The sequence below is a fragment of the Malus sylvestris genome, chromosome 5 (assembly GCF_916048215.2).
Source record: "Malus sylvestris chromosome 5, drMalSylv7.2, whole genome shotgun sequence".
Lineage (NCBI taxonomy): Eukaryota > Viridiplantae > Streptophyta > Magnoliopsida > Rosales > Rosaceae > Malus > Malus sylvestris.
The window spans coordinates 9,800,724-9,872,812 of NC_062264.1; the positions used below are offsets into that span (position 1 = coordinate 9,800,724).

A 72,089-nucleotide genomic window follows, 5' to 3' on the forward strand; every position below is an offset into this window, starting at 1 on the left:
CTTTAAAGGTGGATTTGAGCGGATCTTCAAGGAGCCGTTGGGGCTTGATCTTGAGGATCAGTGTTTCTTCAAGGGCCGTTAAGGTTTGATCTTGAATAACGGTGATGAACGAATCTTCAAGGGCTTTTGGGCTTGATCTTGAAGAACGGTTGGATGTGTGGATTTGTTGATGTTTGTTGATCCAAGGGCCGTCGGGGCTTGATCTTGGATGAACGGATGATGAACGATGGTGCTTTCTTCAAGGGCCGTCGGGGTTTGATCTTGAATTGGTGGATGGTTGCTCCAAGGGCCGTCGGGGCTTGATCTTGGAAGAACGATGAACGAAGAACGAAGAACGAAGAGAGCTTTCTTGATTCTTTGGGAACCTTGAGAGCTTTAGAGTTTCAAAGCTTCAAAGATTTGGGGGATTCTCTTCCAATTTGGGAGTAGAGAAATGTATTTGTGAATTCCTTCCTTGATTCTTTGATGGAGGAGCCTATTTATAGGCTTTGGGAACGAATCACCACCATCCATTTGTTTTGGTGGATGTTGTAGGTGAATTTTGGTGGATGTTGTAGGTGAAACTTGGTGGATGTTTGTAGGTGAAACTTGGTGGATGTTGTAGGTGAACTTAGTGTATAATGTAGGTGAAGTGAATGAAGGTTGTAATTTTAATACAATGGTCAACATTTATTTCACCAAAATTTCAATGTTTACAAATGTAATCTTAATGCAATGGCTAACATTTATTCCACCGAAATTTCAATGTCTACACATCCAAACAGAGGATAGCCAGAAAACCTAACACATGCAGAACTCGATACGATTCAATAGTACCCAAATGAGGGAATTCGATGATCATTACAGCCACATTTCAATGCAATCTATCCTTTTAACAAATCCAATTGTCATTTGTTCACATTAACTTCAATTTTTCCAATTTATAACAGATAAATGAAAACAACTACATATCAGAAAAAAGGAGGAACAATAAAACGAATACCAGAAAGTTAGAAACAAATGCATAAATGGATAGATGGTGTTTTAAAGAAATGTTCTATCTTGATATTCAACACACAAAATTTCAAATCTAAAGTATTTAGCATATTTAAACATGAAAGATCACTAATTGCATGAACTAATTAAGATTAGAAAAATGGATTCAAGTAGATAACTGATTAAAATTGAGAACGAAATTGATCAACAAAGTTGGGGCTGGTCTTTGGAAAACGAAAGTTGATTCGATTGTTCCATTGTGTTCACTCCAAAAACTACACTTTTCAACTTTAAAATGCAGGAAAATGAATATCTTGACAGAAATTTCAAAGAGGATAATTAAATTACAAAAATGTAAGTACAATGCATGGATCCACACCTAGCAATCAAGAAGGGAGAAAGAAGCCATCGCAAAGCAGGTAACTGACTTAGTAAATTTGTGCTATCAAGTTACTTGGTTTTTTGTACACAACAAATCAAATATATTAGATCCTTTATTCTTAATAGCATCATAGAACTGATCATTTATATCATCTGAAAATAGTAAAAAAACAAAACATACAGTTAAAAACCATTTGAGAAACATAAGCAAGCCTTTGGTTATTAGATTCCCGGTAGGCAAAGCACAAAAAATTACACACAACGAAACTATTGAAACTTTAAAACTTACTTCCCAAATTAGGTTATCTGACTGGCAAATGGTCAAATTGGATTTATATTATCATTTCAAACACTGCAATGCCTGAGTTTTTTTTTTCTAGACATTCTAATTAATCATTATTTAACAGAAGAATACAATTCATAGGACAATAATTAGATAAAACAGGAGAATCATTAGAATCGTTTCTAAGTCAACTAATATCCTATTTGGGTTGGAATCAATTGTATGCAAATGAAAGTATTATAACTTAATATAGACAGTATAATGGAAGGATTTCCTCACCATTTTAGTAAATAATAATTGTGAAAGAGAGATATCTTAAATTCGATTATCGCCAAAGGCAAATTTGGACATCATTATTGCTAGCCCATTATGAGGCTAAGTTCACCCTCTCTTCTTTAGTGTAAAAAATATTGTTTGTTCATAAATAAAAACTACTTGATATCAAACATGAAAAGAAATAGCACTGTGGTTGAATTTAAGCTCCGTTTGGGAAAGTGGGCTCTTAGAAATCCGAGTCTGCAATCGAAAATGTTCTGGTAATGTTTGAATAAAATATGACTAAAGATATTATTTGAATAAAATATAACAACAAAAAACTAATAAGAATATTACGTACCATAAACTTAATCACCACCTAAAACTATAAGAATAATTGAACAAAATATAACTATGATATAGTTGTAATGCACTTTCAATAATGAAAAAGAAAGTTACTTTCACAATCATTTTTTTTTTGTTTTTTTTTGTTTTTCGTCTCTTGTGTGTATTGAACTAAAATACCTTAATAAATTCTATATCATCTACCTATCAGTTGATAATAAATCCTACAAAATGTAATTACTGGATTACAGCGTCACTCCCAAGCATCACCTGCAGTGAGCCTACCAGCTGAAGCTCCTAATGAATTAGAAAAACTCCTCACTTTTGGATTCATTGCAACCACATCATTGAAAAGCAAATAAACTTGTGCAGGTTCAATAAAATCTTGAGTTTATGTATACAGAGACAGAGTGTGAATATTGGTGCTTACATGATCATAGTCATCCGAATAACAGTGTTGCAGAATAAAACACCCAGAGTTAGAAGTAGGCAAGAAAACATTCAAGTTGCAACTTAATCACAGAGACTGTCAATTGATTGCAACACGATATGGTAACCAGTCAAAAGAGAATCAATGTGTCATAGTCATATCAATGGACCAATGTTAAAAGCGCATAATTTTTCAAGTAGCGGTAGAACAAATGGAAGCTAAGGCGCTGACCTTATGATAGATGGATGGTTTAAACAATTCCTACACATGTATATTATAAGAACCTGCGTCTTAGGCTTATTATTCTGAAGCCACTTCAAAGATCCCAAGGCAGAAAGGGATATACTCAATACCTGAAATAAGAAAGGGAACATGAACTTATTAACAGATGAGCAAATTTACTCCATATCCAAATCAAATAAGTAGAAACTCCAAATTTTGTTAGTCCACAGTTCAATAAAACAAAATAACATATGCATCCTATAGGATATGTGAGTTTCAGCACCTCTGTGGGGGGAGGGGGTGGATATAACATCATATTTGCATTTGTATAACATGTACAACAAAAAAAAAATGATGTATACATAGTTACAGATATACACACAAATATATAATTATCAATATGCAAGGAGGAAGCAGAGAGAGTACTGTTCTCTTAAAAATAGGAAATCCGATTCAGAAATACATTATTTGCATATGAAGCACCAAATCTAATAAAACAGTAAAATACACAACAGCATGTTAAAGCACCCAAACCAAGAGCTTCACCGACTCTCCCTCCCTGCCCTCTGATTTATCAATCTAAATATTTATTAGGAGTCAAAATTATTACTCACTTAAAACAATGAGTACATTCTAATCCAACAAATACTAAAACAGAATAGTACCAGCATAATGACTTGGCACGTTAACCTTTAGACATATAAAATATTATATAATTTCCAATAGGTCACTACAAATTTTAGGGGCTCATAAACTATTAGCCTAATCTTTTCTTTCGTCTTGGCCTATTAATATTAAAACGCAACCAACTCTTCAACATCAAAAATGAGAAGATGACTGATTTCTTTATAAGAAAAGCCAATAGCCTTCCAATTGGCCAATGCTTATCCAATAACACAAATATATTCGTATTGAACTATGATATGACAGCGTAAGTTTCAAGCATATAAATTAAATTTGTAGTAAAAACCGTAGGCAAATGAAGAACAATGTTCTCTTTCATAACGAAAAATTTATCTTAACCTTCTGCTTGCAAAGCATCCTCTGGTTCTTTTTTGTCTTCAGCATCTACAGTTCTTAGAGCCAGGTTTTGCAGTTTTGCATTCAACTATATAGGGTTTAAAAAATTTCAGTTAGACAGTAAGGAGGAACGTAATGAAATGCTCCAAGGGATAAACCCCAGCAAGCAATAGAGTATATTTTGAATGCAAAATGGCAATTAGAAGTCATAAGTACCTTAAAAACACAGTTCTGAAATGCAAACAGTCCCATATAAGGGTAAGAAAATTATTAGAGTGGAGAACATAGTACTCACTAAAAAACATTTTAGTTCTTTAAGAAAAATAAAGCAGGGTTCAAAAAGGATAATGAAGCATACCAGTAGGTTCCCAATATCACATAATGATTTCTTTCTTGGTCCAAGATTGTCATTCAATTCTGCCGACTTCTGAACTAAAGCATTCTGAAGTAGCATTGCACCTTAGGAAGCCACTGAGCTATCCTTCTCCACTTCAGTTGTATCTGAGCAGTTCAAAATGCCATCAGCCGTCTCTAATTGTGACAACTCATTCAACTTAATTTGGTTATCATTTATAGCCTAAATCAAACTAAAACTTTATCCTGGGAAATCAAGGAAAACTACATGTGTCTGATTTCATGTCAACACCTCAACTTCTATCGCACAAATTAAACTACTACAACATACTGTCAAAGTGAACATGGAAATTCATATACCATTTGACAATACCAAATCAAGCAATTTCTAAAGACCAGAAACATCCTAGAAAGCAAAAACCCTATTTCATATGCATTAACAGAAACAATAACTTATGTCAGTGTATTCAAACCAAACCCATAAACAATTCCTAAAATCAACTACAAATCACAAAGTTACCCAAAAAAAATCCCGCAAAGAACCAAAATACATGAAAATTACTATTTTAGCACTCCCTCCACCCCAAAATCAGAAAATTTGAAATTAGAATTTGATAACATTGTACGTAGAAAGCAAGGAATTGATTATTTAGGTGGTTTCCCATAACAGTAATGAGCTTGCAGAGACCATATTCATACATGATCATGATTAGTTAATTGTCCAGTCCCCCAATTTAACTGTTGTTACATGCATGAGATCAAATTAGACCTGGGAAGTGGGAAACATACATTATCCTTAAGCACTAAGTTGATTGCAGGGCAAGCAAGCATCAAATTAGAATCACTACATAACATCGTTAATTTAACCCAAATTTAAATAACTAAAATCTTTCCTCCATACATCTTAATAAATTAAGTTTTTATTTTTTTTATTTTTTTATTTCTGGTGTATTTTGATTTTCCCTCTCTTTGTTTGATTTGAGCTCTAGTAGAACATGTTTTGTTATACATTAGATAAGTTTGCTCAAAAAGATAGGCTAGAGCCTAAAACCGCTTATAAAGAAGATATTTCGTTACGTTTCCATGTTGAGCTATGACCAAGGCAGAGTTAGACTCATATCAGGATCACTACAAGTTCTAGGAAATGATTGCCAAAAGAATGCATGCAAAACTTCTCCTGCAATTACCTAAGCATCCTATTAATATACGTGACATGGTACAGAGACTTTACAATCAAGAAAACGAAAAATGCAACAGTTGTAAGGTCTTGTTTCTTATCAAAATAGATCCCTCTTAAGAAAGGGACTTATATGCACTAAATTTGAATACTAATTAGGAGATAAACAAACAAATTCATAATCAATCAAGTTATGAAGGTCCTAAATCCTAATCCCATGACTCCATTTTCTTTCCCAAATTTTCCAGCAACCAAACAAACCCCAACCTAACCCTAATCAACAAATTTGCCCAGATGAAATAAGAAATAAAGGATGAATTAGAAGCTTTTAGCAGAGAGTTTACCTCAACAGTGAAAATTTTTAATGGAAATTGAAGCTTCAACGATGAGTGGATAATTTTAGAGAGAGAATCAAGCAGCTGAAGAGCACAGCTGCAGTTCCATCAAGTAACACGACCATCCAAGCAAATACAATTGTAATAGGGTTTATAACAAATAAACCAATCATCCATTTTGAATGTCGTTTGGAACAAATACACCGACTACTCAGTTTTCTCAAGCTTTACATAAATAGACAGATACAGATACGTGCACAAAACAGAAAGAAGCTCAGTTCCATTCTAAAGCTTAAACCACCAAATAAGTACTTAGTTATTCAACCTTTGCATAAATCAACAGATAACAGATACGCACATAAAAAAGAAAGAAACTCAGTTCCAATATAAGCTAAAATGAACAAAAGTTAATCATATATTTAAAATCCAAGCATGAAAGCTTCACGAATATAAATAAAAAAGGGTAGATAACTAATTAGGCTTTGAAAAAAAATGATGGCACATAATTATATACCTCAAAACATCAAGGAACCAACTTCTTCCCTCCAACGATCGAAATTTCTGAAATTTGCAAAAAGTAAATACATTAGCAACCCTAAGACTTTCAAATTTAAAGACGCACACACGCACACACGCATAGGTACAACCCAAAGTATTTACTATGTGTGCGTGTGTGCGTGTGTGCGTGTGTGCGTGTGTGCGTCTTTAAATTTGATGTGTGCGTGTTCTCTATCTTGTAAGTTCTTTTCAGCTGGATCTTCTTAACTTGTTTGAAAAGTTCTCCTATGTGCTCTGTTGCATGTTGCAAATTTGTTAACTCAACTTAATAAGTAACACACCGATTCTTTTTTATCCAAAACTAAACCGAAAATTGTCAATCCCATAAAAAAGTTGCATCTTTTTCACTGTATTTTTCTAGACTTTAATCACAAAGAATCAGTGAAAGCGAGGGAAATTATATTGATGTTTTATCTAATGGCCAAATAGTGAATAAGGTTCCTCAGATTTTGTCAAGTTCTTCAAATTAGCACATATCCAAATTCAAATTGAATAAGCCACACATCAAAATCAATTCAATAAACCACGCATTAAAACTTCTAGAAACTCAAAGTTATCGCTACTTGGTTATGAAGACAGATATATATCACCAGGAAACAAAAAAAAAGGCAAGAATTAGCCAAAATTTGTAAATCAAACACAGAAGTGTCAACTCATTCTCCTCTGTTAGTCTGTTATCACCTCACATGTCACACTTTTTGAGATTGGATCAATTCGATCACAACCAAACTACCAGTATTAAATTTAACTAACTAACGATCAAATGATTTAAACATTGTGTATTACAAATTCAAATCAATGGTGGTAATAAATAAGATAATTTCAGCTACCATTTGTGATTAAAAATGAACAATGCTTACTCCCAAGGAATATCTGACAATTTGGGTCTACTTCTGAATTTCGTCCTCATTAAACTGTTTACTTACCTGGTTTCAGATGTCATTACGTGTCAATCTATTTTTTTTAGAATGAAGTTAGAAGATGTTCTAGCACCAGAGACTATTAGAAGTTGGAAAGATATGCCGATACAACGGTTTGAGAATAGTTTGGGAAACTTTGGGTAGGAAATATGCTCGCAAGGAAAACCGACAATGGGTGAGTATCACTCTCAAAGCTGGTTTATGTTTAAATTAGTGAATTACCATAATCTTTACTGGTCGGTTTTCACTTTTGGCCTACTTCAGTGCGTAAATGCTGAATGTATTACTCCTTTTGCTTGATCTTGGGCAACTCTTACACCCTTACTACGTTGTAACCTTTCTGATTTTTGAAGAACGAAGACTCTCAAAATTTATAGAAATACAAAAATGAGAACATGATAAATCTTTCTCAACCAATATGCTAAAAATGTTCACCACCAGTATATAATAAAAAAAATACAAAATGCTAACTTCATCACATAACACAAACTTTAAACGCATCACCTTCCGAAATTAAATTAAGAATTCATATGGCACTCATTGAGAAACTGAGACAAACTGAAGTTGTATATTGTAAAATGCAACTGCTTTTAGAATTCCTAAGTCACATCAGTTAGCAAGAAACCCATTCTAACTCGAGTTGTATAGTGTAATAATGCAACCACAAAAAGACCAAACTTCTGCTGCTAAAAAGCTTTTGCAAAATAATAAAACCCTTAACAGTTTGAACCCTACCAGAAAGTTTATATGAGTTGAAGAACAGCTGCACTTAAGTGCAGCAAGATCATTACCTCTTACAGCTTCTCCTCCGTGTCAGAATCACCTGCAATCCAAATTAAGAAAGATTCAATGGTAGATCAAGAACAAATCAATAATAATTTAAACTAAAATCGCTAATTATTGTTGCAGAGAGAATTCATATCAAGATTAAATACATTATTTAATTTGAATGGAATCAAAAAGCAGCACAAATATGAAGGGTAAATAAATTAATAGCAAAAGTCACATTTCAGCAGCAATTAATAGCAGAAATCAGAGTTGAGTAGCAGGGACCAAAACAATTTCAGTAAAAAGATCAGAATCCCAACAAAGGTAAGTAAATTTATGAAGCCTATAAGATTTTGAAGCGAGGAAAAATGCCGTAAAACTGAAAGAAAAAAAACATGAAATTATCCTATGTTACCAATATTGATGAAACCATCACAGGTGAACAATGAGGCAAATAAAGCTTAACAAAATAAATGAAGCAATCAGTATGGGAAAATTTGATGGGTTTCGACACCATTCCTCCAAAGCCTCAGTAGTGGTAGTTTCACTTAGTACGCCAACAAAATTTCAAACAGTATTCTTGTTCTAGTACCAGATCAAACACACAATTATTCACGAAAAATATGTAACTTATTTAATAAGGTATACAAAGGAACTCATCATAGGTCAAGTACTTTTACAAACTTTGAAAAATATAAATCCCAAGTATAAATCATGTCAAAAATATCAAAACATTTACGAAATTTGTATCTTTCCATTCCAAAGACAGGCCAATTTCAGGACAGAATAAAAGATAGACCTCCTCAAGCACACAACAAATTTGAAATAATACTTCCGTAAGACAAACCAGTACAGATAAACACTGAACAATAGTTTAGAGCCCAGCCTCTGCCTTTAACAATTTGTCAATTTGTAACTAAATTGAATCTCATCATACTCTCATTTACTTTTTCAGGATGCTCAAAATGCTATCAATGACTTAACTGGTAAGGATGATGTTTTTCCTATCTAAACTTTGTTTTTCGACAGCTTCTCAAAAACGAAATCATTACCAAGATTCAGTTTAATTAGTTTTCTCATCATATCCAAATTTTATGCAGTTTATATAATATCCAGAAATAATTCATAACAAAAGGGCAGAAATGATAACAATCTATGCTAACAGTGGAGAAGCGAATTAAAAATTGAACTTAGCTCAAAAACACATACCCTTCAAGGATCAGAGCCTCAGAAAAATTTATGAAGTTCACACAAATATTTTTAGGTCTCAATGCACCTATAATGCAAACCAACAAAAATGCAAATGCATTAATACAATTGCCAATACCAATTTCTAAGATTTTAGCATTCTCTTTACCCTTGCAACCGAAAACCAAAAATCCCAGAAAAATGAGCAAGAAGCTTAAGCAGAAAAAAATCATATTTTAAACCACCAAAACCCAATACCCATTTAACCTGAGATTTTAGTGTTCCCTTTACCCTTGCAACCGAAAACCAAAAATCCCAGGAAAATGAGCAAGAAGCTTAAGCAGAAAAAAAAAACATATTTTCAACCACCAAAACCCAATACCCATTTAATCATTCATGAACAAAAAATCTAAATATAGAGTGAAAGATCAACAAACTGAAACCCCCCCCCCAAAAAAAAAAGCCACAAAAAAGAAGAAGAAAACTGACCTTAAAACAGAAGACAATGCACAGAACAGAGAGATGCATCCCCAAAATGAGAGAAAATGAGAGAAAACGAAACAAGGGAACCCCCAAAACCTAACCCAACAGTTCACATCTATGCTAACAGCAAAGAATGGAATAAAAAATGGAACTTAGCTTTCAAAATCCAGCCATTGATCCGACATGCAAAACGGAAAGGACGATCTAGAGTGATTCATGAACTGAGGGGACCTTACTCGACTCTATTCACCATCCAACCCCTCCCTCTCTCTTTCTCTCACTGTCTCCCTTCCACTCACCCATGCCAGGATCCCTCTCCCTCTCTCTCTCTCGCTCTGTCTCTCTCTCTCCCTCTCTATCGGAGGCATGGCCTCCCATCCCCGAAACCCTCACTGAATGACAGCAAACGTAAACCCACCCCAATCCGTCTCAAACAAACAGGACAAAATTGCCCTTCCAACCCAGCCCCAATATCAGCCCAAACCTGACGGCTTTGTTGTAAATAGCGTGAAATCGAGTGGTTCCTTGATAAGCCATATGGACAAAATTACCCTCTGAAATTTTGAGAATTACCATCCCAACCCACTCCCATTCGGCTGGTATTGTTGTAAATAAAGCAAAATCAAAACAAACATGAATAGTGACTGCCCTCCCCCTACTTTAGTATAGATAATTTGTATCTAATTTAATAATTTATTTCACTCTTGTATTCTTATCTTGGGCTATTTTCAATGTTTAGGTGTAAAGTTTGAAGCTATAAAGTCATACTTGACTTCAAATTTGACTTCAAAAGTTATATCATCTTCAATGCACATTTTGACTTTTAACTCTTGTGCATTGAAAATAGCTAAACTTAAAGCTAAATTTTTATTTTATTTTGAATCGTAAACCACTGTACCATGTACATTTATCCATGATATAAAAAACTATCATCGACGTTCTCCTTGTTGATTCCACGATAGAAGCATCTTGAGTGATACAAAGGCAAGTCTTACAAACAGCAATATCTTCTTCATGAGAAAATGATGGACCTCTTGCTCTTTTGATTTCCTAGCTCGACTACGAGTGTTTTCCATAATGTAACGAGGCTAAATGGATTAAATGTACTTCGAATAAAAATAAAGGTTTGCATTTGTAGGAGAGTTTAGAACTAGTCATCACTACTTTTCGTCAAGATATAGATTATGGCCGTTGAATATATGTTAGGTGCAACTCTTTCGAAGAAAAAATGATAGCAACTATTTGAAATTAAAGTCATTAAGCAAGAATTTTATTGTATACCATTGAATGATGACAACAACTATTTGTAGTTTGGTTCGAACAGTGATCTCTTGTTTGACTGGACACTCGCTCGCTCGAACACTCGCTCACTTGGACACCTATGTGCTTGGACACCCATTCGTTCGAGCACTTACAAGATTGAACACCCACAAGCTCGGACACCCTTAAGCTCGGACCTTGACTCATAGACCTAACTTGTGGACCCAACTCAAAAACCATATGTATGGTCCCAACTTAAAGACCTGACGTGTGGACCTGACTTGTGGACCGACACATAGAACTAATATGTGAACAGACAAGCATATCATGCTTATGTTGAGAATCAACTCATAATGAGTGCACAAGGAAGCAAATGCATACTTGCAATGAGGAATGCCACCAGCTGAGTTGTCTCAGAACGAGCATAGCCTCCAACCTCTCAATTGCCTCGCCGTTAGCACTGCCTCTAGTTGAGCAGCCTCGCAACTTGTTCTACTTTTTGCCGAGTATTGCTTCACGATGAGCACCGCCTCATGTTGAGTTCGACCTGCACATGGATTGGATTTGAAGTCTTTAGCCAAAAGACTCTCTTGACTAAAGACTTAGGGGACTCCTGTTGTACCATATATGGGGTCTCAATATTTGGGCCTCAATGCATAGCCCATGATGTATGTATGAGAGAAGGGAAACTCTTAGTCTACAAAAGGAATCATTCACCCTCACTTTAGGAAGATGGCAAACCTAGCTTCTTTAACAACAAGCCTTCATATACAATGTAACTCTCATTTTATATAGTGAAACTGGATCGACACCAGTGTGGGCATAGCCCCCACTTGTGGTGAACCACTTTATGTTGTTGTGTTCTTGTGCGTATGTGTGATTTATGATCGAATTTAGTTGGTCCAAGATCGACCCCGATTTTGTGCATCAACAAAGTTGGTCATCACTTTTGAAATGATAATTATATTTTGTGTAATTCAATGAGGATCTTACTTTTAACCGAATGATTGTGTCAAATTTAGAGTCAAATATGACTTTTGACTCTAAATTATTCAGCCTATTAGAGATAGCCTTAAAAGTTTACAGGTTGTTGAAAGAATTTGACATAGATTTTTTTTTATACTATTTCAAATTCCAAAAAGAGAGAGAAAAAAGGGAGATAATTCTCTAATGTAATTTGCATATATTGCAGTCATATTTAGAATAGGAATATGATTGTGTAAATCCTAGTAGATATAGGAATATCTTTTATATTCCTATTAAGAGTTGATTACCTATTAAGAGTTGTAATCCTAGAAAGGTAAGGATTTTACCTATCCTACTACTATAAATAAAGGCACAATGGGGCAATACAACACACACCTCACAATTAAATCTCTCTCTTATCTCTTGCTACCGCCGTCCCTTCCTTCTCTATTCCTTTAGAATAGCTTAGTTAAATAGGCCTACAACACGTTATTAGCATGTTCTTGCCAGAAGCTGAGGAACTGACTAATCGTAGGAGGAAGCTATCTTCCACAAAATCCAAAGGCTCTTATTTGTTTTCTGCTAATCAGGTACACTTAAAATAAAGGAAGATATTTGAAATGTCCACAAAGCATGCAAACATTCCCCATGATGCATGAACCCCTCTATGTTTATATTTTCCTTATAATATATATATTGTATATGTTTCATATATTTGTCAATAATATGTTTCATGCATTACACAATTAAATTGCTATGTGGAATTGTGAGTCAAGGAATATAAATAAATTAGAAGCAATTTAGTGTTTTTAACCCTAGAACTCGAAAAAAAAACAAACAAAAAAAAAAGGAAAAATTTGGGAATTTTTTTTTACGGCACCACTATGCTGGCTTGAAGCCTAGCCATGTGATGACAAACCCTTGGGAAGACATCGTTTCGATGTCCCTGGACCATGTGTGCAACCCTCTAGGCTTGTTGCATCTCTTAGACCCAACCATGCTTTGGCCTGGATTGTATGCTAACACAGGCCTGCAACCTCAATCCAATCCAGCCCAAACTCACATGCTAGAAGCATGCTGGGCTTGTCCCCTGACACAAGCCTGAAGCCCCAATCCACTCAAGCTTATTTCAGCACAGCCCGTAGCTTGCTGGGCTTGACCATGCCACAGCCCGTGACACTAGAAGCCAGCCTAAATGGCTAGGCTTGTCCCTGCGGCCTAAAACTAAAACCCAGTTGCGACTAGGGTTTCCTCGCACACCCGCAAGCCTTTGGGCTTGCCCTGTGCACATGACCTGGCCCAAAATGCCAACAGCTTTGCTATTGGGCTTCCCACCCACTTTCCCGAGGCCCAATATGCCTACAGCCAAACCTGCAGGGCCCTTGTCCCATATTATTTTGCTTCCATGATCGACCCCGTTTGGTCCCGATCTATTGAATTAATTAAAACCGACTTGCAGTCCATTAATCTGATTATGAATATAAAATTATTGACCTGAAGATCACTTTTGGACATTAACGATTCAATAATTTATTTTTATACTTTGAACTGTTGACATACTTTCGTAGTCCCCAAGCTCCCACACTTGGGTTCCCAAAGAAACTCAAATCCACTACACCATATTGCATTCTATGTTTCTTGCACGAACCTCTTCTTTATGAACTAATCATTCATAAAAACTAAATTGAACCTGTAGTTTCATATTTAGTGCCTTTGAAACCTGAAGTTTTCATTCAAAACTTACCACATGAAACTTGTAGTTTTCATGTATAAATTAAACCAATACATGTCTTTAGAACCTGAATGTTCTACGATATATGTCTATGGATCACCATATGATTAATCATGTTTTTTGTACCCTTCGTTTTAGGGACATGTCGAACTTGAACAAGCTCAATTTCACCGCTCTAGAAGTATCTGGAAGAAATTACCTGAAGTGGTTTCAAGACTTGAAGCTCCATCTTACTGCTATAGTCGTTCGGACTTTAGATGTTAAACTAGATCCCTTCCGTCCAAATCAGGATGAGGAAGAGATCTTGGAACCCGAAGTTCCTTACCTAAGTGCAATTGGGGCTTTATTGTATTTGTCTCAATGCATTAGACCCAACATTTTCTTCGTTGTTAATCTTTTGGCTAGATATAGCAATGCGCCTACATGCAAGCACTGGAATGGTGTTAAAGACATTTTCTGCTACCTCAAGGGCATTACGGATTTAGGCTTGTTCTATACCCGTGAATCTTCAAGCATTACCGCCCCCCTCAGTTCTTGGATTGATTCTCACCTTGTTGGTTACGCAGATGTTGGATATATGTCTGACCCACATAGGGCATATTCTCAAACAGGCTATGTCTTTACCGTTGGAGACATCGCTATATCATAAGGGTTTACCAAGCAAACGCTAGTTGCGACTTCTTCGAACAATGCTGAGATTTTCGCCTTGCATGAAGCATTGCGTGAGTGTTTTTGGTTGAGAGCAGTTATGAAACATATTCGAAACACTAGTGATCTTACTTCCATCGTTGGCCTTTCTACGACGATCTTTGAAGACAATACAGCATGTATCGAGCAGTTAAAGAATGGATACATCAAGGGAGACAACACCAAACACATAATGCCGAAATTCTTTTATTCTCACCAGCAACAGCAGCATCAACGCATTGAAGTCAAGCAAATCCGTTCCCAGGACAACCTAGCCGATCTCTTTACCAAGTCATTACCCAAGTTTACTTTTCAGAAGCTCGTCCAAGGAATCGGTATGTGTAAATTATCTGAGTTGAATCGCTTGTATTTCTCTTATTTTAAAGTTATGTCTAACTCAGGGGAAGTATCCAGAAACATACTCACTTAATCTTAATGTACTATTTTTCCTATGATTATGAGCATTTTTCCCATTGGATTTTTGCTACCTAACAAGGTTTTGATGAGGCACCCATCTTGGGATGATCATACTCCATTGAGTTCACTATTTTCGTCTTGTTTGATGTTTGATGTTTGTTTTAGACATTATGCATACTTCTCACTTTTCTTCTTAGTCTATGGGTTTTTCTCCCATCTTGGGTTTTACCATAGCGAGGTTTTGTGAGTTTTACTACCAATGCATACTTTCTTTGAATTTGAGACTTTATTCACCTGTTGTGTCGACGACTTCATCAATTGTTCTACCTTATCTGCTGAAGATATGATGTGATGGTTTGTTGAGTATTTATACACTTAAGGGGGAGTGTTGGAGTCATATTTAGAATAGGAATGTGATTGTGTAAATTCTAGTAGATCTAGGAATATCTCTTATATTTCTATTAGAAGTTGATTACCTATTAAGAGTTGTAATCCTAAAAGGGTAAGGATTTTACCTATCCTACTACTATAAATAAAGACACAATAGGGTGATACAACACACACCTCACAATTAAATCTCTCTCTTCTCTCTTACTACCGCCGGCCCCCTCCCTCTTTATTTCCTTAGAGTATCTCAGTTAAATAGGCCAACTACATGATCACCCATTTTTCTAGTAATATTCTCTCTTCTTTTTTATTTTTTTTAAACAGCAATCAGTAATATTATTAGAACATAATGGATTTGGGCTTTTTATAGCCAATCCGGGCACAATACAACTCAACAACGGAAGCCTACCCAAAAACTAAAATATTTGATAACAGCAGCTGTGAATAGTCAGAATAGTGGTGGATGAAGTGGAAGAAATGGCGATGATGATGCAGTGGTGCGGCGCAGCGGCGAGGCGGGTGCTGATGGCGGAGCAGCGCGCCCTCTTCACAACCTCCTCCTCTTCCTCCCTGGCAGCAGCAGCAATTGCAAAAGCAAATGTGCTTGGGGCGCCGATGCTGTGCGGGCGAGGAGACAAGAAGACGAAGAAAGGGAAGCGATTCAAAGGGTCGTTCGGAAACGCTCGGCCGAAGAAGGAGAAGAGGATCGAGCGCATTAAGGACAAGGTTGAGGTCCCCAGGTCCACCCCTTGGCCTCTCCCTTTCAAGCTCATCTGAAATTTTCAATTTTTCACTCTCTTTTTTCTTAGGGTTTTAGCTCCATATATGTAATGTCGAACTCCCTAATTTTAAGTGTTTATGTCATGCCTTGTTATCAAATGGAGGCATTTTTATTTTATGTCAATGCATATTTCTGGTATATATGTTTCTATTGTTAATTTGTTTGTTTGATGGGTGTTATAATTTTGTTGTCTAAAACCACAAATGCATGATAATATTTGAAATTTTGATTGAGAGAGCTACTTACAATGGGCAGACATGAGCGTGGGCAGACATGAGCGTGTGTGCTCCCCCGCTTCGAATCCCCCTCCCCGTAGTTTAGATTGGATTAGGATGTTGCTGGAGCTACTTAGAATGGAAATGTAGGGACTTATACTGTTTAACTGTGCTATTCATTCTTATTGGGGTTAAGAATGAAAATGGTGATTGCTGAATTAGTAGGGATTTGATCTGCATACGGTGAAGTACTTCCTTTTCTCAGGAGCCTTTAGCAGGGGATTAGGGTTTAGGGGTTCTAACTTCGGGTTCTGTGGTGAACTTGTAAATTCTATTCTCATAGTGTGTATTTTCAGTATATAATCTTATAAGACCATGTTTCACTTACTTGCTTGAGTAACTTCGAAGATATCTAGAAATAGATTGAAGCAATTTTGTTGGAGTGGAACTGACAAAAAGAGATGAGTGCAATACTAGGCGGAAATATTGAACTAGGTAGATACATTAGAGTTTGGACTGGTGGGTGCAATGTGAGTGTAGCATATAAGGATGGTTTGTGCTTTTGATACGATGGACACCAACTATTTACTTCAAAATGCTTTATGCATAGGATTAGGTGTCATGAGTTATGATATTCAGTTTGTTGTGTGCGGGGTGAAAACGCATTGTGGTTCAATTTGTGACACTAGCTGCATGCCGATGGTATTATTCCAAACATTGGTATGATTGTATACGGATAATAGTGGTTATGGTAGAGCTTAGTTGCCATGGTATTTTTCCTAATTGTTTAGTCAATTTGCTAGATAAATGTTGCTAATTGATTTATAATGCTAATTTTGATAGAAAGCTAGCGACTTCATGCTTATCCCCAAATCATTTTGACTCTTGCTAGACATTGAGGGAAAACCTTATAGGTATCTTTGGTTTTCGGAGTACCAATTGTGGATTGCCGGATGGTTCATAAATTGGTAAGGAAATAAATGATAGGGCATGATCATAGAGCATCTGATACCAAAAACCTTTCCATCTTTGTAGCTGATGCCCTGGAGCCATAATCGCAGCTTAAATCGGAAAATATAATGTTATTTACACATGGTGTGGTGTATTATAGCAGTGTCAAACAGAACATTTGACGTTTATTTTGCGTACTTGTTGATTAACATTTTCATTGTTCTCTGTCGTTTGCAACTGCTTTGTCAACTCCACTGCTAGCTCTGCAATTATGCAGAGTCCGATGATAGAATAAGTGAAGCCAAACATGATAGTCACGACACCAACTGGCGATGCTAGAGGATAATATTTGCCTTCTCTTCGAGGTTCAGTTGCAAGCCTAAATCCAGTTTTGATTGCCCATGCCAGCATGACCATTGCGATGATACTCACAACTATGCGGCTGACAATGCATATCGTCTTCAGCTTCCCTGCTGCATCATTAGGAATCGAGTAAGATGAGAAGTTCAGATGAATGAAATTTCATTAATTAGTTTTGGAAGGCGTTAATTTAACTATCCTGGTTTCATACATCCCCGCCCCTCCTCTAGGCTCTCTCTCCTCACTCTCTCATCATATGATGAGAGAGAGTGAGGAGAGCAGGTGCATGAAACCGTTGTGTAAGTTTCCTCCTAGCCTGAAACTAACACCTTCTGCTTTGTATTAAGTTCTCGTTTTCGGTGTTGGTTGCGTTACCTTGAGCTTGAGGTTTCCTGGACTCCTCCTGCCTCTTCTGCAATTGTTCTGAGAGTTTCATAACCAAGTTTGCTAGTAAAGGAAGACCAGCAGCCAAAAACAAGAAACCGAGAACTATAGTTAGAACTCCGACGCAGAATGCCCAATTGTTCGACTCCCGCTTTATCCCCGGCGTGTCTGCAACTCCAGATTCGGACCAAATGGTCCACAGGAACAGAAGTACCATGACAAGAGACGTCAGCACAGAAAACAATGTTGCACATAGGGTTTTGGCATCTCCGCTGGGCTTCCACCCGAAGGCTCTTATGCCTTCTTCCTCCATCTTCGGCTGCCGGACGGAGTTGGAAGAGAGGAGAAGAAAAACAGAGAAGAAACAGAAGAAATGGTTTTGGCACTGAGAAACTAAAGTGGGTTTTTTGTATATGGGTCAGCCGAGATAAGTGGGGGTTAGTTGGGTCATCACATAATTCAAAAATAAACAAACATGAAAGCGATGGTGGTAATTAACCATGAATTATCACCCAATTTATGAGTAAAATACCCTGTTCCCTCTTGGCTTTGTTTTGATTGGGCGTTACCATGGGAGAGTTTGAACGGAGACACAATGAGTTGAAGAATACGGGTATACTCTATCCGCCACAATGATCCACCACTTGCTATTGGTTGTTGTCAGTAAACACGAGTCATTAGTAATGAAAAGAAAGAAAATAACATATTAGGATTATGTGCCAAATTTCACCATTAAAGGAAAGAGACTATGTATTAGGAGGAGCCTTAACAATTTAATTACGTTTTCCACAATGATAGCACTTTGAAATTGAAATTGAGACGTCTCATCTTCAAATTTTGAGTTATTGTTTTCCATGCCAATTTCAAAGTTATTTCAATATTAATTAAAACCCAAGGTAATGTCAAATATTAATTATAACATCATGTCCTACTCACCCTTCTAATTCAATGGTGTAATGATGCTGATTAGTCATAATTAGTGGAAGTCGAGTTCGAGTTCAAGCTTATAATCAGCAGCAACACTCTCCTCAGTCTCGTGGGCGTTTCGGCTGGGCGGATGATCGTTCAATCGAAGAAACACATACCAAATGAGGTCCTAAGTCGTACCTCTACGCGAGTATGTGCGACGAGATTTTTCTAACAAAGAGACAGATTTCGAAATGACAGACCGCTGCCTCGGCATTTTAATTTGCAATTTTATGAAGGCGAATTCCAGATCCGGAAGTTCATACGGACCAAAATCACTAGATTCACTACTGGAAATGCATGCCTAGAACCCAACCTATCAAACAAATGTACATGTATGTGTGTATGTGTGCGCGCGCGCGCGAGCGCACGTGTGTGGACGTAGCACAAGTACATGCACTCGTGCACCCACACTACATGACTCCAACTGCAGGTCTAGTACTTGCACACCAGTGATAACTCAGTTCAGGGAATCCAAATTACATGAACAGGAGAAACTTGTTCATATCAAGCGTCACGCTTAATCCAATCCTGATCCTGCAGCATATGCCGCATTGTACAAAAACACCAAACACACCTTGAAAAGGAGATACTAAGCATTTAAAAGTATTCAAAGCTTAAATCCGTCATTTGCTTAAGCAACATGTCACACATGCTGGCCTCAATAATTATCTTCATCATCATAGTCACTCTCCATCTTGATCTGCATCGTTAAAAACTAAGAGACATCAACATATAACATCATATTATTTTTTTTTTTATTAGAATGAATTAAGAAGAAAAGCATTGCACGACCGGGGAACGCTTCATGCGTGTTAAAATGGGAAACACATTGCTACACAAAATTCTCAACAACATAACCCAAATAAGTACTTTACACTTGTTTAAGGAAATAATCTCTCTCCCTCCTTCCTCCTCTAGTCCTTTGTTTTCTGCCCCCATCTCCCTCCGTCTCCTTTCTCAATCAGTTTCCTAATTCTCGAAGCTAGCGCCATCAAAACTTCACAAGAAGAACTACTGCCAAGGACTTGTAGTCACTATGGGCTTCAATAACAAGAGCCCTTATGCCTATGTTCAACTTCATGCACACACACTTGCAAATTGGTGGAATTATTGAATATCTTGATTATATTTCAGGGTCTTCTACTTTCCAATTTCCCTCCCGTTAATCCTTCTCTTTGTTTCCGTTGCTTTAACTCTGTTTGGGTTCATATCATTTTTTTTCTTTCTTCCTTGTTCTATTTTCACTCCCTCTTCACTTTCTGTGTACAAATTTGCAGTGTACAAATTTGCTTCCTTCAATTTTTCAAGATTAAGCAGGAGTTGATGCAAGATGAGTAACAAAGAAAACTAAATTTTCAGTGTAGTACTATAATCCCCTTGCAATCAACAGTGTCACAATTTGGGTGTATAAAATCGATCTGAAGACTGGTTCATATTGAACTAAAAGAGGTGGAAAAATAAGATTTTGAATTTGTGGATGGTAGAAGAACAAGACTGTTTTGGTAGCACAAGATTTGTGATTTCCTATTAAAATTACAATGAGGCTACAAGCTGTGCTTTTACTACACAAATCACTTTAGCTATTTATTTATTTATTGGAAGTAGGAAGGAGGAAAATGTCAGTCTAGTGAAGATGTCACTAATCTGTTAAGAAATGGCGAGTTGACAAAATGTGGCACTCGTCATGTAAAAATTAGAAAGAAGGGAAGTGTGATTCTCAGTCTCGGAAGAAAGGGTGAAAACTCAAGAAAGCCAATGAACTGAGTATCCACACTGAAAAGAGTTAAAGAAACCACAACGAATAACACATATCAAGTATATAATTAAAATGCTCACCTTTATTTATTGTGAAGAAAAACATTTGAATTTTAGTCATTATCCTCTTTTCCATAGTCGTATACTATCTCAATCTGCATTAAACAACAAATACCACCATGGTTAAACCCGTTCCAGGTGCAGTATTGTTCCAGGAGGGAATAGCATGATAAACAGGAACAATGCAAAGCCAAGAATTTTTTTAAAAAGTAAGTAACTTTCTACTTGCAATAGGAAGCCACCATTTTGTTGGAGACTGACAATAGTAATATTAAACCAAAAAAATCGTAATTAAGAAAACAAATTAGTGCTCTAAAGGATCCTTTAAAACTTGACCAATAACAGTATTCTATCTTTCTGAATGAAATAAAGAATGATGGTAGAACGTCAGTTAAAACAAATTAGTGGGTAACTAAGAAAACTCTCAAGGATCCATTTTTTAAGACTGGGCAATAACTGTACTCTTATCTTCCTGAATGAAATAAAGGATGATGATAAAACGTAAAAAATAAAAGCAAAAAGTCAAGCAAGACAAATTAAACTCTTAGTTTTGAGTACTCATCTAGAAATGATAATTATGCCAGCTATTATACGACTGTAACATATGAGAATACTTGTCCAATTCCACTTTTGCCCTCTGGTTAGAAAACGAATGCATGACTAGTTTACTAGACACAAAGTAAACATAAAACACAACACAACAAGTGAATCAAAAGCAAGTAAGAAAATGATTGAAAACAAATGTAGATATCCTCAAAATAGATGTGAACAAGTAATACTCAAAAGAACAATGATAAACTGAAGAATGAGTTTTAATAAAATTACCCCAGCCGGTGGAGTAGGATTCCGGTGAAACTTTGAACCACCGGGGGCCCAAGGAACTGCACAGACAAGATGGAGAGAGGAGAAGATGAGACCATATATAAAAACCATTAGTAAAAACATAATCTGGGAAACACATGGATTAATTAAGTAAAACAATGATAGACCAAACCTATTAGAATTTACAAAAGCAAACTCTCAATTCAAGTTTTTATCAATATACAAATGAGAACAAAAATATGGCTTTAGGGATAGGTTAATAGGGTGCCACAATATTGATTCCAAAAAAATAAATAATTAATATGAGCACCAAGCTAATCAGAGACAGACATAGACCACCATAGAGAAGCACTGATGAGTTTGTTGATCATCCAAGATAATTTCTCGAGCATAAGGTAGCTTAAACGCGCTAAGAAAATTTGAGGTGAGGTTGAAACCCCATCAAATCTAGAATGAATGCCAGTTCCAAAATCCTCTCTCCCTAAACTAGTACCCATATTAAAAGCTTAAAAGACATTAGAGCTTACAGCAAAAAATGAGGTCCAGAACATCAAACAAGAAACACAGAACCTATATGCCTGGAATTTTATATAAGCTGTTCCCATGCCTTCCAATTGAGGGCAAGAGCAATGAATTTATGCAAGTAAAATGGGCATTTTATGAAAGGGATTGTACCAATGTAAGGATCAGGATGGCGCCACTTATTGTAAGTGGCTTCGGCATTCGCTATGAGTCTATCAACGGTGTCAGGATCTTCCTGTAAATCCACACCAATCAAACAATCAAACCATCAATCAAAAGGGTACCTTAATTCATCAGCAAAGCAATCAAAAGGGTACATTTATTCAATAACTGAAAATGCAGCCAAGCTAAAAAATTCAAATTTTGAAACTAAATGTGAAAAATTCAAAAGAAATCGAATCGAAACAAAAACAATAACAACAAAAATTGGGGAAACTGAATAAAAGGGAAGAGACCAACCACATATTTGTTGGTTTCGAACCTCTCACGGAGGGCATCAGCCTGAAAAAACAAAAATAATCAGAAAGCGATTGAAATCGAATGTATGCAATGGTTGATGGATGGTTGTGATTGAATAATGAAGATTGTAAAAGGGGGCGCAGCGAGTACATCTGGGTAGAAGAGGTGGCGGTGAACGGCCCAGTTGAGAGTGTCTCTGAGGGCTCGCCTGTAGAGGATCCGAACCTTCTCCTTCTGAGCTGCTCGACGAGCCACGTACGCTGCTGTTGACACTCCGCTCATCTCTCTCTCCTCTCTCTCTGCACTCTTCCTTGTTTCAGGTCTTTCTACAGACGAAATTTGATGACGAAATGACTGGCTGGCACCACGACGTCGTTTCCTTTCTGGGCCGAACGATGTTGACGTAATTGGGTAGGGCCGGGCCGGGCATATTGTACCAGGAACCGAAAAACGAACCGATCGGTTTGGTTTATTCAGTATTTTCCCGTTTCGATATGAAACTGGAGCAACTCCACCCTTGGTGGTTGCTCGGGGGACAGGCAAAGGGAAAGGGCCTGATGGCCGGTGGATAGGGCTCCAACTTTGGGCAGCCCAAGTGAAGGTGGGAGCCCGAGGGCCAGGCCCGTGGAGGATTACCAGCCTTGCAGCCCGAGATGGGTGTGACGTCAGGCTAACGCCAGGCCTAGCGTCGGTCCTTTTTTTTTTTTTGTGTCAGGCGCGTGCCCCTCACTCGTGAGTGGGGGCGCTTCAGCCGACAGCTTTACAGGGCACGGGGTCCGCACGCCAGTTTCAGCATGTGACGGTTGGGAAGCCACGTGGCTTCCCACGGTCTGTTCGATCTTAACGGCTCTTTAATATGAGCCATCCGATTTGAAACGGTAATAAAAAAAAAAACTGATTTACTATCAACCGTTCGATCTGAGATCAACGGTTGATATTAATTTGCTTTATAAATTAAAAAAAAAGTTTTAAAATTAAGAAAAGTTACCGTTATGACACGTGGCACAATCTGGAGTGTTGGAATTCAAATTTTTTTTAAATCCAACGGCAGAGATTAATTATTTGAATAAAAAAATTTAAAAATTGTAAAAAATCCGAAAAAAAATATCTAAAAAAAAATAAAATGTTTCTACTTTTCTATAAATACCTTTTCATTATCATCTACCTTACACCACAATTTCATATGTTCTCAACTACTTTCAATCACATTCCTATCTTTCTCTCAAAGTTTCAATCCAATTTTTTTCAACAAAATGATTACTGATGCAGGTACGAATTGGACGTCTCTTGAAGATGTTGCATTGTGTACTAGTTGGGTTGAAGTTACTCATAGTTCGCGTACAGGTAATGAGATGCAGTTGCGAGAAATGTGGAGTCTTATTCATACCAATTATCTTGAGAAAATGGGTGGGAGTAGAACCAAAGAATCGATGTCTAGTCGTTGGAAATTACTTAGTCAATCGTTTACTATTTGGAGAGACATCTTGGCACAAGCTAGTAGTAATCTTCGAAGTGGGGAAAATTACGTGGATCAAGAATGGTTGATTTCCCCATCCTCGCTATCTCATCCACTTGGTCTGCAGATGCTCCATATGCAAGCATCCGTAACGCAGCAGTAATTTTTTGCTCAGGAATGAGACGCATAGCACCACAAGTATCCTTCTTTTGCACAAAGTAAGAATCATGGTTGCAAACAGCAATCATGATTTTGTTAAACAAATGTCGTTCCATTCTAAAACAACGTCTGAAGTACGTATCAGGAAATGCACTATTATGGACAAAATAATCGTCCAACAGCTCCACACCCCGTTGTTGCCTGCTTCTATCAAGGTTTCCGGAACGGGTGGGCCTGTATATCTAAGCCACAGCTTGGATGACTCGAAGGGAATGTGAGTCTCTGGCCATTCTTGCTTCGTCATCTCTCATTCTCCGCTCTTCATCCTCTTCCTTCTCATTTTAAGCTATATGGAGATTGAACATTCTTTAGATTGGTTAAACAATTCTTCCTCTTCTTGATCGATTTCCCACATCATGCTTGAAGAAGAAGACATTGTAAGTAGAAACTAAGAATAATGATACAGATTTTGATTTGGTGAAGAAGGAAGCAGAAACTATGAATAGTGATAGAGATATTGAAAAAATTGGTGTGAGATTTAAAAGGATGGATGATGGATTATATGGAGGATTCTGAAATGATTAGGTTGTAGATAGTGCCACGTGGCATGTCGTCATTCGTTAAAAATCTGATCGAAATCTATCCTAAAAGGTTATGAAAAGATAACGACATGTGGCACAACGGCATTGGATAAAAATCTTATTGAAATCCATCATCAATAATTATCTTTTCGGATAATGACACGTGGCGCAACGAGAACGATTTAAAATCTGATCGAAATCTATCCTCAAAGATTCTAAAAAGATAACGACATGTGGCACGATGACATTGGATAAAAATCTTATTGAAATCTATGACCAATAATAGTCGTTTTGGGTAAATGACACGTGGCGCAACGAGAACGATTTAAAATATCTTATCCGAAATTACAAATAAATTTATTTAGTATTATTTTGTAAAAAAAATAATTAATAATATTTTATTGCCTATTGCCACGGCTATTCAAGTGCAACGGTGGAGATGCAAAATGTAGTTACTATTCATTAAGGCAGTTACTGTTCACATGGTGGATTGAATAGTGGATTGCCTCGGGGGAGGGCTCCAAGGGTGGAGTTGCTCTGATTAACTGATTTGGGGCCCAGCTTTTTTTTTTTTTTGGAAAACTAGAGATGTATTAACCAGGGGAAGGGGAAAAGAAGCCAAGGAGAACAACGAAAGCTAAACAAGAGGCTAACAAGCAAAAAACAAACCGGAAGTGCAAGGGGTAAGAAGATCGGACACTCAAAACAACCTCAAAGTGTTCCCCCTTGTACCACCAACACCAACTTAAGGCGGACAAGGTAAGCCATCCTTATTCAGCACATGCACCAGTGAAGATGGGGGCCTAGCAACCCAAGACACGTCACACATCTCCACACAACTACACGATGCCAAATGGTCCGCCGCCAAATTGGCTAATCTTGGAATCCAAGACCAGGGATAGTCTTGAAAGGCTTCCCCAAGCTTTAAACACCTCGCTAAAATGGGAAAGGCCTCATATTTGCCATCAAAGAGAGATCCCCGCAGACATGAAATAGATTGTTGAGAATCAGATTCAAGAACAACATGAGTTTGACCCAACTCACAACCATACTACACAGCCACCACTTCAACATCGGCTACAGAAGACACACAGAGGCTTTTTCTGGTAATGTCAAGGAAATTACCGAAAGAATCCTGAATCATAACTCCTACATAACCACCCCCTGTGCCAGCAATCCAACTAGCATCAACATTAATTTTAACAAAGGGAAGAGGTGGTGGCATCCAACTAACATGCCCATCACTCCGAGAATGCATGTGCACACTGCGAACTGAGGAAGACGGCATGGCAGCAAGGAAACCAGCTACACTCGTGGAAATATTGGAAACCACCTGGAACGGGTAATAGGTTTATGTTGGAAGAGGAACCTACACCTAGCTTTCCAAATATGCCAACAAGAAAATGCAATGTAAGACATCACCCACTATAAATCCTCCTTCGAGTGAGCATGAGCCTGAAAGAGAGCAAGAAGCTAATTGCCCCCCAAAGTAATGGCATTCCTGTCAACCCGATAAGTTAAAGCTCCCCCAAACCAAATAGCCGTAAGCCAGAAACATAGGAGAAGGAGGTGCTCAATCGACTCATCATGGTTATGACATAAAGGGCAAGTTGGTGAAGATGATGAGTTCCGATGACAAAGAGCTACCATTATGGGCAGCAAAGTCTTCCACATGAAACAACGAAGTTTAGGGGGAGTATGGAGCTTCCACACCCACTTCCATAAAATTGCTGGAATAGTGACAGCCGAGGAGGAGGCACGGGGAAGCTTAGGAAAGACCTGGGAACGCTTCCAATGATAACCTGACGTGACAGAATAAACACCTTTTGAAGCAAGAGACCAAACCAACCTGTCCCGCATCTTGGAATCACCAATTGGGGTTGCCAAAATAGCATTAACCTCATAAACTGAAATAAACAGTCGAATAAACTCAATATTCCAAACCCTAGTGTCTGGATCAAATAAAGAATCCACAGTAGTATTTCAGCTAACCTGCACCTCTTTGGAAGGGATATGGTGAGCATGAGGAAGTGAGGGTAACCAACGATCCCGCCAGAGGCGAATCTCCCAACCACTCATAACTTGCCAATGAGGGCCCTGAAGCAACAAGTCACGACCCATAAGTAAACTCGACCAACCCCAGGAAGCTCGTCATCCCCGCTTGGCATCCAAAAACGAATAGTGAGGGAAATAACGAGCCTTCAACACCCTGGCCTATAGTGACTCAGGTTCCCGCAGTAAACGCCAACATTGTTTCGCTAACAAGGCATCATTAAACTCCATAAAACTTCAGAAACCCATCCCCTCCCCCCCTGAGCCTTCAGAAGTCTGAGAATATCCCGAGAAACCCAATGTATATGTCGCTCCCCTGGATCAGGTCCCCACCAAAAAGTCGAAAGCAAGGAATTCATTTCTTTACAAATAGTCTCAGGAAACTTAAACAGGTTCATCGAATAAGCCGGGATCGCTTAAATGACCACCTTAATCAAAACCTCTCTCCCAGCCTATAAGAGAAGAACATGCTTCCATCCCTGAATTTTGCTCAAAATCCTATCCTTGACATAAGTGAGACCCTTGGATTTGGATCTACCCCACATTGCAGGCACACCAAGATAAGTCCCCGGATCATCCACAAGTGGGATTCCCAAAATACCACCAAGCTCCTCAGCTAAAACAACAGGAACATTAGTACCAAAGAAGACACTAGACTTATTAAGATTAACCAATTGTCCCAATACGTCACAATATACCTTCATTAATTTCACCAAATTGCGACAGTTCACCTGATCCGCTTTAAGAAAGAGGAGGGTATCATCTGCAAAGAAAATATGCGAAATAGTAGGCCCATGCTGATTAAGCTGAACACCAGAAAGTTCACATTGAGCACACGTCTACGAGATGAGTAACGAAAAGACCTCACTAACCAAAAGAAAAGGATAAAGGATCTCCTTAACATAAACCCCTCGATAGGGAAAATTCTACAACTGGAGTTAGTTCCTTTTTGGGTTCAGATTCATGGTCTTCCACTGAATCTCAGCTTGGAGACTAACGTTCGATCACTTGCTCAGGAGATTGGCGAATTTTTAAACTTTGAGAATCCATCTCTCGCTAGGGGTTTCCTACAAGTTAAAGTAATGGTTAATACCCTGAATCCTTTGGTCACCAGGTGTTGGTTACCCCGAGAAAATAATGATGCAACGTGGATCGAGTTTTGTTATGAACGTTTACATGATTACTGTTACCGGTGTGGAAGAATTGGTCATGATAATAATGAATGTTCTTTTGAGCCTATGAAAGGTGGAATGGCAGGATATGGTGATTCTCGGACGACGCCTATTCGAGACATCACGGACAACATTCGTAACTTACCTGTCATTACTAGGGAGCACCGACGAGCTAGAGTACGACGAAGTGGAGTGCAGTGTGTTGGAATGAGTCACACTAAGTAGTTGCAGGGTGACCAGAGTTTGACTACTGGTACTTACAGTGGTCCTCATTTCCCCTGTGGGACCAGTGGGGGTAATTCAACATACAGGCACTGGTGTAGACGGGATCGTAGAACAGGTGACATAGAGAGGTATTCGGCCCATGAGTTTGGGCTTGATAGGAACCCATCAATGCATTAACATGTCTTTCTTAAGTTCGGGTCGTTGGGATCTTTACCTAATAACCCATTGGAGACTTTACCTACATAAGTTCCTTATCCAATAGGGTGGATGGTGCATATGCTAGGTGGCGTATGGTCTTATTTGAGGGAGGAATCTATTGTAAGGGTCTATCAACAGGCCCAACCTGTCGTTCCAGCCTTCTATTGTAAGGGTCAATCAATAGTCGTAGAAGGCTAGAACATCAGGTTGGTACACCTTTCTTAAGTACATTTTTTAGTTCGGCATTTCTACGATCAAACCACATTTACAATCACGAAACTTATCTCTTTTGAGTATTGGTGTTCATATAGTCTGGTACCAGTTTGACATACTTATATTCTCACAAATATAATTATTGAGGCCGAACAACGTCGACGAATCATGAACTTCGAAGAAACTAGCAGCCTTGTCTTTAGGCTCTAGAATCCAAATGCCGAGACAAGTTCCTTCCTCGGCTGCAATCGCAAGACGCAGAAGTCAACGGTGCACCCAACACACTCAATATTCATTTTACTCCTGAGTCAAACTTGGCCAACGAGTTAGCACGCCTCACATTCGACCGAATGATGTAGTTAGCTTATTAATTACTCAGTCTATGCGCCACGTAGGCTAGGTAGTTTTTAGTGTCAAAACTTTCCCTCATCAACGCTGCAATAAAAAAGACGATTGACAGGGCTTTCGCAACTAAGCTTTCAGCCTATTTCAAAAAATTTAATCGCGAGCTAAACTCTTGAGGTGCCTGGGAAGGTAACTCTACCCCTCTAACCGCCAATCATCATGTTTCTCGTGAGATTGATCAAATCCAGCTACCTCAGAGCCTGTTTTGGATGAGCCCAATCATAATGTATTTCGTCGAAAATTGTTGCCAATTCCTTTCCAACACTGTTCTCATCCTTAATGTTGTTATCAGTTGCACTTCCTGGTTCAACACTATTGCTTCATGCTTTGATGATGCCCAGAGCTTCGCACTGCTACTAGTTGACAATGAATCAGTCCTCATGACCTTTGCACATTCCTTATGTGTACCAAGAACACTAGACCTGAAGTAATTTTTTATTTGAGTTCTATTTTAGTAAATTCGGAGGCTATATTCCATTCGCTTACAAATGATAACTATAGTGCAACTTGAATAATAAATATGAGTGGTTTAGTATCTTGTGGTTAAATTTATGATGAAGGATTTATATAGACGATTCTTCAGAATCACACAACCATTGAATTTATAATGACTCATCTCGAGATTCATGGATTCGGTGGTTGGATCCTCTTGAAAATGTAAAAAGTGTATTTTACCTCTCGAAAACGTAAAAAACGTAGGCCTAATTGGATTAATAGTCCCTGTAGTAATAGGGTAGTGGGAAGATAGCCCTTGTGGTGAAAAAAAAAAAATAGGATTTAAGCCCCTGTGGTAAAGTCTGTTAGGATTTATGCCCAAAATTGAAATTTTCGTCAAATTTTTATTAATTATTAGCACATGAGCCGCACATATTAGGCTAAAAAGAACTCTACATACATATATTAGGCTAAAACGGACCTCTCCGTTAATTGTTAACACATGGGGATGGCTCAAGTGCTAATAATTAACAGAAAGTTGACGAAATTTTCAATTTTGGGCACAAATCCTAACAGACTTTACCACGTGGGCTTAAATTCTAGTTTTTTTTTTTAATATTATTTATTTATTTATTTATTTATTATTATTATTATTATTATTAGTATTATTATTATTTTATCATAGGGGGTATCTTTCAACTACCTTGTCACCATGGGAACTATTAATCCAATTAAGCCAAAAATGTATTGTTTTTCGCGAACATGCAATGTGACATCTCTCCATCATTGTTGTCGTAATGACAATACTCTCGAGATTACACGTTTAATTTGGAATGCCTCCACTACCCTGCATTGATAACGGAACCGGATTGACAAATGTTAAAAAATTTCGAACGGCAAGTTATTTCGATCTACTTCGAAAGACATAGTCCTTGGTAACTATCCATCCTCGAGGAGAACGCCCTTTCCTAAGCATACTTAGGGGCATTTGTGGGACCATAAATCTTCCTGGGATGACGTAAGGGGAATCAAAATACAAGTGCCTCAAAAGATTAGTCATGGGCTCAACGCTGCCACCACACTCTGTTGGGCTCCAGAATGGTAGGTGAGGTCCGCAGACCTCGTTGAGATCAACCATGCTTACTCCGCAAGACACGAAAGCCTGATCCGATTAGGATCAAATTGGTTTCCTATATTCTTTGAGGTTCCTACAATCTAGGGATTGTCGCAAGTTATCATAATCCCAAAAGGAAACAATATCTTATGCTAGATATCTTTTAGTATTCTCCAAGTTTAATACGGATTCTACATCCTAAAAGGACTCTACCGACTAGTATAAATACCCTACCTAGGGCTGGTCAATGATTACACTTTCAGATGCATACTTTGCTCTCTTACCCACCGCTTGAGTTCTAAGATTTATACTGACCTGACTGTTGGAGAGCCTCCTTTGACCAGTACCCTAAGTTATTCACGGTTGTTTATTCTTGCTTGTAGGTGGCCGTTCTCGCACAACTCCTCCATCCACGGTGCAGAAATCTGGTTCCGCATAATTCTTAATCTTGTTTGGTGGTCCTGCATCAGTGGTTTTCCAGTGTTGCTGGAGGTTGAAAAAGGTTATTCTTATTCTGATGCAGGTGTTTTCTTCTTCTTCTTGTGCAATCGGAGTCTCGTTTATCCAAAATGGAAGCATACATGATCTGATTTGATGCATGCGTTTGAGTTGAGTGGTATGGAGCTCCACCTGATTCATCTCAAGGTGCCTTTGTATTAGCATACATTACGTATAATATATGTTTTCGAAAACCTGATAGTATATGAGACAAAGGCTAAGGGAAAGACAACAAACCGTTTATTGATAATTTTTCACACACCAGTCACAAAGATTAAAAAAACTACATTTCAGGAGAGCTGGAACAAAACCAGGAAACCATATTACCAAAACACAACATAGCTTTCCAAGCTGAGCATCCCGCCTAAGATTTATACAATTCCTATTAATAATCGTAGGCAATCTGTTTCAAGTTTTGATGACAAAAACAATGCTATGTGGCCTATCTGATTTGAGAAACCGCCTATCTATAGTGGTATATTATATATGAGCAGGATGTTATATAAGAGATGCCATGCTATTTTTCCATCCAAAGGATCTACGCCTTGCTTTCGGGGGTGTGAAACTAAGCCCGAACATTCCCTTGAGCGCCTGACCCTGCTCTGCGAACATCACCAGCTTTGCAACAATGGCGGCGCTATCTGTAATGTGGTTCATATCCTTTGTGTTACTCCACAAGCAGTTGGCAAGCTGCAGCCTCCTGCGCTTTGAATGCAGTGCAATACCCCACTTCTGGAAGAGTCTCTTTCTCTCTTCTGCCGAAAACCTTTTCTGCATCAGCTTGCTTAGCTTTACTCTCTCCCGACCGATAGCTTTCATGCTGTGTCGAAATAAACACGTTGCAGCCATAAATCAGAACAGTATTTTAGTCAACTTGTGCACGAAATAGATGTTAGTACAGAAAAAAGACATTATTCAAAAAATAAGAACAACATCGAGTAAAAAGAACGAAAAAACAGACACGAGAGAGTGAACCTTGAAGCCAGTGTGAGCGCCTGACCATTTTCGACAGCTTGATCTCCACGGGAAAAAGTTTCCTTGAGGAAAGATAATCTCCTAAGTTCAACCTCCATGTAAATGGAATCCGTTGGATCACCTTTGAAGAGCAAGAAAAAGTAGGTTCGATGGACCACTGATATATAGCAAGTTTGCCAAAGTTCAAATATGGCCCTCTGCCTTCTCTCAAACTCCAGAGGCCAATCAGCAGTTTCTGATAATTCCAGCATTGGGTCTACTCCCACATCTTTCACATTCTTTGCAAACTTTCCCCCCGTCTCTTGGTCCTAGCACGCACATACAGATACAAATCAAACAAAGCAAAGGATTTGTGAGAAGCTGACTAGCCCAAATGCCTTACAATAAATAAATGCAAATTACAATATAACTATTTGTAAATAAGTTGTGTGGGCATGCAACTTAAGATAATTTATGAATTTGTAAAATTCCACATCCACGCAAGCCACATTAACCTATTGAAACGTTTAAACGTCTTCAAGTTTATCGATTATCTCCAACATGGAAAAGTAAATGTTGCAATCTCACCCCAACTTTGTTGATATAAAAATTATAAACTTAAAAATGGGGAATCTTGAGAGAGTAAGGGCTGGTTTGGTATTGTTGTGCTTTGAAAAAAAAAACCTGCTTCTGCTGTGCTATGAGAATAAGCTCATTTTTGCTGCTTCACGTTTTCAGCTTTTTTTCACCCAAAACTGTGCAAAATAAGCTGTTTTTAAGTGTTTACCAAACACTTTTTTGAGCTCAACCTTTTTTGAAATCCACTTTTTATAAAATCACCTTAGTACCAAACCAGTACTAAGACTAATGCATAATGTTTCACATTCTCATGAACTTATCACCTTCAAGGATATTATCGAATTATTATAACAAGCAAAGACAGACACACAAAAAATGATGGGGTTTTTTCTAGTGGACAAACTCAAAATTAAGGCACATTCTCACCTGACCGTTGACAAGTTGTATGTCATTCTCAAGCTTTTTGGCCATTTTCTTTAGTCCTGTGACAAAAGTATGAACACTGGTAATATCCTCATCTGCAGTCTGTCCTTCTAACTCATCCACGGCACTCCCAAGGGAAGATTGAGAATCATTTCTTGACAACCTTGCGCTGGAATCATAATGTAATAATGGAACCTTCCTCCCGCTAAAACCTTCTGGTCTTCCAGGAAAGCTTTTCTCCAACCAATTAGGTGGGGTTCTCTCTGATTTATCCGGTGAAGATGAACCAGCCGTGAAATTTTCTCTACAACTCCAACTCCTAGTTAACTTTAGGCTTCTAGATTGTTCTTCAGGGTAAGGACTACCAATAGAATCAATCGTCAATTGTACATCACGTAGTCTCTGTTCGAACGTGCCATATGCAAAACCATTTTGCATCTGACTCCCTTCTCTATCTGCATTCACTGGGGTTGATATCATTTCTTGACCTGCTAAACTTGCGTCCCCAGATGTTACTTCATTTTCAACAGTAGATAAAGCAAGGGATCCAGAATTCTTGTCCCTGCTTGACTCTTCCATCTCAATACAGCGGACTTCTTTGCAGTAGTCATCAGTATCTTCTGCAGTCCCACCTGTGGGATCCTCTACACTCTGGCATGAATCAGATCTAAATTTCTCAAGAATCTGTCCGTATACCTCCTCGGGACTGCTCTCACCGTCTCTATCATCAAAATGAGGATTGTTGAACTTTCTGATGCCATTCATATAATAAGGATCAGCCACACCTGATGATACTGAGCCTTCATCATCTGACACATCCCCGGCGTTCCATTTAGGATTGAGATTATCTGAAGGCTGAAAGAGAAGAAACAAGCAAGAATTAGAAGAACAATGGTATATAACATGTAATAAAACTCCGTAGTATATAAGCAAGAATATGTACTTGTCTGGAATCGTTATCCTTTCCAACCATCCGCAGTAAATCCTCCACCCGTGATTCAGCAAGATCACATTGCTTTTTCAGCTCTCTAATTTCCTTGTCCATCTGAAAAAGGTCACAAGTCATGTCTTGGTTTAAATGCATTCAATTAGACAGCCGCTTGTATCAAAATGTGGTTACAGATTCCAAAAATGGGTATAGATGAATTTGAAGCCTACAGCACACTTACACCTAAGCTGGGTACATGAGTCAAAGCAACCCTTTTTATGATCTTATAAGAAGCACACAATAAATAATGAAATTGTGTAGATACTAGGTACATGGAGATTTCCTAGAAGCAAATTCAATACATCTAAACTGCCGTCTTCCAGACCTATCTTCTGAAAAGAAATTCTTTCAATTGCCATCTGCCACGGGTCTTCAGAAATGTCTCCATAACTGTGCTTATATTTAATTCCCATTGACAGGTATTATTCCCTAATTGTAAATTTTCGAAGAAAGAGAATCATTACCTTTTCAATCTGAAGATCTTTCTTTCTAAGCAACGCTGGGTAATCACAAGTTGAGGAAGGGGGGCCAGGAATCCTCAACTCACTCTCCAATCTAGCCAGCTCTTTCTGTAAATGTTTAACAAGGGCCTTATCTGACATGACTACATTGACCTGTGCTTTTGTAGTCACTTCTTTTGCACAACAAGCAAACAAAAGAGTGTTTCTTGTTTGCTCAACATGGCTTCGTGCGGGGCTCAAAGTGCAAATGATGGCAGTTCTAGCATTACCACCCAAGGCTGGCTGCAGTATACGTGTTAGCTTAGAATCTCTGTAATTTATGTGGCCATTCCTTCCTTTACTGCGTACAAAAATATCAGATTTGAAGTCAAAGGTTCAAAACAGGTTAGTACACATGCATGTAGATAAACATAATTAAAAAGAAAATGTCCAGAATAAATAATAATTTACTAGACCTTTGCCTGTCAAATGAACTTGGTAAAGTATATGAAATAAGGAAGGTCGGATTATACAAACCTTAGCTTGCGAATAACAGTGCTAAGAGTTAGTAAACTGCGATTAATGTGGCAGCCTTCTTTTAATCTCATCCCAGCTGATAATGCCTGGGCTGCACGCTCGCTGCCTGCCAAGTCCACAAAATTCTGCAACAAACCCATGACTCTGAATTTAATATCTACTTAATATTGCAAATGGAAACAATGAAATTAAATTAACAGAACATTTTATATATTCTACCAAATATCCATCTAGAAATAATTAATATATACCACGCTAGCTGCAAGGGTGGTTGAATTGCCTTTGCCTAGGAACTCACGAGCAGAACTTTCAATTGCCTACAAGTTAAAGTTGGATTAAGCGAAGTAGTCTAAGGCACTGCATATGAAATGAATATACCCTTATCAAAGAAAATCCAGGGGGAGGGGCATACCAGCTTAATAATTTGATGTGATCTAGAGCTTTTTTCGTTTAATGCAGTCTCCCCTATCTGTCTTTGAGCTGAAATAATACACTCAAATAATTAAGATATAATACTTTGTGGTAAATGCAGTATTTTCTCAAATGATTTACCTTCGCACATAGAAAGGAGCTCCTTTAAATGGTTCCAGTCCCTCAGAGTTTCTTCTGTGATTTTCTCTATTATGGTTCCCCGCTGATGAGAATATAGAAGTGTTAAAGCAAAACTCATATACACATGAAAATAACTATCTCAAGAAAATAATAGTAGAAGGCATCAACCTCAGGATCATCTAGCAGCCTAAGCGGAGTATTATCTGTGCTTAGGAGGTCTCTAACAGCTTCATTGTATATCTCAATAGCTGAAAACTTAACAACAAAAGCTCGTTCCTCATGCTGAAAGAAATAGCAATCTTTATATTAGTGTGGTTTGCATTAGAAACTATCTTTATATTATTAACGTCTGCAAATAAACAGTAGTCAAGTAATAAAATTGAAAAGAAGCAAAGCATCAAACTTATTAGTAATCATTCTTACCGCATGTACATAATCAAATATTTCTGCTACTGTAAACTCTGTTATACCATTCATAGTGTACGTTTTCCCACTGCTTGTTTGACCATATGCAAAAATACTTGCTGAGAAGGAAAATTTTGGTGTAAACTTTCCACTAGTTGCATAAAGAAAGGTATCAGAAGAATGTCAACACGCAGATCTATATACTTACAGTTGATACCATTGACAACTGAAAGAGCAATTTGTTGTGCTCCTTCATCATAAACATGCCTTGTAGAGCAATCACCCCGAAATACTTTGTCTACCATAAAAATATGAACAAAGATAAATAGATAAAATAGTTAAGATGTATCCCATAAACCAATGAACTATGAGAAAACCATGCATTCCCAGGAATTCAAGCAAAGGCCAGTGCTGGACAGTAACGGTAAGCAGATGTACCATTGTAATCTCAGACTCAAACACCTATACGGAATTACGGTGAGTACACTGTATACAGATGAATATATTCTTACCAAATGTATAGGCAGTTGGAAATGTAGACCCTTCCCGCAGCGTGTTTCGGTATAAGATGGTTGTGTCATTGATGCATTCCCAATCTGCTACTTCACTTGCTGCAACCTCCTTCTCACTCAGAGGCCTCAACCTCACCATAACCAGAATCTTCTCTTCGCGAGCAGTTGCTCCTTGCATCTTCTCCCACTTCACTAGATCTTCCCCACCAATTGCCCCCATTATCTCACTTTTCCAGCCGATGCTCTTGTCAACCCAACCGCCAATTAACCAAAGCTTAACAAACAGAAAAATCCCATCGAATTTCTGAAAGTAGAAAAAAACAAGCTCGGTGTTAAAGTACTCCAGGCCACACTTATTTCCCCAAATGCAAGCTGATTTAAATGTTAAACACAGGGTTGTTGCACTTGCCAAAACATAAATTATGCCCGTCGTTACCACATTGTTTGCAAAAAGAAGCTAAACCATGGACATTACCCCAACCACCTCAGAAAAAGAAAAAGAAACATAAGGAAATGCTAACTAACTACGGGTCACATCGGCAACAACAAGCTAAAACATAGGTTTAATCATTTTAACCCGCAAACAACGATGATTAAAAATACAAACACCCCCAAACGCCAATCACGTACTAAATCTGCAACCACAAGCCATTCGTGGCTAAATCCAACCACCCCTGCAAGACAACAGCCACAAAGAAAGTTAATTATAACTATAAGTTTATTAAGATTAAGGGCTTTTTAATTCCCTTCGTCACGCTCATTCGTCGATTCTAAGCTTCATTTCCACCACATTATAAAAAAGAAATATACAATGTCATCTGTATTATCTTTTATACATCATCCAACAGCGACCAACATGAATGTCAATTCGAAAGTGGCGACCCACTACTATGCTTCGACAGCAAGCAACCGGATACCCATTTAAAATTTCGTCAACCGACGACCGAAACGTTCAACATTTCAGAGACAAAGGGTCCCCCAAAGCTTCAAACTTTAACAACCAGAGATTAACCCAGATGAGATCCTACCTTGGAAAGCCTTGTCGTCTTCAGAAAACCGCTACAGCTTTCCCGACGACTTGTCGTTCCAGTCTGCAGTGTGAAGCTTCTGCTCCTCTGATTTGTGCTCTGCTCTGCAACACCAAAAAAATACAAAAACTTAATAATACCAAGAAGCGGTTTTTAATAATATTAAAAATTAAAAACTAAGATATCAATGCGACAGAGACGGTGTGGCACTGAAACCCAATTCTAACCGTTATTTACTTCAACAATAAAAAATTAATTAAATTAAAAAAAATAAAAAAACCCAGAAAGCGTGAAAAAATCGCTCTATTTTTTATTTTGGTCAAAAAATGCCCCTCCGAATCCGTTTTAATTACCTCTTTCGAACACAAAAAACTCAATGCTTAGGATTTGGAGCTCCTTCTGAGGAGGGGATCAAAAGGAGGAGCAGAAGGCAAAGGGAAAAAAAGAACAGAGAAAGCGAATGCGGAGGAGCGGAACGGAACGAAACGGCAGCGTACTGGAGGTCTTGATGTAACAGTAAAATGGGGATAATATCATCACAGCCCCGCGATCTAGTGAAGCTTCTTTTCTCCCAACAAAGGGAAAAAAGCGCTTCGGTTGCTTGCTTTCGTTCTAGAACTCCAGCTTTCATTCTACTGTTGGAGAAAAACACGGTTTTGCCCCTGGCTCTTGGTTTTCTCTGGCTTGGGGAGGCACGTGAAAATAGGAAACGCTGGGGAGCTTTTGGGGACTTCGATCCTGAGCATTCAAAGAGATCCTTACCTCTTATCCGTTCATAACATATTGTCAAAAATTATTTAAAATTAAACAAAAATCTCTACTAATTAATAAAACATTCATGATCAACCAAAATCATATGAAATTATCAGTTTAACTCTCTAATTAAAACAGAATATGAATAAGAAATATGGGGCAGAAATGTAATTTCACATAACCAAATTTTGCTATTTTTTTTTTCAAAACATCATCTATATGTAATTCTAACATGTCTCTAATTAAAAAAAATTAAAAAAAATTAAAAACTTTTCACTCCCATATTCTCTGTCACTATCTTCCTCTCTTCTTCTGTTTCAAAAACAAAAACAAAAAATTTTCTCACATGCTTTGTGTGTGCCCATATGCTAATAATGTATAACAAAAATTATCCACATAATACACGAGACAATGTGAGGATGATCCTCATAAATAGAATCCGGACGGTATCCTCATCCGGCTTTTGGGATGGATGAATTTGGGGGGCCCTCGGATGGGCGACACGTGAGGAGGTTTGATTGGTGAGGTGGTCTGGATTCTTGTAATTGTTGGATGGGGAATAACAGGCCGTTGGATTTTTCGGTTTTGGGTGGTTGTGGTCGACGGTCGGGATTGGACGGTGGACTGCGGTTGGTAAAATGGGAAGAAAGAGATCACGTGTAGTTGAAGCATTTTTTGAGGTGAAAGTTGAAAGTGAAAAAGGAAGGAAAGGAATGATGGCGAAAGAAGATTAAAATAAGATGCCTTAATGATGATAGATCAATCTGACTTTACCAAAAATAATCATACATTAACATGGGTGCTTATTAAAAAGGAAATCATAGGTTAGAAAGTAAGATCAACTCTAAATGAACCATAAAATCTAAATTCAACATGATTTTTTGGCTAACATGATGGCGTATAGATTGGTTTATTTTCTAATTTTAGTTCTTGTTAGTTTGAGGAGTCTCTTGATTTAATCAGATTTAATACGTTCTCTTTAAAATTTGTAATTTTTTTTTCAAATAATTGATATTGTTTCACCTAAAAGAAATTCATCAAAGCCTTCAAAGGGGAACTCATATCAACAAGAAAAACATTAGCAAAATGAATAAGATTTGAGAAGTGTGTGTATATATGTGTGTGTGTGTGTTTGAAAATGCACGTTGATAGTACATATGCCTATGCATTTATTTTCATACCCAAAAAACACGTGTATGTATGTACTATCAACATTCAGTGACAACTCACTTTGGGTTTAATATTATTCAACCATAAAACAAGGGAGCCTCTAGCCTGCTTGAACGTGTCTTAAATATTGTGCAAAATTAGAGAAAAAATCTTCACCGAGTAAATGGTTAGCAGTGTACTGCTATTCTCACACTTCTTTTTATTTTTTACATATTTTTATTAATTTTTTTCATTAATTTTTTTTTCAATTCATCGATCCAATATTGAAAATTGAAGGGGATGTGTGGGAGAAAAAAAATAGTGTGTGAATAGCACCACCTTTGTCAGTGATCCTTGTAAGGCGTTGGTCGAATACTCTTTGATAGGGTGCATTTTGCTCACCACCCTCAAGTGGTGGTATGCTCATCACCTTACTTAATACTATTGGATGAGTTTAAATTTAGAGATTTGTGTCTATCAACTATATATATCTCAAAATTCAAACTCATTCAATGATAATAAATAGGATGATGAGTATCACCATCAGTTGAGAATGATGAGCAAAAATATTTTCATCTTTGATAAAGATTTAGTAACTTCTCAACCAAAGCAGTGGGATAAGTTCAAGAATGTCATGCCTAGAAGCATGAGAGCATTTATAGACTCGTTTGGATGTGTTTTTAAAATGACAGAAAGTGCTTTTTAGAGAAAATATTTTAGGGTTCCAAAAGTACTTGAAGTGTTTTGTGCAAGAAGCATCAGTTATGTGCTTTTTGTAGTGAGCATTTTAAGTGTTTTTTCATGATTTACTTGCATTTTTACTAAGGATTGGTTCTAAAAATATTTTCACCAAAAACGTTTTTAGTCATTTTAAACTGTTTCCAAACTAACCCTTTAGGCAAGGAGTCGTAGAGTCATGCTCTCCCACATCAAAACACAAAAAGCAAAAGTTGAGATTTAACCAAATTTCAAACGCTCCCATTTGTCATCCTTGCATGAGGTGAAATCCAATGTTGGATAACTTAACTTTGATTTCTTAGCATCATAATAGTTGAGATACTTCCTTTATTTGGAGTCATTTTAATATGATAGAAAATCATAAGCACAACCAATTATATACGAATATATGTGTGGATGATTTTCATCAATGATAATCTCTCCAATGAAAAGCATCCAATATACATATTAGGTTTTTTTTGATAAAAGGGTCAGCTAGTAACCATGATTTCGTCACGATAGTCCACCCTTATAGTTTAGTATGTGAATTGGCAATGGTTACTGTTTGTCATAACGGTAGGGTTTACGGTGTTGTTGTCTCTAGGCACAAGGCTTTACAATTGCACGTGTCCAGATCTGCCAATCTTGATCCAACATAAGATATTATTCCATGTCGAATGCATAAGAAAATAGCTATTATTTTACTCTAACCAAATAATTTTAAAAATTTAGTTTAAAGTTTGTTTTTAATTATTTTGGATCTATTTTTTTTTTAGCGTTGGATTCGGGTTAGGATTTTCTCTGCTAAAATCCGCTTGAGTTTTGCTCTTCGCTTAACTAAATATTAACAAACTTACAATCGTATTTAAGATAAAGTGGAAATTTTTGGAATCACATTTAACAATCAAGAATGAATAAAGAAAACAAACACTTGTTTAGTTCGGCGATAATTATTTTTTTGGAGATGATTCCAAAATTTCAGTTCACGTATTTAAACAAAAAAATCAAATTCTCTACCATATTGAATTAGTAAATCAAGATATTTAGCTCTTGTCATGACAAATTTTCAATCTCATTTTCATCATACATACGAAAAATTAAATATGATTGAGATGGTTTTGCCAATTTAAGAAATCAATATGACCATTCTTTGGTATGGTTGAATACATTTCCTCATGTCATATATCTCACACTCTGTTTGGATGAGGAAATTTAAGATTGCTATGAAATTTTAAAATGACGCAAAGTGAAATGACAAAATTTCATTTTCTAGAAATTCTTAATTTTCTTGTTTGGTTGACTCAAAAAACAATGGAATTTGAATACAAAATTTGTTAGTTTTAAACTCACTCATAGAAATTTGGAAATAACACATATTTACATGGAATTTAAACTTGAGAATTTGAGGTTCTAAATTCTAAGTTTTTTTTCATGCGAAAATTTTAAATTTCTATTTTTATGAATCAAATAAGGGATGTCAAATTATAAATTTTGACTTTGTCATAATTTCAAGTTTATTTTTCTCATTCAAACATAATGTTACATTGCTGTTTGATAATGTATTAACATATAGTGGAGAGGTCTAAGACTAGCATGGATCACGGATCACCAACTTTTTGGCTGTCAACTGATTTAACAGTGAAGAAGATGAGTACTGGAGCTAATTAAAAAGGAAGGATGTGCTTGCCTTTGAGACTTGAGTGCTTTGAGCCGGTTTGTCGGTTGACTAACACCAACAATAATGAAAGATTAGGAGTGGGACTCGGAGTGGGAGTGCACATTCACATGTATGCATATACAGGCCTTCTAAGAAAAAGGATTCTCATTCTTTCCAAAAAATAAGAATTAGTTGTGGGACTTTCTACATCGAACTGCAACGATTCGAATTGTTTATTTTGTAAGTCTCGATTCATAAATTATTCTGCAAATATTTAATTCAATCCGAAACTATTTGTCTATTTAATTATCACCATGAACTTTTATTGTTTCTTCTAGAAATATGCATTCGTCAATTTCTTTCAACTCAAGTAGATGTCTCAAATATTTCTAATTTGACAAATATTTTGTAAGGATGATATATGAGGTGCAACTTGAAAAATCAACAGTTCAGATCGTTAAAGTTAAATGTGGTGTGGACTCCATAACTAATCCCTATTTTCTTTTAAAAATGTCTCTTCCCTTAAAGGCCTCCTATGTATATCTATAGTTCCAAATTATTAGCCTCCTATTATTTATTTAGGATTTTTATAACAAATGGTCTTGATATTGACTCGCTTCATTAAGATGGTCTCTGAAATTGGATATCGATCAATGTAATCTGTGAAAATGAGTGTCACACATTAATATGGTCCATACATCACAATTTTGTCAAAAAATTATGTTATGTGCTAATGTGGTACATATATGAGTCCCACAAGTTTAATAAATATTACTACGTGAATAAATTATTCAAAATAAAGAAATAATTTAAACCTAAAATAAAAATTAATAAACAAAAACATTAAATTTTTAATCTACATGGAAATATTTAATTAGATTTGTGGGACTCAGTTTTGTGTCATATTAACACATAACAGAATTTTTGACAAAATTGTGACAGAATGACTACATTGATTTGCTATATCCATTTTCAAGTATTACATTACTCGATTTTCAATTCCAAAATCTATCTTGATGAGGTGTGTCAATTTTAAGAATAATTTGTGATAAAAGCTCATTTATTTATTGCTCATAGAGCTTTTATGCATAAAAATAATGAAAAACTAATGAAAAGAGCTTGAAAATTTTGAGTTTTAACGATAATGACAAAATAAAGGGTAAAGTGAATAGTACCAGGATTGACTTTTTAGTGTAAAAATGTGGTTTTTCGTTAAAGTGAACAATACCGGAAACTTTTCGTTAAAGTTCCCAAAAAATAATTTATTTGGTTGATGACTTCAAACTTTGTTACCCTTTGGCAAAGTTGTTGGGTCGTTAAGGAAGTTCAACATCATCAAACAAGAAAAGGGGTTCAATTTCAACTACAAAACGCGTTCCTTTTTTGAGTACGTGTAATAAGAAAAGGTTTGTTAATTTCAACTAAAAAAGAGGTTTGTTAATTAATAAATAGAGTTATTTTGTAATAGTTTTTCCCCCTTCTTTTGCATACTGAGGAGAGTAATAATACATACTCCAAGCTGGTAAGTCTACTAGACTGTGGTCACGAGTAAGATGAAATTTCCCATAGCCTATCCGGATAAAAAAATGGTGGATAATTGTAGCTTACCATCAATTGTCCCCTTTTATATGAAAAAAAAACAAAACAAGGAGAGTAATAAGACTTCTCTAATGGTAATGTGTTGTTCAGTCCAACATTTCGGGTTGTTAAAGTAGCCCTCTTGTTAAATAAAGAATATATTGGCTTGTTAGCAAGATTGAAATTGACTAAATAACTCCTAAATGAAAGTCTAGTTGAATGATTTTTTAAACATGAAAAAAAAAAAAATATTATCCTAATCGTATTATTTAAGAACCTTTTGACATTAGTGGTATTCTTCTTTACTTATAAGCAAAAAATCTTAAGTTCGAATTTTATAAATGACAAGTTCAAAACCAATTTGTACTTTTACTCTTTGGTGGAAATATATTAGTATATACGGAAACCTTTAAGGGAAGGGACCCTTATTATTTGTTTTTAAATGGGGATTAGTTGTAAGGTCAACACCACATCGAACTTTAACGATACGAACCGTCTATTTTTCAAGTTGCACCTCATAGATCATCTTTGCAAAATATTAGCCAAATCGGAAATGTTTAAGACATCTAATTGAGTTCAAAGAAATTAACGAATACTTTGTTATATAAGAAACAATGAAATTTTATTTTGATAATTAAATAGGTAAATGAGTTTGGATTCAATTGAGTTTTTACAAGAATGATCTATGAATCAAGACTTAAAAAATAGATAGTTTGAATCGTTAAAGTTTGATATGAAGTGGGTCCCACACCTAATTTTCATTTTTTTTAGATGAGGATTCCTTAGCATAAAGGGCTGCAATATATATACCATGCAAACTACTACAAGTCTAAAATTGCTAAAGTTTGACAAAAAAAAAAAATTGCTAAAGTTGAAACTATTTGAAGTAGTGGATTCCAAGCTGAAATTGCATGGAAACATTCAACAATTCATGTGCCCTCGACACTTGGTGGCATGATTTGAGGCATTGCAAATGCTGACAAAAGGGGAAAAAGAAATAGAAGAATTGAAAAGAGGACAAAGGACAAGGACAAGGCTTCTGTTTGATCGTTAGAGTTTGCACGCGTGCCTAGTATATTACATGGGTATACAAGCCGAATTATTCCTTGTACACCAAATAATTACAAAGATGTTCTTAGTCAAGTCAATAAGAAAAAAAAAATAGATGTATGACGTGTTTACATAAGCAGAATAGATTCGGAGAAATGGGAATTACACGCATTTTAAGTGATTCAAGTGTTTACCAACCCTTGGGGGAGTGAAAATATATGTGGGGCCCATCTAAAATTCGGAATCCGATTCTTGATTTTTCCATAATCAAACTACCAAACAATAGGTAGTACTAGAAAAATTGTCCGCGCGCTAATGTAGGACATGCATTAATCATTTTGACAGAAAGAGACACAAATTGTTGATGATCGCACGTCTTAACAAATCAATATTCAAACGACAACAACCTCAAAATAAGATTTGACGGTGCATTGAAGACAACATAAAGTATGGAACCATCACAAAAATTGCACCATTCCAAAATCATATATAAATCTCTAGTCAAATTAAGACCCTAATTCGATTTCAATGTGATTTGAGTTCAAAGGAGAAGTATATATATTGAAAAATTGTATAAAATTGGAGAAATTTTTTTTTTCACCAAATAAATTGTTAGTAATAGATGAACGCACCATTGAAAATTAGGGATCCTTGTAAGCCGTCGGTCAAATACTCTTTTGTCCCATGGTTCATTAAAGGTGTGCCATTTACCATCAAATTCTGGCATCTCTACCAGTCCTTAGATGAAATTTGTGTGAACTGGGCTATTTTCTGGGTCCAAGTTCATGGTTTAGGTATTCCTAGAAACCTTTGCACTATGAAGAATGGCCACATGCTTGGGAGCAAGATTGGCTCTGTGTTGGAGGTAGAGGACCCTGTGATTATGGGCTTCCGTGGGTTTCTATGATTTCAAGTGGACATTGATGCTTCAAGACTTTTTCTCACCACATTCAGTCCTCACTGTCTTGCCAAGGGCACTCGCACCTTTCGCCTGAAATATGAGGATCTCAGGGATTTTTGCTATAATTGTGGGTGTTTGAGCTATGTTCGCAGCTGCCGATGGAGTACTCCAGCCTATTAGGATGGCGAAAACCATTATAAAGCCGATCTTCGCACCGTACCCATTTCTAAGCAGTCAAATTGCCTATTCGATGAGCTTTCTCAGATGACACCAGAGGACGGCGATACTAGTAATTTACGGCGAAAACGGTAAGAGGTCGTGGATGACGTACGAAGGACGGATGAGGTGTCTGTCCTACAATATTTGGGGACAGAGCATGTCGGTGCACATGGCAACACGACTAGGGTATGTTTCAAAGCCTCCCTTGTCGCTACTACAGATCACTAGATGAGTTTGTCTGCTAAGCATTCAAATCTGGGGAAAAAATTGGCTGAGTCATCGAGGAATATTCCTCATAAGGTTTCCTTATTGGATTAGGGCAATATGGACCACTTCGATAGTTTTGGGACCCACTATCATAATGGAACCCTTTTTCTTGCGGTAAATGGGCTCTCTCTTTTGAAAATTCCTGGTTTGACCCAAGGAAGGTCCTCTTGTGGGCTTTTACAAATACAACCTATCTTTTGGAAAACCCCTTTACTATGACTATGGACTCAAATGGTGATACTTATGGGCTTAGTAAACTTTTGCATATTCTGGAGCTTCAATTGGGAGATAACTTTGCTTCTTCAAATGGCTCATCCCAAGACCATGCTAGCCCTTTGCCTTTAATTGGTGATGTCTCTACTGTTGGGGAGATTTTGCCCAAATCTAACTCCTTTGGAATGAAAAGAAAGGTCAAGAATGAACTTACTTATCCATCTGTTAAACATAAACTGAAGGCTCAAACCTTTGTTGGGAAGCTTTCTCATTCTGTCATCAATCGCCGAAGTAAAGCTTCACGAGACGGTTCTGGAAGCAAGTCTATGGGTGGTAGGAAAAGTGCCTTGTGTGAGGTAGATGGTGAGCTCAATAAGGTTCATGTTTGTTCCTCTTTGGATTTCCAAGAGGTTGAACAATTAGTATGGCTGGGCAGAAATAAGGTTGCTACTGTTTTAAACTCTTCGTTGGTGGAGGCTGGTGAGTCCCAACCCCGCCATCATCAATGAGGCTACCGATTTGGAATTGTCGGGGGCTTGGGAACCCTCGGAAAGTTCAAGATCTACTTAGGTTCATTAAGCAGAAAGCTCATAACTTAGTATTTTGGTGTAAGACTAAGTGTATTGTTAGTATATTGAAACAAGCTCATAGAAAATGAGGGTTCTCTAATTGTTAGAGGTTGATTCTAATGGAAGATTTAGTGGCTTAGGTCAATTTTGGAATAATGATATTTGGTGATGCACAAAACCGGAAGGGTCTTGGAACAACGTAAATCCGACCGTGAATTTGCATGAAAGTAAATAACACAAGATGTATCGTGGTTCACCCCAATGTTTGGGCTACGTCCACACTGATTATTGTATTTCTCTGAGAAGATTGTGAGGGAGATAGCCTCTGTAATGTGAGAATGAGGCTATCTGAATGTAAGGGAGTTTGGGGATCTCAGGCCTAAGAATTGGCCTCTCCTAATGAGGAGAGTGAAGAGTCCTTTTATAGAATAAGGACTCCTCACTTATTACATATTTGCCCCTTCCTTTATTACATAATTACATTTAAGTTCCCCGAGTATTTATATGAGATCTAAATACGAAGGCCCTAAGTATGGTACAAACAGTAGTCCCCCAAGTTTTCAGTCAAGAGAGTCTTTTGGCTGGAGACTTGAAATTTAGTCCATGTGTGGGCCGAAGTAACTAAACGTCATCTAAAACTGATACTCAGTATGAGGCGGTGCCCAATCTGAAATGACGCTAAACCAGAAGTAGAACATGTTGCGAGGCTACTCTGCTTGTGGCTTATGTTGCCTTGGTTGGCTCGGCTTGTGACGTTAAAGGTGAGGGAGTCCTTTTTATAGAATAAGGGCTCGCTCCTCAATACATAAGTGATGGGTTAAGAGTGATGCTCGCAATGTGGCGGTTGCTCAGCTGGCGGCGATGCTCTATAATGAAAGTGAGGGAGTCCCTTTTATAAAATAACGGTTCGCTCCTCAATACATAAATGATGGGCTAGAGTTGATGCTCTCTAATGATGGTGATGGAGTGCCTTTTATAGAATAAGGGATCGCTCCTCAATACATAAGTGATGGGTGTTTTCTAATGAAAGTGAGGGAGTCCCTTTTATAGAATAAGGGCTCGCTCCTCAGTACATAAATAATGGGCTAAGTCCCCCAAGTATTTTTCATGAGGCCCAGTTGAGGCCCAATATATGGTACATAATGTAGTCCCCTAAGTCTTCGGTCAATAGAGTCTGTTGGCTGGAGACTTCAAATTGAATCCATGTATGGGCCGAAGTGGCGGTTGTTCGAAGGTGGTATTTGTATACCCTGCACTGAAGCTTTGTAGGTGGAGCTTTGCAAGTGAAGCTTTGAAGCTAGAGCTCTGTAAATGAAGCTTTCGAAGTTGAAGCTTTTGAAAATAAAGCTTTTGAAGCTAGAGTTCTGTAAATGAAGTTTTCGAAGCTACAACTCTGTAAATGAAGCTTTTGAAGCTAGATTGACATGAGTGATGCTCATGAATGTTTATGTTGATTGACATGAGTGATGCTCATGGATGTTGACATGAGTGATGCTCATGAATGTTAACATGAGTGATGGTCATGAATGTTTATGTATGATTGACATGAGTGATGCTCATGAATGTTTATGGATGATTGACATGAGTAATGTTCATGTATAATTTTGAAGTACTGGACGTACTTTTGATCACCTGGTTGGTGATAATAGCGGCAGGGTGCCGAATAATTTTGGAGTATTGGACGTACTTTTGATCACTTGGTTCGTTATAATAGTGGCAGGCTGTCGAATAATTTTGGAGTACTGGGTGTACTTTTGATCACCTAGTTAGTGGTAATAGCGGTAGGCTACCGAATAAATTTTTGTAGTACTAGACGTACTTTTGATCACCTGGTTGATGATAATAGAGGGCCTGGCTGCCCAATAATTTTTTGTAGTACTGGACGTACTTTTGATCACTTGGTTGGTGATAATAGAGGGCCTTGCTCTTTTGGGCATATGGGCCTTCTCCCTCCAAATAGTATTCCAGCCCATTATTTTGGGCTTGTCGTTTTTTTTTAATTATTACCCTCTGATGGAGTTTATACAGATGTCTGTAAAAGATAAAAAAAGTAAATTACATCACTTTAAAGTAAGGAACCCTTATCTTCCTCCTAGGTCTTCCCGTAGCTTTCTCAGAAAATAGGAACATGCATGATGAAAGTGTGGGCATCTTCTTTGGCTTTAGTAAGATCTTTTTTTTTTTTCTTTTTCTTTTGCGTTGTCCCCCATGTGCTCTCGAGGTGAGCCTCCCTTTTTCTTTTTCTTTTTTCTTTTTCCAGCAGGTATAAGATATCTTCTTTTCCCTTTTCTTTTTCTTTTTCTGTTGTCTGAAATATTCTCTTTTCATTGCGCCTCTCTGTCTCTCCACCTCCACCCTCTCTGGCAAACTTGCTTTTGCTTTTGCAGACTTGCTTTACATTTTCTTTTCATTTTCGTGGATCAGTTTCCAAGGCGATGTGGAGCGCTTGATTGATGGCAGAGTAGAGGTTCAACGACTTGCTGCCAGTGCCACGAACAAACATTTCATCACCACCACCAGCAGAGGAGGAGGAGGTGGAGGTTGCAAATGGCCTCCTCCTGCCAACTCTTACCCGTTCAACCAATCTTCCAAATCTGCATAGCCCCATTTAATCATTGCTTAGCAGCCTTAACAAGAGCTGCGCCCACGAGCTTGGGTTGTTGGGCAAAATCAGCAGCATCCTCGATAGGATTAGCAGGCGGTTTTGGGTAATTTGGTGAAAGTCAGACTTGAGGAGAATCGGAGAGCATGCTCTGGATCCACCCGGAGAGATCCGACAGGTTGTAGTGGACGGTGTCAGAGAGCTGAGAAATCCCATCTTCTTGAGCCGACCCCATGACCATTTCGAGCTGCTCGAGCTTCTCCGCCACGTCGACCATGTCGTCGGACCGAATAAACAATCAGTTCAATCTGATGCCAAGGAATTCCTTGAGAAAGCAGCACGGGAGATTCTTGGTGATAATGAAGGTGGTCTGAAGGGACCTATACGGATCAGTTCAGATGAAGAGGACGTATCCATGAGCTGATTCCTGATTTTCCCGGAATAGCGAGGTAGAGGCGATGAAGTGAATCGGCTCGACGACGAGTTTTTCACCTCCGTCGTGAATCTGCAGAAACCCCCACCAAAACACAGCAGATCTCAGCAGGCTGCTCCCATGGCTACTACAAAATCATAGACAAAAAATCAAAATAACAAAAATCTTCAGATATGGTTCTGCTTCACCATAGACTAAGGATTACCCTTCTAATGATCTCCCGGAGTTTGCTCTCGTGGGTCGGTCCAATGTCGGCAAGTCCTCCCTGCTCAACTCGCTCGCGCGACGGAAGTGCCTCACTTTGACATCCAAGAAACCTGGTGATCAGAGAGAGAATCAGATGGTTCTGATTCAAAAGCCAAGTCGTTTGTGGGAGCCCCAACTCGTCGTCGAGCTGACTCACCCCATCGCCTCGACCTCGCTATTCCGGGAAAATCAGGAATCAACTCAGGGATACGCCCTCTTCATCTGAACTGATCCGTATAGGTCCCTTCAGACCATCTTCATTATCACCAAGAATCTCCCGTGCTGTTTTCTCAAGGAATTCCTTGGCAGCAGATTGAACTGATTGTTTATTCGGTTCGACAACATGGACGACTTGGCAGAGACGCTCGAGCAGCTCGAAATGGTCATGGGGTCGGCTCAGGAAGATGGGATTTCTCAGCTCTCTGACACCATCCACTATAACTCGTCAGATCTCTCCGGGTGGGTCCAGAGCATGCTCTCCGATTCTCTTCCAGTCCGACTTTCACCAAATTACCCAGAATCGCCTGCTAATCCTACCGAGGATGCTGCTGATTTTGCCCAACAACCCAAGCTCGTGGGTGCAGCTTTTGTTAAGGCTGCTAAGCAATGATTAAATGGGGCTGTGCAGATTTGGAAGATTGGTTGAACGGGTCAGAATTGGCAGGAGGAGGCCATTTGCAACCTCCTCATCCTTCTCCTCATCCTCATCCTCTGCCGCCGGTGGTGATGAAATGATTGTTCGTGGCACTGACAGCAAGTCGTTGAACCTCTACTCTGCCATCAACCAAGCGCTCCACATCGCCTTGGAAATTGATCCACAGAAATGAAAAGAAAAAGTAAAGCAAGTCTGCAAAAGCAAAAGCAAGTCTGCCAGAGAGGGTGGAGGTGGAGAGATAGAGAGACGTAGTGAAAAGAGAATATTTCAGACAGTAGAAAAAGAAAAAGAAAAGGGAAAATAAGATGTATGCTACCTGCTGGAAAAAGAAAAAAGAAAAAGAAAAAGGGAGGCTCTCCTTGAGAGCACATGGGGGACAACGCAAAAGAAAAAGAAAAAAAATGAGATCTTACTAAAGCCAAAGAAGATGCCCACACTTTCATCATGCATGTTCCTATTTTCTGAGAAAGCTACGGGAAGACCTAGGAGGAAGATAAGGGTTCCTTACTTTAAAGTGATGTAATTTACTTTTCTTATCTTTTGCAGACATCAGAGGGTAATAATAAAAAAAATAAAAAAATGGCAAGCCCAAAATAATGGGCTGTAATACTATGTGGAGGGAGAAAGCCCATATGCCCAAAAGAGCCAGGCCCTCTATTATTGATCAAAAGTACATCCAGTATTACAAAAAATTATTTGGCAGCCATACCCTCTATTATCACCAACCAAGTGATCAAAAGTACGTCCAGTACAACAAAAAATTATTCGGCAGCCTGCCGCTATTACCACCAACCAGGTGATTAAAAGTACGCCTAGTACTCCAAAATTATTCGGCAGCCTGCTGCTATTATCACCAACCAGGTGATCAAAAGTACGTCAAGTACTTCAAAATTATACATCAATCATACATAAACATTCATGAGCATCACTTATGTCAATCATGCATAAACATTCATGACCATCACTCATGTTAACATTCATGAGCATCACTCATATAAACATTCATGACCATCACTCATGTTAACATTCATGAGCATCACTCATGTCTCGTATAAATACTCAGGGGACTTAAATGTAATTATGTAATAAAGGAAGGGGTAAATATGTAATAAGTGAGGAGTCCTTATTCTATAAAAGGACTCCTCACTCTCTTCATTAGGAGAGGCCAATTCTTAAGCCTGAGATCCCCAAACTCCCTCACATTCAGAGAGCCTCATTCTCACATTACAGAGGCTCTCTCCCTCACAATCTCCTTAGAGAAATACAATATTAGTGTGGACGTAGCCCAAACCTTGGGGTGAACCACGATACATCTTGTGTCATTTACTTTCTTACATATTCACGGTCGGATTTACGTTGTTCCAAGACCCCTCCGGTTTTGTGCATCAACATTTGTCGCCATCTAATTCTCTCTCTGATCACCAGGTTTCTTAGACGTCAAAGCGAGGCGCTTCCGTCGCACAAGCGAGTTGAGCAGCGAGGACTTGCCGACATTGGACCGACCCACGAGAGCAAACTCTAGGAGACCATCAGAGGAGCAATCCTCAGTCCATGGTGAAGCAGAACCATATCTGAAGATTTTTGTTATTTTGATTTTTTGTTTATGATTTTGGAGCAGCCATGGGAGCAGCCTGCTGAGATCTGCTGTGTTTTGGTGGGGGTTTCTGCAGATTCACGGCGGAGGTGAAAAAATGAAAGAGAACCGACACAACTTTTCGTATCGATTCCCACAAACGGTGCCAAATGTTGATGCATAAAACCAGAGGGGTCTTGGAACAACGTAAATCCGACCGTGAATCTACATGAAAGTAAATAACACAAGATGTATCATGGTTCACCCCAATGTTTGGGCTACATCCACACTGATTATTGTATTTCTCTGAGGAGATTGTGAGGGAGAGAGCCTCTGTAATGTGAGAATGAGGCTCTCTGAATGTGAGGGAGTTTGGGGATCTCATGCCTAAGAATTGGCCTCTCCTTATGAGGAGAGTGATGAGTCCTTTTATAGAATAAGGGCTCCTCACTTATTACATATTTGCCCCTTCGTTTATTACATAATTACATTTAAGTCCCCCGAGTATTTATACGAGATTTAAATACGGAGGCCCTAAGTATGGTATAAACAATATTGATCTGAACATACTTTTATCATCTTCCAACTATATTGATGCTGAAATTGGTGGAGTGGGTGACTGTAAATATTGGCATTTCATGGGTTTTTATGGTTCACCTAATACTTTGGATCGAAGCCAATCTTGGTTCCTCTTGCATCATCTTGCTATGGCTAGCACTGGGTGTGTGCAGGTGACTTGAATGAAATTTTGGCATCAATTAAGAAGAAAAGAGGCTCTGCTCAGCCTGTAAGACATATATTAGCTTTCTGGGCAACATTAATGGATTGTCGACTACTCGACTTGGGCTTTTCTGGTTGCCCTTTCACCTGGAAAACGACTCATGGAGGTGGAATCAAAGAACGTTTAGACTGGTTTTGCGTGACGGCCTCATGGCAGAATCTTTTCTAGGATGCTAATGTTACGCATTTTAAGTTCAGAAAATCTGATCACATTTCGATTCTTCTGGAAGCCAATCTCGCTAACCTTAAGCGGTATCACTGTCCCTTCATATTTGAGGAGATGTGGACTCGTCACGAGGATTGTGAGGAAGTTATTCCTAGGGTTTGGAATGTGGATATCGCCGATTACCCGATGTTCCGAGTTTGCAAGAAAATTAAGGCGACTAGACTTGCTTTATTAAAGTGGCAGCACTCCACATTTAAGGCTCATTAGTTTGAGATTGAGAAGACCCGTGATCAAATTACAGTGATAGACTCACGACCCTATTTTGCTGTCTCTGTTAAGGAGCGAAGAGGGTTGGTGCACCATTTGGACTTCATTCTTCTTGCGGAGGAAACATATTGGAAGCAAAGATCGAATATTCAGTGGATGAAGCTTGGTGATCGAAAATCTTGTTTCTTTCATCAGAATGCTAATTTTAGACAGCAGAAGAATAGGATCAAGGGTCTTGAGGATCAAAATGGTACCTAGCAGTCAGATGAATTAGGCATCGAGCGTGTTGTCTTAAATTACTTCACATATATTTTTCAATCCAACTCTTGTATGGGAAATCCAGATGTGGTAGTCATTGAGGCTCTAGAAAGAAAGGTGACACCAAAGATGAATGATCATCTTTGTAAGGATTTTACTCTTGAGGAAGTGAAAGCTGCCTTATTCCAAATGCATCCTTCAAAATCTCCTGGTTCAGATGGAATGTCGCCCTTGTTTTTTTCCAGAAATATTGGCTTATTGTGGGATCAGATGTGACAAGGGTTGTACCCTCAATCTTGTCTTATGAGCGTATGTTAAAGAAGATTAATTTTACCAATGTTGTTTTTATTCCAAAGCAGAAGCAGCCCTACCAAATGTGCCAGCTATGCCCTATTAGCCTATGTAATGTATCCTACAAGATTATTTCCAAGGTCTTTGCTAATCGATTGAAGAGTATTCTTACTAGGATCATTTATGTTCAACAAAGTGCATTTGTCTCAGGACGCTTTATTTCAGATAATTCTATTGCTGCTTTGAAAATTGCCAACTTCTTGTTTAATCGGTGAATTGGAAAAAAAGGTTTCTTTTCTCTTAAGCTCGATATGAGAAAAGCCTACGACCGTATTGAATGGGACTATTTGAAGCGGGTTCTCACAAAATTGGGTTTTAGCCCGATGTGGTTGCGGCTGATTATGATGTGTGTTACCTCTGTCTTTGCTTATTTGTGGTCAATGGACCCCCCCCGGGGTTATATCATTCTTTCTCGTGGTCTGCGTCAGGGCGACCCGTTATCCTCATACTTATTCCTCTTATGCGTTAAGGGTCTCTCGACCCTGATTACCAAGAAAGTAAGTGTCGAGGAGCAGGAAAAGATCTCTATTTGTCAAGAGGCCCCTTCTGTCCACCATTTTCTATTAGCAGATGACAGCTTCATATTTGTTCGGGTTACTGTTCATGACTATGAGAAAGTTAATAGTATCATTGTTTCTTATGAAAGGGCCTCGAGGCAACAAGTGAATCTATAGAAGAGTGTTATTTGCTTTAGCCGCAACATTGAATGGAACCTTGTAGGACCATTTGGCTTTCTATCTAAATATCAAGCGTATGGATAGGCATGAAAAATATTTGGGCCTTCCTACGTTTGTGGGGAGAAAGAGGGGAGTGTGTTTTCACCATATCAATAAGCTCTTTTTAAAGAAGCTCCAAGGCTAGAAAGGAAATTTCCTAAGTGATGCTAGCAAGGAGCTTTAGATTAAGGTGGTTGGGCAATCAATCCCTCTTTATTCAATGAATTGTTTCTTGCTTCCAAAGTATTTTTGTGATGAACTAAATCAATTGGTGGCTTCTTATTGGTGGAATGATTCGAAGAATGCTAAGAGAATTCATTAGATGGCGTGGGATAACCTTAGCCTCCCTAAATCTAAAGGTGGACTTGGGTTTCCAAATTTGTACGCCTTTAATCTTGGTCTCCTCACCAAGCAAAGGTGGAGGTTATTGCAAGACCCCTCATCGATGGTTGGTTCGATTCTTAAAGCTATCCCAAACTCATCATTTTTGGAGGCAGTCGTCTGTCCAAATGCTTCGTTTGGCGAAGTATTTGTGCTGCAATGGAAGTGATTATCCGAGGCTCTCAGTGGCAAATCGGGACTCGTGCTTCTGTAGGAGTGTGGCGTGATCGATGGCTGCCTCTTCCCTCCACCTTCCTTATATCATCACCGTGGCCTGATAACTACAGTATAACTATGGTGCATTATTTGATTACTTTGGAGGCTAACTAGAATGTGTCGCTGCTGACTTCCATTTTTTCCTCTGAAGAGGTGATCTATATCAACAGTATTCCCCTTAACAGATGGTGCAATGTTGACAGACTGATACGACATTATGATAAAATGGCCTTTTTAGGTGAAAAGTATGTATCATATCGCTAGTCTATGCATTCGGCCCATATCCCAAACCTCATCTTCTTCAACATTGAGTAGCCCGTTCTTTGTTCTATGGGATATGTTGTGGAAGGCCCAAGTTCCCCTAAAGGTTCGAATGATGGCATATAAAGTTTTCTCTACTATTGTCCCTACGGGAGTTAAATCTTTGCCACAAACGGATTCCAATTGATCCTTTGTGCATTATATGTGGTGTTGCCCCCAAGTCGGCTACTCATATAATACTTGATTGTCATTTTGCACAATGTGTATGGATGTTTTCTCCATTGGGTCTTCGACCTTGTGGTGTGCAACTTGGCACTATTAAAAACTGGGCCTAGTTTATGGCATTGGATCTAAAGTAGGGTGATTTTGATTGTCAGCTAATTGTATGGGGGATCTGGATGGCAAGGAATGAAAAATTATGGGGTTCTGTGACCAATTCGTCACTTTCTAGTATTGTTGAGTGTGCAACAGACTGGTGGTAGAATTTCTTGTGTGTGATTGTTACTCCCCCTCGCTTTATGGAATCTGTGATCCCTCGTTGGTCTTGTCCTCCGTCTGGTAAACTCAAGGTTAATGTGGATGGAGCTTCGAATGTTGATCTAAAACTTGGTGTTGGCATCGCCATCAGGGACTCCGAAGGATTATGCATTGTTGTTGCCACGCGCGTTTTTCAACGTGTTCTCTTCTCTTCATATTGAGGTTTTAGCTTTCCGAGAAGGGCTTGAATTGGTGGTCAATAGGGGTCTACAAAATGTTATTATTGATAGTGATTCGCTTCAGACTATTTCAATAGTTCGGGAAGCCTCTTTGAATGTCTCCCCGTTAGGACTTGTCATTGAGGATGCCAAGCTCCTGTTGACCTTGGGCACTGAAGTTACTGTTACCAACGTCCACCACCAAGCCAATTATGTAGCTCATTGCCTCACACGTTTTGCCTTCCACTCTAGAGGTGATTGTACTCGGATAGACAAAGTTCCCTCTATAGTTTGTGACCTTATTGTAGAGGAAGCTCCATAAACTTGTACTGTTTTGCCCTCCACTTTATGTTATTAGTAAACAATCCTTAAATTAGTCATGAAATCGTAGAGTGATGCTCTCGCGCATCAAAACACAAAAAGCAGAAGTTAAGATTTTAACCAAAATTTCAACCGCTCCCATTTGTCATCCTTGCAAGAGGTGAACTCCAATGTTGGATAACTCAACTTTGATTTCTTAGCATCACAATAATTGAGATACTTCCCTTATTTTGGATATTAATGTATCTTTTCATCAAATGATAATCTCTCCAATGAAAAGCGATAGAGGATTCCAATATATATTCTAGGTATGTGGATTTTTAATTTTTTTAATTTTTAAAAACTAAGAAAAAAAATCAACTGGTAATTTCGTCACGACAATCCACTCTTGTAGTTTTAAGTACGTGAATTGGCAATGGATGTAGGGTTTACGATGTTGTCTTTACGCTCTTGGTTTTACCATTGCACGAGTCAAGATCTGCCAATCTTGATCCAACGTATAAGATATTATTCCCTATCAAATGTATAAGAAAATAGCTCTTATTTTACTATAACCAAATCCTATTTAAAAATTTATTTTAAATTTTGTTTTAAATTTTGTTGGATCTATGTTTATTTGTGTTGGATTCGGATACTTTGTTAGGATTTTCTCTGCTAAAATCCGCTTAAGTTTTGCTCTTCTTTATTTAAGTTTTGCCCTTCTTTATTTAAAGGATGGTCCAATCTTTACCTGATCCTGAATTAATGGATTAATTCAATCTTTACTTGATTGTTGATTCTTACAATCATATTGAAGATAAAGTGGAAATTTTGGGAATCACAGTTAACAATCAAGAATGAAAAAAGAAAACAAACACTTGTCCAGTTCAACACCAATTATTTTTAAAAGTGATTCTTGTGGAGCCGATAATAATCCTAAATATTCTAGAGGTGACACATGGACTTTTGCTCAAAAAAGATAAGATTGCCTTCATTAAATGAGCAGACTTCTCCGATACTCCCACGAGCAGCTTACACCTTTGAAGGTCCCTACAGCTGAATACGACTATCAACAGCTCTCCTACCCTTGGCAAGGAAAAGTCAAAGCATTAAAGATAAGGGTTACTTACCTAAATCCTATCTTTAATACATTCCCAATCGAAGATTGACTTCATTCAAGTAAGTAATCCCTATTTAAATCAATTATGGATAATTACTCCATTATCTCAAGATATTATTTCCTATTTAACATCTTGAAAATATTTCTCCATAATACCTTAGCCAATAGGATGCCGCCATGTGTAGGGTAAAACCCTAACAACATAGTCGGCCACTCCCCTATATATACCCCCTATTCTACCAAATTTCGGTAAGTTTTAACAACCCTAAAAAGCCCTAAATAGTTATTCTTCTCAAAGAAACTAACTTAGGCATCGAAGATCCATTGGCCTAACCCCCCATCTCGTGGGCGCGTGAGGCTTAGGTCCTTGATCAAAGGTGTTGATTGTTTTGGAGGTGCATTTTCGTCAAAGCTAGAGACAGCGGAAATTTGCATCGGCAAATTGGTGCTTTGATTGAGAGTTGATTCAAATACTCGAAGAAGCCTCTTACATTTGGTTTCTTGAATTTTTTTGTTACGTTGAATTTCTCACACGTCATATCAATTAATTTTTCCTATAAAAGTTTCTTGATCAATCCCTGGAGAAAGGATACAATGGTAGGAAATTCAAAAACCACGACTAACGGGACCCCATACGTACAAGGATTTGGACCGGAGAGTGGAGACAAGGACATAGCCCCACGATAGTGATCCTCAAAACTCAACGCGATAATGGAAGGTACCCCACCATCGCAGCTTATAACAAGGACCACCGCAGCAGCAACAACCCAAGCCGAGGCCTAGACGTGTGATGTAGCAGGCCACCGTACTGTTAAGGCATCAACGGGCTACGAGCAAGAGGCCCAGCCCACACTAGCTGCCACAGCAGGCCCAAGGCTGAAGATCCAGCCCACTGCAGCAGCATGCCTAGACCCGAGCCCAAACCATGGCAGCTGCTGCCAGCTAGCCAGCCTAACAGGCTCAAGCCTAAACCACCCAGCCAATAGGCCATGGTGTGGCAACCCAATGGTCAGAAGGGCCCAATCCAATGCAGGCCCAAAGCAAGCAGGCGCCAGCCTAGAATGCAACACATCGCCTAGCCATCCAGCGACACTCTTCGACGACCTAGCCCGCGGCCTAATCCAATATGAGGCCACATCCGACGATCCAAATTCTGGCCATCGGTCCAGCAATCGACCTAAGGTTATTTTGACCTCACTTTTCTTCAAGAATGCCCGCTATGGGCTCAAGCTTTGTACCTCAATTCCACTACACTTCCACCACACATGGAGACGCTAATTATCCAAACTCTTCCAATCTAAATGACAAGCACCACTTGCCCTAGTAAGTCGCCAATTTGACTAGCGCCCTCGCGTAGCAAACCACCTTGGTAAACCAACTCCCTAAGCGCATTGAGATGCAACGCGTCCCAGACGAGGTGTCTTGAAGTAGGATAAGGGCAGATGAACGTGACTCATTGTAGTGATGTCTGGACAAAGAGCCGCTCAGCCCACCATGAACTGTGCTTTTGGGTAGTGTGCACTCTCATTTGGGCCATCGGGAAAACTTTTTCTCCCGCCTCAGTGCGTAGAGAAGCGTTCATTCCTGACTCAATTCACGAGTCAGTGTGCATTCGAGGCTAGGTACACACTTTGAAGAACACTCTGGACATTTTAGGCGAAGCGTTCACACAAGGCTAGGCCTACAAGGAGATCCTCATGCGAGGCCCCGGAGTAAGCAGCCACATGATGGATCGAGAAGAACACGAAAGTAGTCCAGTTTGAGTTCCACTGGCAGCCCTCGCCAAGCGCGATGTCAAGCAGCACAAAATGAACCATGTGCACCGCGACCGTGGTACAAACGAGCATGACATGTAAAAGAGCACTATAGACCTGCAGGTCAACACCGGAGGTAGCCGGAGGCTCCGTTGCCCCTACCAGTGGGAAATCGATGAGGAAGTACAAAGGCTTGTAGCAGAGCAGCTGCGTGGATTCCAATGTATTAAGACCACAGATGATGCCCTTCGAAGAGACGTGGCCAACATGAACAGGTCACCATTTACAGACGAGATCATGCAGACTGAGCCACTGTAGAAGTTTAGCCCGCCATATTTCACCTTGTTCAAAAGAGATGAACATCCGGATAGACACTTAATGCACTATCAAAGCGTCATGACCCTCTACAACAACAATGATGCCATGTGCAAAATATTTGCCACGACTCTCTAAGGTAAGGAGCAAGACTAGTTCCACACCTTGCCGCCACGTTCAATCCAGAACTTCAATGAACTTTCCTTGGTTTTCACTAAGGAATATTCATCCTACTGCTCGATCAAGAAGAAGTCTGACCATCTTTTCAACATGAAGAAGGATCCGAATGAGTCACTCCGTACATACATCAAGAGGTTCAAGGAGGAAAATACGAAGATCGTCAGAAGTGATGATAGCATTGCAAGCTCAGCTTTCCGGAATGAGCTCCTAGCAGATCACCCATTTTTCAAATAGTTGATTATGGGCAAAAACTTGACCTTGGCAGATTTTTATGCTTTGGCAGAAAAACACTCCCTTTAGGATGAGGCCAAGCACTCACAGATTGCCTAAGTAGTTGTGGAAAGAAACAGAGCTAGCTCAGAAAAAGGTGGGCGATAAACTGCTCAATGAAAAAAACAAGCCAGGAAGCAAACGTAGGGACCGATCTTAGACGAATAGAGGCTCAGCACCCAAGATGTACACCAAGTTCTTAGTCCCGAATCAACCAGATCCTTTGCGACCTTAAGGACATGTCGTGGTTTAAGATGCTGCAACCTATAAGGGAGACATTTCCAAGATGGACCAGACAAAATATTGTGCATTCCACAGAGGTCTGAGGCACGCGACCAACAACTACATCAAGTGGATGAAGTACTTAAAGAAGCTTGTAAAATAAGGCAAATACGAAAAGTATGTCGACAAGCCAACTACCTGGCCAAGATGAAAAGTAGATGCCGATGCCAAACCCTTAGCCAAGATGATCCGAATCAACGGTATTTTTGTCGAATCCGAGCATCTAGGGGCACCAATAGTTCTAAGAAAAGGAAAACCCAGCATGCGAGATCGATCTTTCAGGTTCACGCCGTAGATGCTGTACTTGGACCAACCGTTGGCTTCACCGAGCAGGATGCTGATGGAGTAGACTTTCCCCACGACGATGCCTTGGTGATTTCTACTCAACTGGCCCACACCATTGTTGACCGAATTATGGTGGACAACGGCAACTCAGTCAATATCCAACAATTGTCAGTCATCTAGAAAATGGGCCTAGAAAGCATGATCAAACGCAAAGAAGAAGTCTTAACCGGATTCAACGGATTTACCTCAACTGTCATTAGCACAATCACTCTAGACGTAACCGACCCTCCAATTGTCTCATCACAGACCTTCATGATTGTTAGCAACCCATCTCCCTATAACGGGATATTGGGCCGACCTTAGCTCAGGAAGATTGGAGCTATGACCTTCATCGAGTATCAGAAGATCCGATTTCGCATCCCGGGAGGTGCAGTCGGATAGATCAAAGACGACCAAGCCATGTCTCGGTGATGCACTATACAAGTTCTTAAGGAATCGAAGAATAAGTATTTTGCCACAGCAGTAGCAGCTAAAGTGCAGAAAGACGTTTCTACCTCCACCAAATATCAATCAGAGCAGGCGGGTCAAGAAGATGACGTCAAGGTCGACAGTGCCCTAGTGGATAAATCAGGATGGAAAGCTGAAGAAGACGTTAAGCGCATCATTCTTGACCCCCACCAATCAGAGAAGATGGCTTGGATTGGCTCACGTCTGATCCCAACGGAGAATGAGGAACTCACGGTTTTCCATAGGGAAAATCATGATGTTTTCGCATGGTTAACCTCTAATATGCCCGGTATTGATCCAACAATAGCTTGTCACAAGTTGGACGTCGACCCTACTGCCAAACCTGTGATACAAAAAAGGCGACTTTTCATACCCAAGCGAGTAGCGATTATTAAGGCAGAGATCGATAAGTTACAAGATGATGAATTCATTAAGGAAGTGGCAGACTCAGCATGGCTGGCCAGCGTTCTGCTGGTGATGAAAAAAAAGAACGGCAAATGGAAAGTATGCATGGATTACACCAACCTCAACAAGGCACACCATAAAGACAACTACCCGGTTCCCCGAGTCGACCTGTTCGTTAACTCAACATCCGGGAACAAGCTGCTCAGCTTCTTGGATGCATACTCAGGTTACAGTAATATTGTCATGCATGAGCATGACAAGGAGAAAGCCACATTCGTGATTGAGCGAGGCATATAGTGTTACAATGTCATTCCCTTTAACGCAGGAGCAACCTACCAACGACTCGTAAACATGATGTTCAAAAAGAAAATCGAAGTAACCATGGAGCTCTACATCGACGATATCATGGTGAAAGGCAAGCATCGGTCAAACCACATTTGAAACTTGGCAAAGACTTTTGATATCATCCAAAAGTACAAAATGAAGCTCAACTCAGCCAAATGCACTTTTGGAGTCTCCTCAAGCTGATTCTTAGGTACCTTGTAACCTAGCGAGGAATCGAAGCTCATCCAAGGAAAATCAGAACAATCCTAGACATGAAGTCTCCCACATCTCTGAAAGAGATCCAAAGTCTGACTAGATAAGTATCTGCACTTAATCGTTTCCTCTCGCGATCCACTGACCAATGTAAGCCATTTTTCAAGGCAATCAAGAGGGCGTAGAGAGATAAATGGGACAATAAGGACTTGAAGCAGTACTTGACATCACCTCCACTACTATCCAAATCAGAAGTAGAGAAGAACATGTACATTTATCTAGCCATATCAGAGGTAACAGTGAGCTCTACCCTTATACGAGAAGAGTTAAAGGCCCAACTGCCTGTATTATATACATCAAAAGCTTTCATCGATGCAGAAACCAAATGCTCAAATATTGAAAAACTAATTTTGGCGCTAGTTATTGTAGCTCGGTGAAGGAAAAAATTTGTCCTAACTAAGAACTTGTGAGAACATTTGAACACATAAGCAAAATAATAACACTTTAAAGTAGGCATGCATTAAAAAACAATTCTAAAACCCATGACTTTCAAAGCCTAGTGAATGATGAACCACAAGACTCTTTAGCAACATTAAAGAGAAGAAAGGATTTTGAGATTCATTACCCTTGAAGCTCATCCTTGTTCACACAAGGGATTCACCCAAGAGGAGGGCCTTTAAGTCACCTCATAGCTCCTTAGATCTTCCTTGTGTTTTTCTTCCTTTTGACACTCCTTTACTCTTTGAGGATGTGAGGAAAGGATCTCCCAGAACACCAAAGATTTAGTGTCTCTAAGTCTCCACACCAAGGATGAGGTGTGAAAATGAAATGGATGACTTAGAGGAAGAAAGATTGCTAGCTATTCTTCCCCTAAGTGGCCGGCCTCTATGGAGAAAAAAAGAGAAAAAGTTTCTCTTCTTTGCCTCAAGAAAACCCTTGTGAGTAAAAGCTATAAAGATGACTTTATAGTATCTCACATATGAGTGGCAAACTGCAATTAATCCAAGTTTGCTTCCACTCACCCTTATGGCCAGCCTTGACTTTGTTATTGGGCTATTGCCCATTTTGTTGTAGTTGTCATACAACTTAAACATAATGGGCCTTGTGGACCAAAACACTTTTGGGCCCCCGAGACCCAAAACTATATTGAAAGCCTAATACGAACCTTTCATATAATTAATTAACTAATTAATTAATCTTGACCATTCTCAATTAAACCATTTAATTGCTTATCCATCTCATTTATATTTCTTCACTTTCATCCTTACTAGGTGTACGATCCATTAGGTTCCAATTAGCTGGGCAATGGGCGATTGTTACTCTTAACGATTAGTTGTGAATTGAAACCACATTTTAAATCTCCCTTTGATGAAGATTAGTGTTTGCTAATCTTCAGGGCTTCCACAAACCATGAGTGACACCTAGCAGTATGTCATGGCTACCCAAGCTAAGTAGAAGTAGTTGGAGAACCTATCCAGTTACAATTACAATGCAATACGGTCTTTTTCTAATACAATACTTTTAATCACATTGTTTGAGTGATAGTTTGTTTCATGTCTACTATCCAATGCGATACTTCTCTATATGATTCAATTGAATATGATTTGAAACAAACTTCCAAGGTCACATTCGTATGCTTTGGCCAAAGACTCCCGAATCATATCTCAAAGTATTCTCCTTCCACCATGAAAGGTTAAAGATCCCTTGTTGTGCATTCATATGCTTACATGACTAGATAGCTTGACCCTAACAATGTCGTGGACACTCTCAATGGAATGCCTTTGACATGATCAAAGATAAACGACTTAACCATTAGACATCTATGATGCCTCAGGTCAAAGAACTACTTTTCATATTGCAACTTACGAGTTCTTACATGACATGTATGTTCGAACTCTCTTTTGATCGTTGTTCAGTGTACTCAATTACCTTTTGAGCACCTATGTGTTTGTCTCAATGTCTAACACTAGATGACTTGAGACTAGTCATACTCACGCTTGAGTTAGCATAACACATACTAACCTTAGCGGATTGTCAATGCCCAATTGGCAATCCTATGGCTAGGAACGTTTTAGGAATGTACATAAGAGAAAGGTCTCGTTAATCTAACTTACTTAGATCACTTCTTTCTTAGATTAAATACATTCCTTGGATTCCCTTATTGCTTAAACACATAATATAATAAATAGTGATTAACAATAAGATTTGTCCTTCATTAAACATATAATAGTTTAACACAATAAGTATTCCAAAAGATATTACATCAAATGAGTGGCTTTGTGGGCATACTTCCAACACTCGAAAGCTCAAACCTTACTTTTAGGGACATATGGTTATCATCATGACCCAGTACCTATTGCGATCAGTTTTGTATAGTCTAGATGCTTCTTAACGAGTGATGATGTGGGCATTAGAACTTGGCCAATACGGCTTCGGCTTAGCATACCAACCTCGTACGATGATAAAGGCCTAGGCATTGGCGGACTTCATGGTAGAATTCACCCCAAGCCTGAAAGACGCAACAACTTAGCCCAAAAATGCCCCGGAGGTAGCCAAGCACACTGTAGCCACACATGCCCCACCTATAGGAGATTTATGGTGCTTGCATGTCGACGAATCATCCAACTACCAGGGATCAGAAGCAGGCCTAGTTCTCACTACCCCAGACGGTTCAATGCCCAAGCAGGCGATCACTCTTAGCTTTAAAGCATCAAACAACAAATCAAAGTTTGAAGCCCTACTAGTAGGTATTCGATTGGCAAAAGACCTATCGGTGAAGAAGCTCATGATCTATTCTGATTCCTAGTTGATCACCAACCAAACCTCATAAGAGTACGCAACAAAGCATCCAAGAATGGCCCGATACCTCGAGAAGGTACAAGAGCAGCTATCAATGTTTTAGGCGTACACACTTACTCAGGTTCCACGAGCAGAAAATGCCCATGCAGACGCTCTAGCAACCTAGGCTCTGCCTTAGACCATCAGCTCAAGTGCTTCATCCCAGTTGAATACTTGGAGAATTCGAGCATAGATGAGGAACCAGCAGTTGAGGTGGCACAAATCAACACAACTCTAAGTTGGTAGGATCCTATCATCGACTACATAGTCAAAGGAACACTCCCTACAGACATACTGGAGTCCAGGAAGCTCCATACGAAGGCAGCAAGCTATTACTTGTGGAACGGCATACTCGTTCGCAAATCCTTCTCATAACCACATCTCTGCTACCTATCACCTTGATGCGAAAATTAACTTAACACACAAATTTAACCCTCTTTTGACAACTGTATTATAAGTATAAGTAGGGATCGTTCTGGACCGGGGATTAGGAGGGCTTGCTAATAACCTCTAAACTGACTCAAAAACATAAAACTAAACTTAAAAATACTTAACAAGACTCACAAGACTCAAAGCAAACTTAAAATACTCAAAATAGCTTAAAACAACTAAATAAACTTAAACTAGACACTAGGAATGACTTTGGACGAAAATTCACTTTTACTTGAATCAAAACATTTAAAAACACAAATTAAAACAGATTCTAACTAATTAGACACACTAAAGTAAAGGGGGATTGAGTTTTGGGCGAAGTTGAAACAAACAAACAAGTATGAAAAACTAGACAGATTGTAAAATAAATTTGAGAAATAAGATGATGGATGGGATAGCTAGAGGCTTTTTCTCCACACATGACATGTATGCAAATAACTCGATTTCCAGTTACTACTTCATTGAATTATGAACGACAATGCTCCAAATTAACCGTGACATCACTAGTTAACTCTTAGATTTTCCTTGTTTTATTGGATTGGATGACATCATTCGACAACCCAAAACATTCTTCTAAAGTTCCCTACATGACATCATAATAGAGATACAATCAAAGATCATTACGTTTAATGAAAATCATAAGCATTGACAAAGCACTTGCAACTATGACATCATGTCACTCATGCTAGAAATTGAACTTAACGAGATCGTTTATAAGCGACCTTCACTACATGTGAATATAAGTTTGTAACGATTAAGTGAAACTTTTTTATATTCTAGCAACGGATTTATGCATGTCAATTAAGTGTCTACCCTTAATTAACAAATACAAATAAGTTATCAATCAAATAGTTAAGAGGGGTTTAGCCACTCATATTTATCAAATTATATTGCACACATAATCATGGCTTTGAAATCACCCCTAGCCAAGAGGGGTTTAGCCACTCATATTTACAACAAAACGAAAGGAAATGAATTTAAACATTAGAAACAAAAGAAAGAAAACACCTTACCGCTCCAACGATCCAAGTTGGACAGCAAGCACGTCCAAGCACTTTCCTTCCCTTCCTTTGCTACGACACAAGGTGTTGGTGAGTGTTTGAAGGTTTGTTTATATGGAGGAATGGATGTGAAGATGAATGGATGCGTTTGGATGAAGGTTGTGTTGAAATTGGAGTGAATGACCTAACCAAGTATGAACTAAGCTTATGTTACACACACTTCCTTTTATAGAGGAAGTGCATGGCAATGGAGGGGAACATGGAGTGGTGTAGCAATTGAGTGCAATGATGCATGAAATATGAAATGATAGAGGGAACAAGGAATGATGTAGCAATTGAGTGCAATGATTCAATGTAATGATGCATAAAATCTGAAATGATGGAGGGAACAAGGAATGATGTAGCAATTGAGTGCAATGATTGGTGTTTGAAATGATTCAAAAGTGAAAGTGAAGTGATGATGCAAAGCATAGGGGTAAAATGGAGTGGTGTTGCAGCTAGGGAACATGAATGATTGTGCACATGGTAGAGAAAGGAAAGAGAGGTGGAATGATGCAACAAATGAGTCAATGGAGGGAACATGGATGATGATGCATGACATAGGAATCCAAAAGGAGTGCAATGGTGGTGCACGACAATGATGGAAAGGTGAATGGTGGAGTGACACCCCTTTCTGGCTGAGCTCTTTGTCCTTTTTACATTAATTCTTCTTTCTCTTTAATACATTCCTAGCCTCTTTAGTCTTCAATTTCGTCCATCGACCTTGCTCCATGCATGTGCTATTCATTCCAAGCCCAAAATGCACCAAAATGCATCTTATTGCTTCATAAGGCTTATGGACCTACAAACACACAAAAATAGCTTAAAATACATAATTAACAAAGAAATAACAACATAAATGCATGAAAACAAGCTAACTCAGTCGCATAAATATGCTCCTATCACACCTCTCGACAACCTGAAGATTCTTAGCTCAATCCATGAAGATGTCTGTGGAAACCACTCAGGAGGCCGCCCTTTGGCGCAAAAGGCTCTTAAAGCAGGCTACTACGGACCAACCATGCATCAAGACGCCAAGGAGTATGTACAAAGGTGTGACAGCCGCTAGCAGGTGTTGGGGCATTTGTGAAGTCTAAAATTCTGGAGGCGACACATGGACTTTTGCCCAAGAAAGACAAGATTGCCCTAATTAAATGGGCAGGCTTCTTCGATACTCCCAATCCTATCTTTAATACATTCTCAATTGAAGATTAACTCAATTCAAGTAAGTAATCTCTATTTAAATCAATTAGGAATAATTATTCCATTATCTCAAGATATTATTTCCAATTTAATATCTTGAGACTATTTCTCCATAAAACCTTGGCCAATAGGATGCCACCATGTGTAGGGTAAAACCCTAACACCATGGCCGGCCACTCCCCTATATATACCCCATATTCAATCAAATTTCAGTAAACTTTGACAACCCTAAAAAGCCTTAAACACTTACTCTTCTCAGAGAAACTAATTTAGGCATCGGAGATCCATTAGCCTAACCCCCCCCAACCTTGTGGGCGCGTGAGGTTTAGGTCCTTGATCAAAGGTGTTGATTGTTTTGCAGGTGCATTTTCATCAAAACTAGAGACAACGGAAATTTGCAACGAAATTCCAAAATTTCAGTTGATGTATTTTGACATAAAGCACAAGTTCTCTACCATATTGAATCAATTAATCAAGATATTTGGCGCTTGTCACAACAAATTTTCAATCGCATTTTCACCGAAGAATGGTCATATTGATTGTGACAATTTTCATATCAAACAAATTTTTAATCAAGTACTATGACCATTCGTTGATATGGTTGAATACTTTTTTTCATGTCATAGTACTTACGTCACAGTTTGATATGTTTGGTTTATATCTCCGTCCAACATATTTTCTTTGTAAAATATATTTGAATGTGTTGAAATATGGTAGAGCGATCAAAGTCTAAGAGCAACTCCAGTGTAGGAGCCCTCCCCCCAGGCTATTCACTATTTAATCCACCTAGTGAACAGTAACTGCCCTTAATGAATAGTGCATTCCCCTGGCAATTGCCTTTTGCATCTCCACCCCTGCATTGAATAGCCCTGACAATTGGCAATAAAATATTAGTATTTTTGTATTTATAAAATAATACATAACCCTAATAATTTTATTTGTAATTTCGGATAAGATTTTTAATCGTTCTCGTTGTGTCACATGTCATTATCCGAAAAGCCAATAGCAATAAAAATTTTGTATTTTTGTATTTATAAAATAATTCAAAAGAATTTTATTTGTTATTTCGGATAAGATATTTAATCGTTCTCGTTGCGCCACGTGTCATTATCCGCAAAGACAATTATTGGTGATGGATTTCTGATAAGATTTTTAATCGTTGTGTCAAGGCACGTGTCATTATCTGAAAAGACAATTATTGGTGATGAATTTCTGATAAGATTTTTAACCAATCACGTCGTGCCATGTGTCACAATCCGATTACAATCTTTGAGATAGATTTCCACCAGATTTTTAACGAATGACAGCATGCCACGTGGCATTATCTACAACCTAATCCTTTCTAAATCCTCCATATAATCCACCATCCATCCTCATAAATCTCACACCAATTTTCTCAAGATCTCTATCATTATTCATAGTTTCTGCTTCATTCTTCGCCAAAATCCCTATCATTATTCATAGTTTTTGCTTCCTTCTTCACCAAAATCCCTATCATTAGTCATAGTTTCTACTTCCTTCTTACAATGTCTTCTTCTTCTTCTTCAAAGATGATGTGGGAAATCGAGTAAGAAGAGGAAGGATTGTTTAACCAATCAGAAGGAATGTTCAATGTTGGGGATTGGGCCCAAAATGAGATGGAAGAGGATGACGAGCGTAGACGGAGAGATGACGAATCAAGAATGGCAGGAGCCTCATAATCCCGTTGAGTCATCCAAGCTGTGGCTCATATCTGCAGGCCCAACCGTGCTGTAAACATTGATAGAAACAGGCAACGACGAGGTCAGGAGCTTTTGGACAATTATTTTGTCCGTAACAGTGCATTCCCTGATACATACTTCCGACGTCGTTTTAGAATGGAACGACATTTGTTCAACAAAATCATAGGCGCTGTTTGCAACCATGATTCTTACTTTGTGCAAAAGTCGGATGCTTTTGGTTCAATGGGTCTCCTGCCTCAGCAAAAAATTACTGCTGCCTTGTGGATGCTTGCATATGGAGTAGCTGCAGACCAAGTAGACGAGATAACGAGGATGGAAAAATCAACCATTCTTGAGTCCCTGATGAGGTTTTGTTCGGCAATCGAATCTATCTACACCGCAGAGTACCTCCGGAGACCTACTTATATGGACTTGCAAAGGCTTCTGAAGAAAGGCGAGATGCGAGGTTTTCTAGGGATGATTGGAAGCATTAATTGTATGCATTGGACTTGGAAAAACTGTCCAAGTGCATGGCAAGGTGCTTATGGGGACAGAAAAGGATAAAAAAGTATCATTTTGGATGCGGTGGCATCTTTTGATACATGGATTTGGCACGCCTTGTTCGAGGTTCCGGGAGCTCAAAATGACCTTAACGTCCTTGCCCAATCCCTAGTGTTCAATGATGTCCTGCAAGGAAAGGAACCAAAAGTCACGTATGAGGTCAACGGATGTATGTACGACGGGCCATACTACCTAGCTAATGGCATTTACCCAAGGTGGTCAACATTTGTCAAAACAGTGCCACGTCCGCGAAGTGCAAAGGAAAAACACTTTGCAAGATGTCAAGAGGGGTGCAGGAAGGATGTGGAGCATTGTTTCGGTATCCTTCAAGCTCGCTGGGCGATCATCAGGGGTGCTACCAGATTGTTTGATGTAGAGTCGCTTCGATCCATCATGATGACGTGCATCATTCTTCACAACATGATTGTGGAAGATGAGTACGATTATGAAGCCGTTGATGAATATGAGCCAGACACGATGAACAATTCAAGAACACGTATATATTGTGCTCATGACGCCACCGATGAGCCCGTGCAACATGAGCCATTAGAAAGGGATGGACGTTACAATGAAATGATCATTCAACGATATACTGCACTTCAAATGTCATATATGCACAATGCCCGCCAACTTGACTTGATAGAGCACCAGTAGGAATTGAGGGGTGCTGAAGATACTTAAGTTCATTAGTGTTTGTTTTTATTTGGTGTGTTTATTTTATTTTATGTGGTGTGTTTTTTTAGTTCGTTTAGTGAGTTGAAATGTAATTTTATTTGGTGTTTGTTTTTATTTGGTGTGTTTATTTTATTTTATGTGGTGTGTTTTTTTAGTTCATTTAGTGAGTTCAAATGTAATTTTATTTTATTTGGTGTGTTTTTTTGGTGTGTTGATGTTATTTTATTTGGTGTGTTTAAATGTGTTTTGAATAAAGTACTAAATTCAATAAATTGGAAACAACACAAAGTACTAAATTCAATAAATTACCAAATGAAATAAATATACTTTTAGTTTAAATGAAGTACTAAATTCAATAAATTGGAAACAACATAAAGTACTCTATTCAATGAATAAAAAATTACAACCCGAATTGATTGGAAAATTATGGGTTCGTGAATGGATGATAACCATCACCTAACCAATTTGTGGTGCTAGAATGATCTTCTCTTGTCGTGCTAGGATGATCTTCTCTTGTGGTGCTAGGACCATCTCCTCTTGCTCTCGCTTCTCTTGCACGCCTCCTTCGCACCACGTCCGCTTTCTCCGACTTCCAAAAATATTTAGAGTCTGGAGACTTCCCTTCTAAAGGCTCCTTCATAATGTCATGATCTCGCTCAGCCATTCTTTCTTCTCTTCTATGTTCCCTTTCTTGCCGAAGTAGTTCTCTTTCTCTCTCATTAGCTTCAAATTTTTTCTCAAAAGCTGTAGCTTTTGCATCCTCTCTAGCCTTATCAGCCTCAAATTTAGACATTTCCCAGGCCAAATTCAATTCACCTTGGCGGGCAAGATCTTCCATATACTTTGCATAATCATTCTTGGAAGCATTACCTTTTCTCTTTGAAGCCTTCTTACCTTGAGGCCTAATTGGAAAACGGGTCGACCCCGACGCTTGTTCAACGGGGGGCGTTTCAGGCACTTCTTCATAATCATCTTCATCATGATCATGCGAGGCATGCTCGGGTGTAGAGTGTAGAGGGGTGCTGTTCATGAAAACTTCTGGACCGACATGCACAACTCTAAATTTAGGACAATCTTTGACAATAGTGCAACATTCAAACCGGGTGAATGTTTTGTTTTTTATTTTGGTTTTGGCACCATACCAAGCTTGTGCTTGAAGTTCCTACACAATGTGGGAGAATAAATAATTATAATGAGAATAGGTAACAAATAAATAATACAAACAAATAATTATAATGAAAGTATGTAACAAATAAATAATACAAACAAATAATTATAATGAAAGTAGCTAACAAATAATTATAATGAAAGTAGGTAACAAATAATACAAACAAATAAATATAATGAAAGTAGCTAACAAATAATTATAATGAAAGTAGGTAACAAATAAATAATACAACCAAATAATTATTATGAAAGTATGTAACAAATAAATAATACAAACAAATAATTATAATGAAAGTAGCTAACAAATAATTATAATGAAAGTAGGTAACAAATAATACAAACAAATAAATATAATGAAAGTAGCTCACAAATAAATATAATGAAAGTAGCTAACAAATAATTATAATGAAAGTAGCTAACAAATAATTATAATGAAAGTAGCTAACAAATAAATAATACAAACAAATAAATATAATGAAAGTAGCTAACAAATAATAC

General features: G+C 38.4%; 4 protein-coding genes and 1 long non-coding RNA gene across 8 annotated transcripts; 1 reads left to right on the forward strand and 4 right to left on the reverse strand.

Moving 5' to 3' along the window:
- Positions 1-5,904: 5,904 nt before the first annotated feature.
- LOC126624680 (uncharacterized) lies at positions 5,905-9,898 on the reverse strand. The gene is made up of 3 exons (XR_007624186.1): positions 9,233-9,898; positions 7,991-8,078; positions 5,905-6,338 (listed from the first exon to the last, which is right to left on the reverse strand). It is a non-coding gene; the product is annotated as an uncharacterized LOC126624680 (long non-coding RNA).
- A 5,628-nt stretch (positions 9,899-15,526) lies between these two features.
- On the forward strand, positions 15,527-16,081 carry LOC126624684 (30S ribosomal protein S31, mitochondrial-like). Its single transcript, XM_050293772.1, has one exon. The coding sequence runs from the start codon at positions 15,621-15,623 to the stop codon at positions 15,918-15,920; it is 300 nt and encodes a 99-aa protein (XP_050149729.1). The 5' UTR covers positions 15,527-15,620; the 3' UTR covers positions 15,921-16,081.
- A 1,064-nt stretch (positions 16,082-17,145) lies between these two features.
- Positions 17,146-18,186, reverse strand: LOC126624682 (uncharacterized). Its single transcript, XM_050293769.1, has 2 exons — positions 17,826-18,186; positions 17,146-17,563 (listed from the first exon to the last, which is right to left on the reverse strand). The coding sequence occupies exons 1-2, from the start codon at positions 18,145-18,147 to the stop codon at positions 17,256-17,258; spliced, it is 630 nt and encodes a 209-aa protein (XP_050149726.1). The 5' UTR covers positions 18,148-18,186; the 3' UTR covers positions 17,146-17,255.
- Positions 18,187-19,279: 1,093 nt separating this feature from the next.
- Positions 19,280-22,765, reverse strand: LOC126624683 (NADH dehydrogenase [ubiquinone] 1 beta subcomplex subunit 9-like). Of its 2 annotated transcripts, none has more exons than XM_050293771.1 (6): positions 22,572-22,765; positions 22,422-22,463; positions 22,116-22,197; positions 21,444-21,499; positions 20,640-20,713; positions 19,280-19,518 (listed from the first exon to the last, which is right to left on the reverse strand). In XM_050293771.1, exons 1-5 carry the CDS (start codon positions 22,701-22,703, stop codon positions 20,672-20,674), a joined length of 354 nt encoding a protein of 117 aa, XP_050149728.1. In that variant the 5' UTR covers positions 22,704-22,765; the 3' UTR covers positions 19,280-19,518; positions 20,640-20,671. The 2 variants fall into 2 exon arrangements, with proteins under 2 accessions (XP_050149728.1, XP_050149727.1); XM_050293770.1 differs by having other exon boundaries at positions 19,280-19,503; positions 22,572-22,763.
- An 8,382-nt stretch (positions 22,766-31,147) lies between these two features.
- LOC126624685 (kinesin-like protein KIN-7E) lies at positions 31,148-38,116 on the reverse strand. Of its 3 annotated transcripts, none has more exons than XM_050293775.1 (16): positions 37,701-38,116; positions 37,348-37,451; positions 36,950-36,993; positions 36,320-36,623; positions 36,016-36,105; positions 35,826-35,926; positions 35,571-35,684; positions 35,403-35,484; positions 35,263-35,330; positions 35,102-35,167; positions 34,851-34,975; positions 34,338-34,674; positions 33,829-33,930; positions 32,889-33,740; positions 31,905-32,212; positions 31,148-31,749 (listed from the first exon to the last, which is right to left on the reverse strand). In XM_050293775.1, exons 4-16 carry the CDS (start codon positions 36,537-36,539, stop codon positions 31,428-31,430), a joined length of 2,787 nt encoding a protein of 928 aa, XP_050149732.1. In that variant the 5' UTR covers positions 36,540-36,623; positions 36,950-36,993; positions 37,348-37,451; positions 37,701-38,116; the 3' UTR covers positions 31,148-31,427. The 3 variants fall into 3 exon arrangements, with proteins under 3 accessions (XP_050149732.1, XP_050149731.1, XP_050149730.1); XM_050293774.1 differs by having other exon boundaries at positions 36,729-36,993; XM_050293773.1 differs by lacking the exon at positions 36,950-36,993.
- Positions 38,117-72,089: the final 33,973 nt, after the last annotated feature.

Coding starts and splice junctions, on each gene's coding strand:
- LOC126624682 (XM_050293769.1), bottom strand. CDS start 18,147: ATGGAGGAAGAAGGCATAAGAGCCTTCGGGTGGAAGCCCAGCGGAGAT. Junction 17,564..17,825: donor CAGGAAACCTCAAGCTCAAG/GTAACGCAACCA, acceptor CTAATGATGCAG/CAGGGAAGCTGAAGACGATA.
- LOC126624684 (XM_050293772.1), top strand. CDS start 15,621: ATGGCGATGATGATGCAGTGGTGCGGCGCAGCGGCGAGGCGGGTGCTG.
- LOC126624685 (XM_050293773.1), bottom strand. CDS start 36,539: ATGGGGGCAATTGGTGGGGAAGATCTAGTGAAGTGGGAGAAGATGCAA. Junction 35,331..35,402: donor GCTCCTTTCTATGTGCGAAG/GTAAATCATTTG, acceptor GTATTATTTCAG/CTCAAAGACAGATAGGGGAG. Junction 33,931..34,337: donor AAGATCTTCAGATTGAAAAG/GTAATGATTCTC, acceptor GACCTTTTTCAG/ATGGACAAGGAAATTAGAGA.
- LOC126624683 (XM_050293771.1), bottom strand. CDS start 22,703: ATGAGCGGAGTGTCAACAGCAGCGTACGTGGCTCGTCGAGCAGCTCAG. Junction 22,464..22,571: donor GCCACCTCTTCTACCCAGAT/GTACTCGCTGCG, acceptor TTGTTTTTTCAG/GCTGATGCCCTCCGTGAGAG. Junction 20,714..21,443: donor ATCCTACTCCACCGGCTGGG/GTAATTTTATTA, acceptor TGTTTAATGCAG/ATTGAGATAGTATACGACTA.